At 36.5% G+C, this 72,089-nt stretch overlaps 4 protein-coding genes across 4 annotated transcripts in view; 3 read left to right on the top strand and 1 right to left on the bottom strand.

The window, feature by feature from the left end:
• The first annotated feature begins 20,814 nt into the window (after positions 1 to 20,814).
• LOC122047117 (UDP-arabinopyranose mutase 3-like) lies at positions 20,815 to 23,025 on the top strand. Its single transcript, XM_042608182.1, has 4 exons — positions 20,815 to 21,233; positions 21,940 to 22,190; positions 22,261 to 22,429; positions 22,563 to 23,025. Exons 1-4 carry the CDS (start codon positions 20,901 to 20,903, stop codon positions 22,905 to 22,907), a joined length of 1,098 nt encoding a protein of 365 aa, XP_042464116.1. The 5' UTR covers positions 20,815 to 20,900; the 3' UTR covers positions 22,908 to 23,025.
• LOC122047116 (GDSL esterase/lipase At3g48460-like) lies at positions 22,995 to 24,300 on the bottom strand. Its single transcript, XM_042608181.1, has 2 exons — positions 23,644 to 24,300; positions 22,995 to 23,572 (listed from the first exon to the last, which is right to left on the bottom strand). The coding sequence occupies exons 1-2, from the start codon at positions 24,259 to 24,261 to the stop codon at positions 23,066 to 23,068; spliced, it is 1,125 nt and encodes a 374-aa protein (XP_042464115.1). The 5' UTR covers positions 24,262 to 24,300; the 3' UTR covers positions 22,995 to 23,065.
• A 6,217-nt stretch (positions 24,301 to 30,517) lies between these two features.
• LOC122048684 (truncated transcription factor CAULIFLOWER A-like) lies at positions 30,518 to 67,971 on the top strand. The gene is made up of 8 exons (XM_042610219.1): positions 30,518 to 30,702; positions 32,353 to 32,431; positions 66,885 to 66,949; positions 67,033 to 67,132; positions 67,210 to 67,251; positions 67,501 to 67,542; positions 67,630 to 67,751; positions 67,869 to 67,971. Exons 1-8 carry the CDS (start codon positions 30,518 to 30,520, stop codon positions 67,969 to 67,971), a joined length of 738 nt encoding a protein of 245 aa, XP_042466153.1.
• A 2,479-nt stretch (positions 67,972 to 70,450) lies between these two features.
• Positions 70,451 to 72,089, top strand: part of LOC122047115 (uncharacterized protein YwbO-like) — a 4,239-nt gene continuing 2,600 nt past the window's right edge. The window contains exon 1 of the mRNA XM_042608180.1: positions 70,451 to 70,592. The gene's annotated coding sequence lies outside the window, so the exon portion shown is untranslated. The remainder of the gene's footprint in view (positions 70,593 to 72,089) is intronic.

Here is a 72,089-nt window from a genome sequence, read left to right as displayed (position 1 = left end):
GGAGGGGAGGTTAGAGGGTAATTTAAAGAGAGAGGAAAGTTATGATATATGTCAAGAGTTGTCAAGCGTTGGAGGAGAGGTAGTTTAAGAGAAATGAGAGGTTTTGATATGTGTCAAAAATAAAATAAAAATGGATGAAAAAAAATAATAAATAAAACTTATTTAAAAATAAAACTAATAAAAAAAAAAACTAAATAAAAGTTAAATAAAACAAAAAAATACATGAAAATATATATTAAAAAAAAATGAAGTGTCAATTAGGAAGATAATTTAAAAGAAGAATGATATTCTGATGTAGGTTAAAAATTATATAAAATAAAAAATTAAAAATATTTGATGAAAAAAATAACAAATAAAATTAATTTAAAAAACTAAATAATAAATAAATAAAATAAAAAAATATAAGTAAAGGAGTTGTTATTTTAAAGGTGAAAGAGGGGCATAAAGGTCATTTAGGAGGGGTGCTATCAGATGAGGCTAGGGATGACAATTTCACCTGAACCCGATGGAGGATTCGACATCCGACCCGAATGGAGGAGGGTACGGAGGGACTATCAATACTCGATACCCGACCCGAATACCCGATTAAATAATATATATACATATATTAAAGAAAATTTCCTTTTTCCAAAATCAACTTACTATTTTTGTTGATATTAGGAGGAGACTATATAGATGTTTAATCTATTTTTTTAATTATATATATATATATATATTTTAATAGGTTGTTAATTTTAATATATTTTTATTGAATGATAATAGTTGGATAGAAAGAAGAAAAATTATAACTATAGGGGTGCGTTTGGTTCGGGGTTATTCTTGATAACCTTGGTTATCTATCCAAAGTTATCAACAAAAACCTTGTTTCGTTTAAGTATTCGATGATTCCCGAGTAATGTTCCATGCCCGACACGTCAACAAAAGGGTCATGCAGTCCGGAATCGGAAAACCTCAGAAAACTAAGATTTTTCTTGATTCCGGGGTTAACGGATTTTTTTTACCAAAAATACCCTCCGATAAGAAAAAACATGAAAAAAAGAGAGAAAATATTAAAAAAAGTAAAAAAAATAAAAAAAAATGTTTAAAATTTTTAAAAATTTTAAAATTTTTAAAAATAAATAATTTTTTAAAAAAAAATTAAATTTAAAATTTAAAAAAAAAATTAAATATTTTTTTAAAAAATTAATTTTTTTTAAATTTTTAAAAACATAAAAAAATTTTAAAATAAAAAATTTATAAAAATTTAAAATTTTTAAAATAAATAAATAAATAAAATTTAAAATTTAAAAACAGTAAAAATATAAAAAAAATATAAATATAAATAATATAAAAACATTAAAAACACATAAAAACGCAAAAAAATATACAAGAAAAAGAAAAAGAAAAGTAAAAAAACATAAAAAATAAATAATAATAATAATAATAATAATAATAATAATATGTTTAGTTGATTTTGTAACGGAGGGTAATACGGTAAAATATTAACTAAGGTATTTATTAAAACCTTCAAACAAACAAGTTTTTGTTGCATTACCTAAGTTGAACCAAACAATATTTGGTTATATTTTATTCCCCATAACCTTGGTTATGTGATTACCTGATAATCACATAACTAAGATTATATATGATAACTTGAACCAAACGCACCCTAGAAGATATTCGATCATTTAATGGATATGAGTATGGGTATACCCATCGGAGATCCTATACCCGATGGATATGGAGACGGAGGATATAGAATCCGACCTGAACCTGACCCATTGCCATCCCTAGATGAGGGGGTGGGAAAAAAAAAGTAATAAAACTAAATAAAAATTAAATAAAACAAAAAAAATACATGAAAAAATATATTTTAAAAAATGAAATGTCAATTAGGAAGATAATTTAAAAGAAGAAAAAATTATATAAAATAAAAAAATAAAAATATTTGATAAAAAAATAATAAATAAAATTGTTTTAAAAACTAAATAATAAATAAATAAAATAAAAAATATAAGTAAAAGAGTTGTTATTTTAAAGTTAACAGAGGGGCATAAAGGTTATTTAGGAGGGGGGTATTGTCAGATGAGGGGTGGGAAAAACAATTAACCTTTTGCCTTGGGTTATAAAGCACACCTATAGAAGCGATTCTCATGACCGCCTCTATATGTTTTATTTAGGAGCGGTTATGACCGCTTCTAAAGGTCGAATATGCGATTTAAACAAAACAGTGAAGCAAATTTATGTATTGTCATGCAAATTCATGACCTAGCATTGTTTTGGCACTTCCGCTTCATAAATTGCTGAAGATTTTATTTGTGGAGGTAAATTCTTGATTTAGTTTTTCCGGTGCCAAAGATTTGTTTCCGGTGAAATTCTTGTGAAAGTTGGTATCTTACTCTACCTTTTTCTGCTCAGTTGAAATCCATCATTGGAATTTAGAAAAATGCATATTGATGTACCGACGAAGATTTTTGTTTATAGGTTAAATGTGAAATTTAGACATTATTGAACAAGGAATAATGGTGAAGGAATTGATGACTGCATCACAAGGAGGTCTTGAGTATTGCTAGGATTCTATATTTTTTAGATTATACATTTGATGATGTGACTCAAAAAGTCATGAGATCATGTTCTTATTGTAAATACATAAATTTATTGTGTCATGATCGAGAGACAGTATACGAACATCTAATGATAAATGGTATCTTATAAAATTATTACATATGGAATTTTCATGGAGAAAAATTGGTTATATAAGATCTTGATAACAACGAGCTTCAGACTTTGGTAGAATAAGTTACTGGAGTACCTAGTCATGAATCTATGGTACAAGAAATGTTGCATGACACATTTGGAATGTAGGAAGGATCTACAATAAATGAAAACTACAATGATGCATCGACGAATCATGCACCGATTGAGTCAAATGTGAAAGGTTTTTATCGACTAATAGAGGAAGGGAAACAATAGCTATATACCGGATGCACAGAGTTTTCTAAACTGACGTTCCTTGTCAAATTATTACAATTGAAAGTGAATGGAAAATGAAGCGACAAGTCATTTATGACATTATTGGACTTCCTTAGTCGAGTTCCATCTGAAGCTCTAGTGCCTAAGTCCTTTTATGCAACAAAGAAATTAATTTCTAATTTGGGACTTCATTATGAAAAAAATGCATGCTTATCCAAATGATTGCATGATTTATTAGGGGGAAAGTGAGAATAAACAAAAGTGTGTAACCTTCCAAGATGGAAAAATTTATAAAAAGAAATTCTAGGAGTTCATATAAAGGTGGTAAAAATGGCTTTTGATTAAAGTTCCAACCAAAGTTTTTTGGTATTTGCCATTGAAACTAAGATTGCAACGGTTATTCATATCATCCAAGACTTCCGAAAGTATGTAGTGGCATTTCCAAAAACATGTTTTAGATGGAATTCTAAGACATCTAGCTAATTCTTTAGCATGGAAGGAATTTAATGAACGACACTATGAATTTGCCTTTGATTCCAGAAATGTGCACTTGGGACTCGTTGTCGATGAGTTTAATCCATTTAAAAATCAAAGTGCTGCACATAGTACTTAGCCTATTGTCCTTATGTCTTATAATTTACCACCTTGGGAATGCATGAAGCCTCAATCTATTATTTTATCCGCCCTTATTCTAGGTCCACAAGCACCTAGAAATGATATCAATGTGTATTTATGCCTCCTGTTGATTGCATTGGAAGATTTGTGGGAAAATAAGATTGCCACATTCGATGCTTGTAACAAAGAAATGTTTCAAATGTGAGCTGCATTACTTTGGATAGTTAGTGACCGAAAAAGTTAACTGTTCTACTTATTATTTTGTGTGAATATTTTAGGATAATGTGTGCAAAGTTCCTCTAAGAAGAAGAATTACAAAAGACTGAAGAAGATGATGTTTTGGTTTTATGTCAATTAGAAGGAATATTTCTTCCATCTTTTATTCATTATAATGGTTCATTTGGTAGTACATTTAACATATGAAGCCGGAATTAGTGGCCTTGTGTATTATCGATGGATGTACCCAATAGAAAGATAACTGGGAAAACTTAGAAATTATGTTAGAAATAAAGCGCGACCAGAGGCCAACATTGCAGAGGCATATTTAGCAGATGAATGTGTTGTGTTTTGTTGTTGTTTTGTAGATGGTAACAACTCATTAATTAATCATGAAACACAACATAAAGAAGTAGAATCAAATGAGGAGGGGGTTAATCATGTGTATTTTAAAAAAGACTTTAACTTCTTAAATCAAAATGCAATAGAAAAGTAAACTAAGTAAGAAAGAATGAAAGAAAAAAAAACACAAGTATTTTTTTACATAGTTCGGAGCTTTCGTTGACTCCTACTCCAAGACTCATGATTCCTTGAATCATATCAATGGGAAATATTCTAAAAACCTCTTCTGGAATCGTCGGAAGAGTGTATTGAGTACAAGAATGGAGAAAAGTCTAGCAGTCCTGTTGGTGCGGGAAGCATAAGACGATCGAACCTATGTTTTGATAATGACAAAGGGTTCAAAGTTAAGGTTACTTGTTGTTTAACAAATCTGAATGAGTTTGCAAGAAAGTCCTAAGTGTTCTTAGGTAAAAGTCCTAGCTGTAGTTAGGTAGGTGAAAAATCCTAGGAGGTGGTAACCTAGATCCTAGGGGGTGGTAACCCTATGTGAAAAATCTTGACAGGTAGAGCACTTTGGGTGAAATCCTAGAGTCGAGGACTCTAGGTGAAAATCCTGGTGGTTGCGGACCAGGTGAAAGACTGGACGGGTCGGAGATCAGACATCCAACAGGAAAGTCCTGAAGTCTCGGGCGTTGAGCAAAAGTCCAGTCGGTTTGGATGACCGATCTGGCAAAAGGTAAACTCTCTTGAGAGGAGTAGGTGTGGACATGTTCTTCGAAGAGGGAACAGTAGGAATCGATTCAACCTAGAATTTTAGCGAAACTCAAAGTCAGAACCGGACAGTTTGGAGACTGTCAAAATAATTTATTATTCATATTTTATTGTGCTAACTTTGTTTTACTACGTATACTTTATTTGTAGACTAATATACCTTGCAGGAAGGGAGTTTTAGAAGGAAAAGCTCGGGTGAACAGTGTCTCAGGTGCCTCCGGGGCTGTTGGAGGTGCCTCGGGTGCCTTGGTCGAAGGCCTCGTGCATCAAGGCACGAAGGCACCTTCAAGGGATGCTGGATGGAAGGTGCCTTCTATGGAGCTTAAAGGCACCTTCGAACAAATGAAATTCGCAAAAAGCGGAGCTTATTGACACCGCAGAGTTAGGGATAGAATATAAGCTGGAGGTGCCTTCCATGGAGGTTGTGTTGGATCGATCGCACGTAGAGAGGGGGGGTGAATCATGTGATTTTTAAAATTTTTCTTTTTTCAAAAAAAAAACAAAGTAGAGTACGCAGTGAAAAATTAAAATGAAAATCACACCAGAAGACACAAGTGGTTTACTTGGTTCGGAGCTTTCGGCGACTCTTACTCCAAGACCCAAGTCCCGTGAACCTATCGATAGGTAATATACTAAAAGCCTCTTCTGGCACATCCGAAAGAGGAAATCGAGTATAAAGAAAGTTAGAATAAGTGCAACACACTGCACTTGTCCTTTTGTAGTAATCAAGTACACAAGTAAAAGGTTATCGACACTTTAGAAATAGAAGTAGGGCCACTCGTGTGTCGGTGTAAGTCTGTCGGCCTTGATCGGAAGTTCTCAGAATAGTTGTTGGGTGCAACAGCTTCAAAGTAGAGTTGTAGCATAAATCTGGAGTAGTCGGAAGTTCAATCGGATGCGCAGTAGCTCGTATAGGTGTTGTTCTTCAATGTCTTCTCGAGACAGCCTTATAAAAGGCATGGAAGGCGCCTCCAATGAGGCAAGTTTGATCCCAAACTTCCCGACACTTATCATGACTTCGGCCAAAATTTATCCTGCGGAAGGCGCATTCCATAGGCATAGAAGGTGCCTTCTATGAACAGTACGAAGGCGCCTTCCATCAAATTTGAAGGTGCCTTTGGACACTGTTCATTTGAAGGTATTTTTTCTTCTTTGTCTTGCAAAACCACGTTAGTCCAATAAAAAAAATAATAACCTGCAAGACAAATGTTACCACAATAATAATGAGCAGTATGAATTAGTTCCTATCCTCCCAAGACCGAGAACTAGTCGAAGTTTTAGCTTAGGGATCCCAAATAGACCTAAACTGGACTGACACCTACTGCCCCTCTAACCGGGATGCGCCCTCACATGGTAACTCTCCTCTAGTGACTTACCTTAACTTACCAGTTTGCCAGACATCCAGTTAGCCCGTTGACCTGTCTGGACTTCATGCCAACAATTCGGTCGACCCGTTTGCCTAGCTGGACCTTCTGCTAGATATCTAGTCAGCTTATCGACCTATCTGATCTTCGTATCAACTATCCAGTTGGCCCATCAACTTAGCTGAATTTCTTGCCAGATACCCGTGTTGGGATGTATATTATAAGCCTAACTTTTGTATGAATATCTGTTTTGAAATATTTTGAAATGAGAATCACCTTGGTCAAATGTTTGCATTTTATATTTCTATATATGTCAATGCAGTTGTCCATTTAATTTATATTGTAGATAACATGGTGTGTGGTGCCACACAGAAGATCATGTTATTGGTTCCTTATAAATTATAAATAGTAGCTCACAACCAAGATGAATTGGGACAAATCATTCGAACGGTTGTAGTGTAATTTGGTATTAGTCTGTCTTGACTATAAAATTATACTAGTACACTTTGTGTGTATTGAGCAGGACCGTTTGAGGTTGTTCGATTTATACTGACTATATAAAAGAATAGAACCTCTGTTATTATGGATGTGTGTTCTTTTAATCCCTATATAATAACAAGCACGTATACTTTGGGCAACGTGACTTTTTCTCTCGTTTTGAAAAATACAGAATAATACAACGGAATAAAGAGAGAAAACAAAAGCAATGTTAACAAGATTTCTTTTATTTGGTTCGGAGCCTATGATGACTCATACTCCAAGGCTCACGATCATTGATCGCTTACATTGGGCAATCCACTATCAATTTGTAAATTCTTTATAAAGAAAAGTACAGAAAATTAAGTATTAACAACAAGGTTTACCGACAATAAAGAATAGCAGTAGATCGTCGATTGTCGAAGTAGCATAGAAGAGAGCAGTAGTTTTTCTTTCTTGATCTTAGCATGTCTTGTCTCGAAGCTACTGGTCAACCCTCCTTTTATAGCCGAGGTAGACTGATCCAGATCCACTGATCTCGGGATCAGTCTTTAACTCGACTATGATCGGTCAACCGATCCAAGTGTTCGATCAACCGATCCCTCCATTCGGTCAACCGATCTCGTTATCCTCACTAGCTTATTTGGTTTGATCCGATCAATCCGACATGATCTCAGTCACCGCATATCCACTGTTCGATCGGCCGATCCCAATGTTTAGTCGACCGATATCTTGGCCGAACCTGATCAGCTAGTTGGAAATTTGATCTTTCTGCTAGGAGGTTCAGTCGACCGATTCGGATGTTCGGTCGACCGATCAAAGCCGAACCTAACCTTGCAAAAGTGTTAGTCTCCTGTAAAACAGAGTTAGAATAATAGCAAATAACATGTAAATAGATAACTTGACAGCCTTCGGACTGTCCGATTCTGACTTTCAGATTTCCTCTGAAAACCCTCAGTCGAATTGACGCCTATTATTCCCCCTTCAGGGAACGCGTCCTCACCTACTCCTTTCAGAAGAGTTTATTTTTTGCTAGATCAGTCCTCTAGACCAACTGGACTTTTGCTCAACTTTCAAGACTTCAGGTCTCTATGCTGAACGCCCACTCTACGACCCGTCCAGACTTTCACTGGTCCGCAACCACCAGGATTTTCACCTAGAGTCTCCGACTCTAGGATTTCGCCCAAAGTTCACGACCCGTCAAGACTTTTCACCTAGGGTGACCACCCCCTAAGACTTAGGGTTACCTCCCCCTAAGACTTAGGGTTACCTCCCTTAGGGATTTCCATAACCTAGGGTTACCACCTCCTTGGACCTAGGGTTACCTACCCCTAGGATTTTTTACCTGCCTAGTATCTTTTAGAATTTTTGCCTAAGAATACTTAAGACTTTCCTACAAGTTCAATCATTCTTATTAGATAACAAGATAACTTAATTTTAAACTCTTTGTCATAATTAAAATTTAGATTTAATTGTCTGGTACTTCTGTACCAATAATTTATTTAATATTACATTTTTATAATAAATATATCTGTTTGAGTTTGAGTTTAAGTTTGAGTTGAAAGGATTTATATTTGTTCCGACTCTAACAAGTATATATGTTCCATACAGATAGATCGAGTAAATAATCGAATCGATGATTTAGATATTGGAGTGCTATTTAGTTATCATGGGCTCAATATAAATAATTTTACATTTTACAAGATAGAATCTGAAAAATAAAAAAATATAAAATAATGGAGTTATGATTTAGTCGATACATAATAATAATGATGATCATATCTATTATGGACAGCTAACTTATGTTGCCTCCCACGCGAGGGACGTTGAGCAGCCACCGCGCGAGGTGGCACCGAGCGGCAACGGAGGCAGCCTCGTGCGAGCGGCACCGCTCACCCAGCTCGCACAGACAACTCCGCGCGAGCATCATCAAGCAGCCGCCTCACGCGGCTGGAGGGCAGCCCTGCGCGGCCTCCCGCCTCCCGTAGTCCCGTGTGAGAGGAGGCTTGGTTAATTTTCTTTTTTACTTTTCCTTCCTTTCCCTCTTTCCGCTTCTTTTTCTCTCTCTGCTCTTTTATTTTCTTTTCGTATCTTTTTCCTCCGCTCCCAAGATTTATTTTTAACAGAGATTCCTTCCCTCCCCGATCCGCGCCTAGAAGGAAGTGTAATATGTTGAATTGTAATTCAAACTATTCCCTTCCCTTGAATTTTTTAGTCCCACATTGCCAAGCTAAGAACTTTGGAAGGCCTTATATATGGAACCCTTCCATCCTTGCTTAGCAATGATAAGGGGGCCTACACGCATGCGCGGGCCAAGCCCAAATCGAATGGATTTGGGGGGTTCGAGCCGGAAATCCATAAACCGGGCGTCACGTACGCGATTATCGCGCGCAGGGGGGGTGCAAATCCCCAGCTCGTGGGCCTCTCGCTTACGGGCGGCCCGGTCTGTTTTTGCCAGTCCGGTTTGGTTCACTCCATTGGGTTTTGTTGCCTGATTCCGGTTCAGTTCTTTTCCGCTCCGCGTGAGGAATCAAAACAGCGCGACGCACTGTTTCTGTCCGCGTGAACGAAGAGACGCGCGATTCTGTGAAGGAGCAAAGCGACGTACACTTTGGTGCGTGCGCTGTTTCGAAGTGTATAAATACACTTCCTCCGTTCCTTCTGAAATCACACCGAAGCAAAGCATTTCTTCTGCCTTCTGCTTCTTCTTCTCTCCCCTTGTTCCGAAGTTCTGAGGCTTGGTTCGCGATCTGAGGTTGAGTCCGAGTGCGGCGCTCGTTTTTGAGTACACCTACGAGCGACGCGATCGGTTGTCGGATCTTGGGAGGATTTTGCCAGAGAGCCTCTGCACCATGGGCGGCAATCAATTCTCTAAAGACAGTCGGCACGTCCGACGCTTCGACCGGAGATACACAATTTCTTAACCCTTACTGTTATTAAAGTTTATTGCATGCTCGTCATTTATTGGTGCAATTATAGATTACTATATTAGCGTAATTAGTTCTATTCAATTACTACAATTTTAGAGAATTGATTGTAGCATCAATAAACATGATGAACGATAGGGTAGCGGGGTCCGATGAGGCTAGTGCCCGACCCGAAAAGTTTTACGGGCAAAACTTCAGACGTTGGCAACAACGAATGAAATTTTGGCTTACTACGCTAGGGCTATTCTCCGTGATAGAAACAGACCCTCCATCACCTAATGAAGAGGAACCTGCCCGTAGTGCTACCTTAGAGAGGTTTAAGCAAAGGGATTATCTCTGCCATGGGAGAATCCTATCTGCCCTCTCGGACGCACTATTCGATGTATACTGCTCAACCTCTTCAGCTAAAGAGCTGTGGAAATCTTTGGATAAAAAATACAACTCCGAAGATTCTGGTTTAGAAAAGTATACTGTGGCAAAATTCCTGAACTTCAAAATGGTTGAAGATAAATCTGTGGTTGAGCAGACACATGAATTCCAAGTTCAAATTCATGGTCTTGCTGAAGGAGATATGCCATTACCTGAAAAATTTCAGGTCTTGTCTATCATCGAAAAATTGCCTCCGAGTTGGGAAAATTTTGGCATGACTCTTAAACATCGGAGAGGTAAAATCTCTCTCGAAGATTTGATGATTGCCTTAAATATCGAAGAAGAACATCGGAAGCAACATAAAAATGATGAAACAAGAATGCCTATGGATTTTATTCCAAAGGCAAATGTAGTAGTCTCATCTGACAAGAGGAAATTCAAAAATCAGAAAATGAAAAACAAGATGAAACCCAACCCAAAGGTTCAAAAGAAAACTGGAACCAAACCTAAGTCTTGCTGGGCATGTGGACAGGTTGGACATTATGCCAAATTCTGCCCTAAGCGAAAGGACAAGGAGAAAAACCAAAGCAATACTAAGGCACAAGTAAATGTCGTAACTGCTAGTGACGACACCAGCGATAGGTTTGTTACCTTCAAACCCGAACTAAACTTGATCTATCAACCCAATGAATGGTTAGTTGATACAGGTGCTAATGTACACTGTTGTGCTGATCGCTCTGCCTTCCTTACTTATCAGGTAATTGAAGGCACTTCCGTGACCATGGGAACCATTCTGCAGCCAGGGTGTTTGGGATAGGACAAATTGACTGAGGTTCACCTCCGGAAAAGTCCTGTCACTACATGAGGTGCATCACGTTCCAGCGGTCCGTCGGAATTTGATTAGCGGATCAAAGTTAGTCCGTGCTGGTTATGAGTTGAACTTTAAATGTAATAAAGTTGTAATATTACATTTAGGAACCTTTATTGGAAAAGGTTACCTTAATGAAGGTTTATTTAAACTCAATGTAGAAAATGCTACTTTAAATAAAACTTCTGATGTTGGTTGTTCATATAACTTTGAGTCTTATGATACGTGGCATGACGATTAGGACATGTCAATTTTAATACCGTAAAAAGGATGATGAATCTTGACATGATCCCTAAGCATGCTATAAATGATAAGAAAAATGTGAAATTTGTGTGCAATATAAACAACCCGTAAACCCTTCAAATCAGTTGATAGAAATTCGATATTTTAGAATTGATTCATACTGACTGTTGTGAGTTTAACGTGTAATAACGAGAGACCATAAAAGGTATTTCATTACCTTTATTGATGACCACTCTCGTTATTGTTATGTTTATTTGCTAAAAACCAAGGATGAAGCTTTAGATAAATTTGTGATTTTTAAATCTGAAGCTGAGAATCAAACCGATAAATCTATTAAGAGGTTAAGGTCTGATAGAGGTAGAGAGTTTACCTCGAACCTGTTTCAAAAATTTTGTCAAGATACAGGTATAATTCACGAGTTAACTGCTCCATATAGTCCTCAATCCAACGGTATAGCAGAACGAAAAAATTGAACCCTTGAATATATGATTAATTCCATGTTAGGCAGTTTTGGGTTATCCAACTTCATGTGGGGGGAGACTCTATACACTACATGCCATGTGTTAAATAGAGTCCCCATGAAGTCAAGGGATAAAAACCCATATGAGTTTTGGAAAGGCCGGAGGACAAGTTTGAAATACCTTAAAATGTGGAGGTGCCTTGCAAAGGTACTAGTACCTGAACACAGAAGAAAAAAACTTGGTCCAAAGACCGTAGATGGTATTTTCTTGGGTTATGGTCAAAATAGTATTGCATATAAGTTCCTGATTATTAAATCTGAAATTTCTGGAATAGATGCAAACACTATTGTAGAACTTCGCGATGCTACATTTTTTGAGGATATATTTCCTATGAAGACGAGAACACCTCAGTCTATATCTGATATTCCTACTAGAGATAAGCCTGCTGCCGTAGAGGTCCCATTATCCGTGGTAGGTACACCTTCCTCAAGTCACTCTAGACTAGATAAATTTAGTGAGTATACAGAACTGAGAAGGAGCAAGAGGCAACGTGTGTCTACGGATTTAGGCCAGGATTTTATCACCTATAATATAGAAGGTGACCCTGTGACATATAGAGATGCTATGGCTTCTCCTGAAGCTAAGCACTGGAAAGAGGCCATTAAAAGTGAAATGGACTCTATTATCTCTAATGCCACTTGGGAGTTGGTAGATTTACCTCCTGGGTGTACCACTATAGGATGTAAATGGGTGTTTAAGAGAAAACTAAAACATGATGGGTCAGTAGACAAATTCAAAGCTCGCCTAGTTGCTAAGGGATTCAAACAGAAAGAAGGGATTGACTATTTTGATACTTATTCTCCTGTTACCAGAATTACTACAATCCGAGTGTTAATTGCATTAGCATCCATATATCATCTTGAGGTCCATCAAATGGATGTCAAAACGGCATTCCTAAATGGAGATCTAGAAGAAGAGATATATATGGATCAGCCTGAGGGATATGTACTCTCGGACATGAGAATAAAGTCTGTAGGTTAGTCAAATCTCTTTATGGTTTGAAGCAAGCCCCAAAGCAGTGGTACGAAAAATTTGATAGAGCTATGCTATCGTTTGGCTTTGAAGTAAATGACTCTGATAAATGTGTGTATGCTAAAATGAAAGGTGATAATTGTATTATCCTATGTTTATATGTAGATGATATTCTACTATTTGGAACTAATCTTTCAATTATTAATGAGACTAAGGCCCTCTTAAGTGGTAAGTTTGATATGAAGGATATGGGTTGTGCTGATATGATTTTAGGGCTGAAGTTGACTCGATTAACTGATGGAATAGCAATTTCTCAATCACTCTATGTTGAGAGAGTATTAGAGAAATATGGCTATAGCCAAGTTAAATCTGTTGTCACACCATATGACCCTTCAAATACTCTCCACAAGAATAATAGTGGTGTGGCAGTGTCTCAATTAAGATACTCACAAATAATAGGTAGTTTAATGTATTTAGCTAATTGTTCTAGACCTGATATTTCTTTTGCTATATTGAAATTGAGCAGGTTTACCAGCTGTCCGGACAGAACGCATTGGGATGCATTAGATAGAGTACTCAGATATCTGAAAGGCACTATATCCTTGGGCTTGTGGTATGGGAGATTCCCTGCAGTCCTGGAGGGATATAGTGATGCCAGTTGGATAGCTGACACTGCTGAGTGTAAAGGCGTTACTGGTTATGTCTTTACACTTGGAGGCGGTGCAGTTGCTTGGAGGTCTGTTAAACAGACGATTATAACCCGGTCTACATCTGAGGCAGAATTGTGTGCTTTGGATACCACAGTAACTGAAGCTGATTGGCTTAAGGGTCTTCTTTCTGAAATTCCCTTGATGATGAAGCCAATACCTTCTATTTCAGTACACTGTGACAATCAAACAACAATAGCTCAGATTAGAAGCTCCAAGTATAACCAGAAACAGAAGAGACATGTACGAATAAGATTAAAGTCTATTCGTGAGCTAGTGTCTCTTGGAGTGGTGTCATTGGACTTTGTAAGTTCAAAAGACAATATTGCTGATCCACTCACTAAAGGACTTGATTATGAGAAAATCAAGAGATCCAGTAAGGGAATGGGACTGAGGCCTGTCCTGGTTTCATCTATAGCGACAACCCAACCTATCTGATTGGAGATCCCAAAAGTAGGTTCAATGTGGTACAAACAAGCTATAAGGGTGAAACGTAAGCATCAAATTAATTGAGATATAATCTCATAGTCTCTTCCCTGGATAGATGCTTGATTGCTAGTAAGGATAAGCTTAAAAGCTCTTAATGAGTTCAAGGTCTTAATGACGGGATGCTTGCAGTACATCCTTGGAGAACTCACCTATGTAAGTGTAACTGTGAGGCCGCAGTGTGGGGGGTCTAGGCAACTCTCCTTAGCACTTATGAAACAAGATTCGGTGGCATGGCCGTAATGCACCAACCCGAAGGATTCAACCGTCGCCAGTGATGAGTTGTTACCAATTGATCTTCACATATAAAAGGTTTAAGATCAAGACTCTGTTCTCTTCAAACCTATGTGAATAAGATTGGTATACTTAGGTGAAAATTCAAACCGGAAGGTATTTTCACCGAAAGCTCATTGCAACCAAGCCTCGAACATATCTTTCTTTTTCTAAAATAATTTGAATTAGTGGGGGATTGTTGAATTGTAATTCAAACTATTCCCTTCCCTTGAGTTTTTTAGTCCCACATTGCCAAGCTAAGAACTTTGGAAGGCCTTATATATGGAACCCTTCCATCCTTGCTTAGCAATGATAAGGGGGCCTACACGCATGCGCGGGCCAAGCCCAAATCATCGCGCGCAGGGGGGGGTACAAATCCCCAGCTCGTGGGCCTCTCGCTTACGGGCGGCCCGGTTTGTTTTTGCCAGTCCGGTTTGGTTCACTCCATTGGGTTTTGTTGCCTGATTCCGGTTCGGTTCTTTTCCGCTCCGCGTGAGGAATCAAAACAGCGCGACGCACTGTTTCTGTCCGCGTGAACGAAGAGACGCGATTCTGTTCGCGTGAAGGAGCAAAGCGACGTACACTTTGGTGCGTGCGCTGTTTCGAAGTGTATAAATACACTTCCTCCGTTCCTTCTGAAATCACACCGAAGCAAAGCATTTCTTCTGCCTTCTGCTTCTTCTTCTCTCCCCTTGTTCCGAAGTTCTGAGGCTTGGGTTGCGATTTGAGGTTGAGTCCGAGTGCGGTGCTCGTTTTGGAGTGCACCTACGAGCGACGCGAGCGGTTGTCGGATCTTGGGAGGATTTTGCCGGAGAGCCTTTGCACCGTGGGCGGCAATCAATTCTCTAAAGACAGTCGGCACGTCCGACGCTTCGACCGGAGATACACAATTTCTTAACCCTTTGCTGTTATTAAAGTTTATTGCATGCTCGTCGTATATTAGTGCAATTAAATATTACTGTTTTAGCATAATTAGTTCTATTACAGTTATTACATAATAATCTTCAATCATGCCCTCCTTTTGATGCATAAACGTGAGTTTTTCTTCTCTTCTTCATCTCGATAGCTCTCTAGACCCTTGATCACACGTGACACGCATGCCATGATCATATTCCTATGATAACTTTTTTAGTATATAACTATCAATTCAACATGTAATTATGCAAAGTTAATTTTAAAAAGAAAAAAAACGAAGAAGAAAAGTGACCATTCACCAAACACGTTAGCACATGTGCCATATGAGCTACCTCTAGCTGTCCTGCTGTACTCGTTAGGTTTAGTATTTTTTAAAAAAATTAAATTGGTTCGATTCAATGGACTAAACGTTTATTACGTGGACATGTCGTGCACCTTTTTTTCATTTGGTAATTAATTAAATTTAATCAAAGGATCAACTCTATACTAATAATATAATTATCATAAGGCCAAGAACTCGATAGAAAATCAAAAGAATCTCCCTATTTATCTATATCATAAAATGATACCTTTTTAAAATTATTAAAATAATATTTTATCTCTAATTTTATATTTGATATTTGAATTTTTTTATGCTCTATCTTAAAATAATTTTGATGCAAACTGTTATAAAATAATATAATTTTGATAAAGTTACTACTTGGACAGCTTTAACTTTAGTTAAAATTATTTTATAATAGAACGTACTGTTAAATAACAAGATTACTAAATTGAAATTATATAAAATTAATTTGAATTTATCTATTGAGATAATCTAAGTTGATAATCTTATACTACAGTGAAATTGGTTTTGTCAGCTTCCGATAATTCGAGTTGCAGAGTTAATATGATGCGTAGCAGAATCGGGAGTCGATCGCCGAATCGAGAAGGTAATTCGTCGAGTAAGATACTGAGGCCTGTGCTCAACCTAGTTTACTTGAAGCAGATTTGCTCCCCCTCCGGCTGTGTTTCGAGGTTCTCTTGAATCATGCGCCCAACCTAGTTTACTTGAAATAGATTCACTGTTTAGAGGTTCTCTTGTGTCGTCTGTTTCTAAGATACAATGGCAAAACCACGCACACAACCAAGCACTGGTTGTTCGTGGCGACCTCAGAATGCATCTGAATCTTGAGTAGAGAACACTGAATGATCAAAAAGAATTTAGATATGTCCACAATGGTATGATATTATCTATTTTAGGCCTAAACCCTCATGGTTTTGCTCTTGAGCTTTACCCAAAAGACCTTATGTTAATGGAGATATCTTTTTCCTATAAACTCATGATATTTCTCATGTGTTTTCAATATGGGACTATGTTTGTAACCTTGTAACCCCAATAATTCCTCCTCAAACAAAGGACCACATGGTCCCCCTCAAGTATTGAGTTACTTTTGACCTACTTAAGGTCTTCCCTCGAGCATTGGATCACTCTTGACTTGCTCAGGGCCTTCCCTCAAGTATCAGGTCACTCTTGACCTGCTCAGGGCTTCCCCTACTTCGTTCAAGGTTTCACCCATATGGTTCAATCTTGGATCATGGCTCTGGTTCGTGCTTCTTCCGGCAGTTTGTCCGGTGAAGAGCGGCGTTGTTATGATACCACTTGTAGGATCGAAAAGAACGCTAGGGGGAGGGGGGGTGAATATCGATTGTTGAAAATCGAAAGCGAATTAAAACGAAGTACGCAGCGGAAGAGAAATAAACCAGCTTCAGGCGCTCGGAGTCTGGGCGCCAGGAGTCCTTTTCTTCAGCAGCCTTATCCCTGCAAGAAAAGATTAGTCCGGGCAATAAAAGTTATATCTATCCTACAAAATAGAGTTGGCACAACATAGCAGATAGGGTAGTATTTCGATCCTGTCTCTTCGAGACCAGAATCTAGTCAAGATCTCAATTTAGGCTTCTCAAATGGACCTAAGTTGGATCGACGCCTATAGTTCCCTCAACGAGGAACGTGTCTTCACTGGATCTTGTTGGGGCAATTTTCCTAGGTCAAGTTTGACCAGTTTGACTAAGCTTGAGTTGAGTCAAGCTTGAGTCGGGATTTAAGTTTTGATGTTTGACAATATATAGAAATTGCTAGGGCAATCGTCTGTTTGACAATATATGGAGATTATTAGGGCAATCGTCCAGTTGTGGAGATGGTCAAAGGGTTGACCAGGTTGAGAAGAAGACAAGTCAAGTAGGTCAGGGATGACAGGAGACTTGACTGGGTAAGTCCTAACTGGAGGTTAGGCGTCTGGAAGTCCTAGCTGAAGGTTAGGCAGTGGAGAAGTTCTAACTGGAGGTTAGGCAGTGGTGAAGTCCTAACTAGAGGTTAGACAATGGAGAAGTCCTAACTGGAGTTTAGGCAATGGGAAAGTCCTAGCTGGAGTTTAGGCATCTGGGAAAGTCCTAACTGGATGGTAGGTAGGAGAGAAGTCAAGTAGGTCAAGGTTGACAGGAGACTTGACTGAGAAAAGTCCTAATTGGAGATTAGGCAAAGATAAGTCCAACAGGAAGGTTGGTAAGAGTGAAAATCCAAGTAGGTCAGTGTTGACCAGACTTGGTGGTAAAAGTTCTGATAAATGAGATCAGACAATTGGAAAGTCCTAGTATAGCTAGGCAAAGGGAAAGTCCTGGTGAGGAGCCAGGCAATTGGAAAGTCCAAGTGTGATCTTGACAAAGCAAGTCCTAGGGTGATTTTGCTAGGAGAACCCGACAACTAGGATGAGGCAGATGAAAGCTCCAGAAGGCAAGGCGTGAAGGATGGGGAGATATCCGAGGGACGCAAGGCTGATGGAGGAGGCTAGAAGGCTAGTTTGAGGTTGGTCGGGAGTAGCCAAATGCTAGGCATGGATACCCAACAAGTCATGATTGACCGGGAGTTGGGTTTGGGACCTCGAACTTGAGTTTGAGGCAAGTTCAGGGTGTTCAATTGATCGGTCGATCAATTGAACCAGTGTCCAATCGATCGATCGATCGATTGAACCAGTGTCCAATCGATCGGTCGATCGATTGGAGTGTGCTGCGAGTGTGGGATGACTCCAATCAATCGGCCGATCGATTGGGAGCATTACTCACAAGCACAAAAACTTTCCCAATCGATCAGGCGATCGATTGGGATCTACCAATCGATCGGTCGATCGATTGGGGAGGAGAAGCTCTCGCGCGGGCGCGAGAGCACAGAATGGGTTTGAATCGATCGACCGATCAATTCAGATGGTCTCAATCGATCGGTCGATCGATTGGGAAGTGACCGTTGAGCAGGAAATGAGCAATGGACGGCTGGGATTGTGCAGATGTGATGTGGCAATCGATTGAGACTAATTTGGATCGATTAGGAGCACTGTATAAAGCCTGGGCGAAGCGTTTTCTTCGCCAGTTCTTTGCGAGCTTCATCTGCGATTTGTGTGTGATCTTCACAGCGCATTCTCCAACTTTCACTGCCAGTCTTGAAGGCACTTGGAGGGGCTTGTCCAAGGTTCAAGAGGCAACAACAAGCTACAAGCAAACAAGAATAAGTAGTGTTTTCATTTGTATCTTGTACTCTCTTCGTGTATTTTTGTGTGTGTTGTTGTGTGAGTTTGTACGAGGCTTCTCCGCCTCCAGTTGCGACCGAGAAGAAGTGTTTCATAGTGGAGATAGCGTGTCGTGTGTGGATCCTTGGATTAGTCACCTCTTCTTGAGGTGGATACCAAGTAAATCCTAGTTGTTAGCGTTGTGTGTGTCTTGTGTTTATTTCTGCTGCACATCATCAAGACAAAGCAACCGACAAGCGCGACGAAACGCTATTCACCCTCCTCTAGTGGACATCACGGTCCCAACACTTCTCCAGTTGCTTACCTCCACTTACCACTTGCAGTCACTTGACTTGCCTCTGACTTACCAAATCTTTCCGCTAGTTGTCAAGTCCGCTGACCCAACTGGATTTCAGTCGGTTGTCAGATCTCGCAGACCCAACCGGACTTCCCGCCAGATATAAGATCCCATGGACCTATCTGGACTTCCCACCAACTATTAGGCCTAGAGACCAAGCTGGATTTCAGCTTGGTGTCAGGTCCCTTAGACCAGTCAACTCTTGCACACTTGGTAGAAAAGATTAGACAAACATCACATCTGACTTTAACCTATCTGTTATACATCAAAATCAGATTATTAGTACGACCTGCACCAACAAATACGGGTGGGTAGAGGTTCACTTCGTGCTCTTCCTCTCGTCCTCTCTTTTGCTTATCTTCCGCTACTATCTGTCCCTTGCTCAAGATCCAGCTTCCTTATATAGGAGCTTTCACCTTGCCTGCAATGAATGATCAAATTATGATCATTTAATGCTGAATTTAATGTCATCATTAATCCGTTTAATGTCTTCATTAATGTTAAGTTTAATATCGCTATTAATACCGAGACTTTACGAAGTCACCATTAATAAATTTAATATCACCATTAATGTTTACGGAATCATCATTAATTTCATATTAATGCTTTTGTTACAGTCTTAGTAGGTAGCAAAAAGAGATTCAGGTGGTAAAATATTGGTTCATTCTTTTGGGCAAATTTTATCTCGACCGGTCCGACATTCGATACACACAGATCATACTCGTACACGAGTCAACTTGGTTTAGTAAAATTTGAGCCCTATATTTACACTCACCCTTACATATGAGAGAGATTTTTTTTTTCATACATATATTTATAATATCAATACATATATCATAATTTAAACTAATAATAAAACTAAGAAAATTCTAATATATAACTAAAAATTTATAGATCATACAATCTGTTTATCTCCATCTCTATTCACATTTCCAACCCACATTTCCAGGCCATACAGAAATATATTACGAATATTAAATTATAGATGGTGTTGTTTTCATAATTTTTCTTTTTATATATATATATATATATATATATATATATATATATATATATATATATACACACGAAGTTGTTATCCTGCGCGATGTCAGAGTGCGAGACTGTGCGCATCGCGTAGGATATCAATTGTTTTTTTTATTTATTTATATTTATTTTTTTAATTTATGAATTAAAAAATAATTAAAATATTTTTTTAAAATTTTATTTTTAGGGTTCAGGTTTTGGTTTTAAAATAAAATTAAAATAAAATTAATTTAAGTAGTTATTAAGTATTATAATATGTTGAGGGGATATATTAATGTATTAGAAATTTATATAAGGAAATATTAACTTTTTAAATTAATTTTTTAAATTTAAAATATTAAAAAAATAAAAAAAATCGAGCGATCTCCTGCACGTGCACAGTCACATACTGTGTGAGCGTATAGGAGATCACACCTATATATATATATATATATATATATATATATATATATATATAGTTTGGATATTTTTTATATATAAAATATCATTTATCAAAGTTGTTAAAGTTGGAGTAAAGTGGACCGTTATCCTAGTGTGATCGACGATCTCGCACTATCTTAAAAAAATTACGAGTGATATTTATTCTAGCACAATAATCTGTAATATTGAAAAATTAAGTACCTAATAAAATATTTTGTAAATTGATTCTAACAGCTATCGGGCAAAGTTGTTAAAAAGTTGATAAAGAGATTTTTGGTGCCATGAATGATTTCAAATGGGCAATTTTCAAAAAGAGGAGAGTGAATTAGAATTTTTTTTTATTGAAAATACGGATCTGGATCGTTCAAACGCTCGGACACGAATCTTGAGATAGCTGTCGTGCACGTGTTCGCACGTGCCTTGTAATTCCTTTATATGTCGGTGGCCGTCGATCCTCCCTTCGCCGGGGATCCAAGTTTGCCATTTTGGTCGTCCTTTTTTTTTTTTTTCTACTGCTTGCTTGATTCAGCTTCGGGAGGGGAGGAATGTCGAATTCTTCGTCGGAGGTGGTGCCGGCCACGCCATTGCTCAAGGATGACCTCGACATCGTGATCCCGACGATCAGGAACTTGGACTTCCTGGAGATGTGGCGGCCCTTCTTCCAGCCCTACCACCTCATCATCGTGCAGGACGGAGACCCGAACAAGACGATCAAGGTACCGGAGGGCTTCGACTATGAGCTGTACAACCGCAACGACATCAACCGCATTCTCGGCCCCAAGGCGAACTGCATCTCCTTCAAGGACTCTGCCTGTCGCTGTTTCGGCTATATGGTTTCCAAGAAGAAGTACATTTACACCATCGATGACGACTGCTTCGTGAGTCTCCTTCTTCTTTCCCTCTTGTAGATCTGAGGTTTTAGGTATGGATGGCGGTAAAACTCGGATCTGAAAGAAAGATCTGGTTTTGGCCCCTTTTTGACACGGTGTTTTGCTCATTTTTTTCCTAGGGTTGGAGGATTTTTGTTGCTCTTGCTACGTGATTCCTTCGTAGTTCAGTAGTTGATAGAGCTGAATTCTTTTGCTTTTATATGATCTAGCTTAGATTATCTTGCAATTTGGTATTTGTTTGCATGAATGCATAACTCGTCAATCCAGCAAACAAAATTGCAATTTGGTATATATATATATTTTTTGGCGTGAATCAGCTTATTATTGTTCTAGATCTATGGCTTTTCCGCTCGTTGCTATTTCTTTATATGCTCAAGTCAAAGATGCAACTACAATTTGCTAACTGAACTATTTGGTTGATGATCAAATTGCTAAGTAGATCTTTCAGCTGAATTGAAATAGTGTTAACTTTGCCTCCGTAGCCGTGCTTTATGGTCCAAGGTTGATGCTTCGATATTACAACTTTGTGTGCCTTTCAATAGCATTAATATACTGTAGTTGGTTGATTTTAGAAGATTAATGTTATGTATTGATCCATATGAATTATACGAAGATAAATGTCCTGATGATGTATGATCGCCCCTGAATTGAGTTCTATTGATCCTAAATCACCATTTTCAATTTTCTCAAACAGGTTGCTAAAGATCCATCTGGCAAGGAGATCAATGCACTCAAGCAGCATATTCAGAATCTCCTGAGCCCTTCAACTCCCTTCTTCTTCAACACCTTGTACGATCCCTATCGCGAAGGTGCTGACTTTGTTCGTGGATATCCTTTCAGCCTTCGCGAAGGTGCTCGAACTGCTGTTTCTCATGGCCTGTGGCTCAACATTCCTGACTATGATGCCCCCACTCAGCTTGTCAAGCCCCTCGAGAGGAACCAAAGGTATCTTCTCCCCACACCATGATGCCATGCTTCATAGAACTGTTGTTTTTATGCATGCTTTCCTTGTTAGGTATGTCGATGCAGTTCTTACAATACCAAAGGGCACTTTGTTTCCTATGTGTGGCATGAACCTGGGCTTTGATCGCGAACTCATCGGACCTGCAATGTACTTTGGGCTTATGGGCGATGGCCAGCCTATTGGACGGTACGATGATATGTGGGCTGGGTGGTGTGTCAAGGTCAGATATTGTTCTACATTTCACGATTTGTTCTTTGAATCATATTGTAGTCTTCCTACAGCATCTGTAGTCTGGCTACATCTAGAATCTGGAAAAACAATCCTAAATTCCTAAATGTTTATGCTTTGAACAGGTCATTTGTGATCACTTGGGATTGGGAGTTAAGACTGGCTTACCCTATATCTGGCATAGCAAGGCCAGCAACCCTTTTGTGAACCTGAAAAAGGAATACAATGGAATCTTCTGGCAAGAAGAGATCATCCCGTTCTTCCAGTCTGCTGTTCTTTCCAAGGACTCCACAACTGTGCAGAAATGCTACATTGAGCTCTCAAAGCAGGTGAATGAGAAGCTGGGGAAGATAGACCCCTACTTTAACAAGCTTGCAGATGCCATGGTGACATGGATCGAAGCTTGGGATGAGCTCAATCCGCCAAAAGTAGCCACCGGAGTGACCAATGGCCCAACCAAGGCAAAGTAGATTGCACAACTATAATTTCAGTTTCTTCCTTGTGTTGCAGTTTGATGTTCTTGATACTTAGTGTTCTTTTCTCACTCAATTTTATGCTTGTGTTGCAACGACTTTCTTTTATTAAAAAGGTTTCAAAGATCAATAAGGACATCATATAGGATGAGCATTTAACCCTGACTTTCAGCATTCAGCAGCACACTGAATGGTGGTCTACAATAACCATGGCTAAAGAACATGTCTGCCACCACCTTGTACATTGCCTCAGTAAGGTGAACTCCATCCCAATTTACGAACTTGCTTGGCTGCGAGCAAGCTTTAGTAACATTCGGCGAGCCACAGGTAGCAAACAGGTCGAAGTTGTATGAACCTCCCCCACTGCCACAGCACGCCTTCAATGGCTCTGTAAAACCATAAGCTGCCGGGTTCTTCATCACTGTGTGGTGTGCCCCAAGATAGTCGGCATACGAGATAATGGCATGGGGATATCTCTTCCTGAGTTCCTGCAAGTTGTTCTGAAGAATCACATTGTGGTTGTAGCTTTGACGGTTTACGGTCGCACAGCATTGGATATCGTCTCTGTCGTCCGATGGAGCCAGTGTCAAGGCGAGTGGAAGGCACCCTGTCAGAGGCAAACCTTGAACGATGATGTACTTGGCACCCCGGAGAACCAGTGCCTGTTCGATAATGGAAAATGATCGAGAGACCTTGAACAGAGATGAAGAATTGGGGGTGGATCAGAACAAACCTCGATGAAGTTGTTGACGTTCTTTAGTGCGAGTTTCTGGATGATATCAGGTGACAGGGTGGAGGTCAAGCTGTATGCGTAGTCGTTGGCCCCGATCTCGCCGACCCAGAAGAGCGTGTCTGCGATCGCCGCTTGGCATTCTGACGAACCGCGCCGTTTGCAGCCTTTCTCCTCTAGGTGGTTGTCAAACCAGGCGAGCTGCGTCATCAGGGACTGCGGTGTGATGTCCACTGTCACATTGTTCTTGACGTAGAAGTCGTGCTCGATCGCCGTCGATCCGGCGACCGCGAAGTTCACTCCGTGGGAGGAGTCGGCGGACCTGTCGAGGTAAGGAGGCAGGAATGGGAGTGAGAGCGCATCGGCGAGGAAGTCCACCACGAGTCGGCCGTCGGAGTATCTGTTGGTGGAGTGGTGAAAGAAGGTGGCGCCGTAGGGGGGTCCTGAGACATAGCCAAAGGAGTAAGGCCCGGTGGTCGAGTGGGTGTTGCCGGTGTCAGTGAAGGAGTCCCCGAAGGCGTAGATCTTGGAGAAACGGTGTCGTTGCTCAGACGACGCGGCACCGGCAATGGAACACAGCAGGAGCACGAAGAGGAAGGAGATGGCGCGCGAGCTGATCATTGTGCATTCGTGTTAGGGAAGACAGATAACTGCAGCTGTGGTTTAAATATATAGTTGCAGTGGGACGGGAGAGCAGACAGCTCTAATTCAAGTGCCTTTAAATTCTTAACCTACCATTTCATGAATGATGCTTCCTAGAAGAGATCCATGGACGGTCGATGCATGCGACTCGATTCATGTTTGGTTGGAGGCGGTAAAGGTGGGTGAGGGGAGGAGGGCATTGAAGGCGGGAATTTAATTGTCGGAGTCGGAGAGGAGGTGGAGCCGTGGAGGTGAGGGCCTGATCGATGGATGCCGCTGCGATTTAATGGTACCATCGGTATCCAGCTCGAGGTCTCGATCCAGATTAGTATGTCATCACGCTGTGTCACCTTGAGTTCGAGGTTTGGGTTTTGACGGTTCGAATTTAGGTCAGTTAAATTTAGTCATCTCTCATAATACCTGATTTATTAATAAAAAGATATTATTCTCCTCCTCTATTGTAAATAAAAGAATTATCTTATCAAATTTATCTCTGGTTGAAAACTCAATTACGAAAAAATTGCATCTCTAAATTCTATTGACTTTTATTTTATTACTGATCAATAAAAACATAACATGATCATGTCCGAGTGTGAGTAGACGGGCACTGGGAAGATGGTGCTTACGTTGACTGGATGTCGACTGAAGATGACACGAACTCACGATGAGTTAAGCCTGCAACCACAGAGTCATTAGTGTTGGGCCGAGGGGGGTTCCCCGGCGATGACCCTTCGACGCTCAAGTCGGCTACCGGCGACGAGTAAATGAAGTAGAGAAGAAAGGAGCAGTGTAACTGTAGCAACAGTAGTCAAAAACATACCTCCGATGAAATTTTGGGGCTTCTTCTATAGAGCTCCCAGGACGCGCGCGCACGCTTCTCAAGACGTGCGCATTTCCCAAAGCATATATATACTTGGAAAGGTCGTGTCAGAAAAGCGTGTCTGACGCCATACCTGAACAGACCGAGCACATCCCTGGCATGACAGTGGAAGCTTCCACCGTACGACCCTCTGTCTTGCCATGCCGCTGATCATGCCGGCTGTCGATGACACTAGTCCCTAGGAAGATATTGTCAACTGCTCCCTTTGTCTGCTATTGGGTCGAGTGGGAGAGCCGCTCGGCCAGTCCGCCGTTCAAGTGATGCGACGGCGGGGCCGAGCGTCCGCTCGGCCAATGAGCTGTTGTCCGACTCCACCCTGTCGAGCGAGGGAGCATTAACTACCGGGTCGAAGCCGTGCCCCTTGCTTAGCCGAGCGGGATGACCACTCGGCCTTCGTCTCTTCCCGCTTTGCCTTATGAGCGTCGGAAACTCGGCGTTAGGTCGAGCTGTCGAAGTGTCGGGCCGGCTACTCTTCCTGCTGATCGGGAAGGTAGCTCGTCCGATCGGACGCATACCCCGGATGTTGACCACTTTGACCTCCTGCTGGGCGGCTTACCACCGGATCATAACCCTTAGAAGTATTAGAATACATTACAAAGATACACTTCTTATCCTTAGGTCATAATTTTACATATTTATGAGTTTTATCATGAATATAAACAGTCAACTCCAAGGTTTCAGATTACTCAAATATGATTTTTCGTCTGTCCAACATTCATATAAAGTAGGTGGAATAGATTTACAGTGCACTCGGTTAAGTATATAAGTTGCAGCAAATAACATATTTCTCTAATAGGAAATTAACAAATTAGTTTGAATCATCATAGACCTAATCATATTTAGAAGAGTTCAATTTCTTCTTTCAACAACTCCATTTTATGAAGTTCCAGGAATAGTTAACTGTCTAATAATATGTTTCTCATTACATATTGTCTTAAACTGATCAGACAAATATTCATCTCCATGATCAGTGCGCAAGGTTTTAACTTTACGTTTTAATTGATTCTCAACTTTGTTCAAATAACGAGTGAAGTAATCTAATACTTCAGATTTATGAGAAATTAAATACACATGACCAAAACGTGTGAAGTCATCAATAAATGTAATAAAATAAAAACTTCCATGTCTAGTATTCATATTCATTGTACCACAAATATTCGAATCAATTAATTGCAATGGTGATTCAGCTCTAATAGTCTTACCAAATAGTTTCCTAGTTACTTTTCCAACTAAACAATACTCACATATAAATAAGTTAACTTTAGTATGAGTGTCGAGCATACTCTTTTTAACTAATCTATTCATTCATTTGTGTCTTATATGTCCTAATCTATCATGTCAAACTTCATCATTTGCATCACCATCGTTAGTAAGAGCAATATTTGAAAAAAAACCATTGTTGCCATAATTAATATCTAGTTATACATCAAGCACTATGAAACCATTTGATACATAATCATATTCTATTAACACCGAGTTAATACATAGTTCCACATAACGACTGCAAAAGTTTACATAATAATGCAAGTCAAGAAGACTAGTAACAGAAATCATATTTCATCGAATCTCAGGAGCATACAAGACATCATGTAGAAATAAGGTATGCCCACAACGTAAGTTGAGTTTGCAAGTGTCAATTCCTTTGACTTCAATCTTTACATTATTTCCCATATATATCTATTTGTTTCCAGCTGGTACCCAACGGTACTCCACGTATATAGCTTGATCACAAATTATATAATTCGTTGTTCCTGAATCTATAATCCACAAAAGAGTTCTACTCGTCGTTAAGGAAAAAAATTAATAAACTTTAAGTTATCATCAACCCTTGCATAATATCTCTGTGGATAAGATTCTCTAAAGATAATAAACACATAAAAATCTACTTGATTATGATTTTATGAAATTCATAAGTCCTAAATTCGCGTAACCTAAATTTAAAAACTTTAATCTTTTCTATATATTTTTTAATTTTTTGGTGGGCTTGTTGATTGATTCGTCTATCCCACAATCCGTCTTGAGTTATGTTGGAGATTTCTTAATCCGTTAAGTTAAGGAGTCAGCCCGTCCTATCCTGCCACACCAAATGGTTAACCTATCACGGGTCGGCTTGCCTTATTACGGGTTGCCCCGTCTGACAACTCTAATTGTAGGAATCACAAAAAAGCTCTCCAAGAGCTCCCACCGTTAGAAATACTCTTACGGTGCATTTGGTTCAAATTACCATACAAAATTTTATGTTATTATCAAATAATTACATCATCAAGGTTATAGGAAATAAACTAATGTTGTTTCGTTTAGAGCTGTAAATGAACCAAGCGTTCGTGAACAAGCTTGGTGTTCGGCTTGGTAAGAGCTTGTTTATGTTCGTTCAATATATACAAGATTAATTAAACAAACGAGCTTGAATAGCTCGTTAAGCTAAACAAACAAGCTTGAACACATATATGTTCAGCTCGTTTACATTCGTGAACAATGTTCGTGAACAACGTTCATGAACAATGTTCACGAACCATATTCATTAATAATTTTTTTTTCAATATACTAAATAAATAATAAAATAAAATAAAATAGATAGATAAATTTAAATTATCATGCTCAATAACCAATCAAACAACTAAAAGTTTTAAACAATCAAACAAGCTTGAATTGAGAGCTCGATAACATCTAAACAAACCAAGCTCGAACTAAGCTCAAGTCAAGCTTGAATTGAGAGCTCGATAACATCTAAACGAACCAACCTCAAGTCAAGGTTCAAACAAGCTCAAGCTCATCAAAGTTAAACCAAGCCAAGCTTGAATACTCATTTCAAAAGCTTGGTTCATTTTAAGCTCAACTCGGCTCGACTCGGTTACCTTATCAAACAAGCTTGAATACCCCAAAGCTCGGCTCGTTTACCACCCTAGTTTCGTTCAATCTTTGAAATACTCATTTTAGAAAAAAAAACAAATTTGGATTTTTTTTTATTAACCTTGGAATCACTTAAATCTCACACTTCCAAAGTAATCAATTTTGGATTATATCCCCCATTTACTGACGTAATGTGTATACTCCATTATTTGAAAATAACTCATTACTTGAACCAAATAGGGTTATTTGATTAAATAACGTAACCTTAATAAATAATTAAAGTTATTAATAATAACTTTCAACTAAATTTGCCATTAGTATTGTGAACTTTTAATTTTCAAAAGTAATTTAAATCATCGATATGAGACGACCAACGTTTTAAATGATGGTCGCTTAAGTAGGAGACGGGCACCAACCATACCACTTCAAGCGGTAACTCACCTTTTTTGCCTAGACATGTTGCCTAGGTCCAACGACGAGCCTGGAAGCATCACTCGAGCGAGCCAGCAATGCATCTGGACGCCTCGCACGATCCCAATGACGTTTCAGATTCATCGCTTAGTCAAAATAGGATACGCAGTTTAATTAAATTTTAGATTAGTAATTTTAAAGAACTCCTAGATAATTCAAGTAAAATTAATTGAAACTTAATAAAATTATCTTATTAATTATATATATATATATATATAATTTTTTTATTTCTAAATATTTAGATTAATTTTTAAAATTAATATATTTTATTAAAAGTAAATATAACAATATTGATTATTTATAATAATATGTATAAAAAATAGTAAAAAAAATAACTATCTAGGCGGTAGAGAGGTGATAGACTGTAAGCACTCTATCACCACATGTCATATTTAAAAAAGTTTTCAAAATTCACATAAAAAAAATAATCATGAAGAGGAAGACTTGCATTAAATAGATGATAAATCCTTGCTTCCTAGGACATGTTATATCAATTTCTTTTGGCCATTTGTACTAATAGCTAGTAGTCATCCGTGATTTACCTCCTCCGTGTTGCCCTAGAGACGGATTGGTGGGGGCGCTGGGGGCGAGCGAATCGCCTTTGCCATATGTTATATCAATTTCTCTATTTAAAATATATAATTTAAGATAAAAAAATTATTTTATTAAATTTAAATATTTATTTTTTAATATACTATATATCAGCAAGAAGAAAATAATAATATATTCTAGATACGATTTACTTTCCTAATATCAACTTCTTATTTATTTTTCTCTTTCCTATATAATATTTAAGGAGTTAAATTTATTTTTTAAATTTAGAGAAGTATTATCCATAAATATAATTTAAGAAATGAATAAGGTAGCTGATATAAAGATATTTTAACTATTATATCTAAAATTTAAGATAATTTTTTTAAGGATAATGTTAAATGGTTAGAATTTGACCAGCCAAAATACATGCATGTATATACATGATTATTTTAGTAATATCATATGTATATATTAATTATATGTATATATATTCATGCATTATAATTGGAATGTAGAAATTTTCAGCTGATCACTAACTAACAAGATTTACTGTATTTTTAAATTGGATATTTAGTTGGAATATTCTAAGGCCTATGTCTTGACCGGATCATGTGTTTGATAAGTATAATGACGAATAAGGATACATGCTGAAATGAGTAAGAAAATAAGTAAATGTAATTTTCGATTTCCTCCCACGTTACCTTCCTTCCTCTCTCCTATTCCGTAGTAAAACACTCAGACTAAGAGGATTACGATTTATCATATAGAAAAACCGAGAGGGAAGACTATTTATTTTTTGAATTATTCTTAGATTAAAAGATAAGAATGATCTAAGTTGAATTGTTATTTAACTTATGACTAGATTACTATTATTAGTATTTAATTTAGATATTTAATTTTTAAACCGATTAATTACTAATCATCCGTATAATTGCACCGTAACATGAGGCAACATGGACAATCAGATGCTATAGTTTCATCATTGTTATCCCCGGAGTTATAGTTTTACAATATCTCACGTAAGCATCTATAGTTGATCTCAATTATGATGTATTTATAGATTTTTTTTTTTTTTTTGAATGGAGTGTAATAAAAAAAATACTGGACTTTTGAATTGGTTGTTGTATATAATTTCTGATTTATTCTTATGATTGATGGTATATAATTTCTGATCTATTCTTATAATTGATGAAATTTTTTTATAGAATTAAATTAATTATTTAACTGAATTATCATTTCCTACTGGTGTTCGTTTGGAATATCAAAATTACTTTTTCGACCCGTACGATGTGTACGAGTGTTTCTCCTTCCCTCCCTCCCTCCGCCAATCGCCGCTTGACAGCGCAATCATCCCGTGCGTTGGCATTAATGCCCTGGTTTCTACCAAGCCGGCGACACTTCTTCCGCTCCAGCGACCCCAACGGCGTGGTGCCTTCGCTCCCGATCGAGGCCGCCTGGTAGTTGAGGGTTGAGGCGAGGGGCAAAGGGGGGAGGGCGAAGATGGGGAGGGGAAGGGTTGAGTTGAAGCGGATCGAGAACAGCACCAACCGGCAGGTGACCTTTTCCAAGCGGCGAACAGGGCTACTCAAGAAGGCGCACGAGATCTCCGTCCTCTGCGACGCCGAGGTCGGCCTCATCGTATTCTCCTCTAAGGGCAAGCTCTTCGAGTACTCCACAGAGTTCAGGTGCGATGCGGCCGCTCTTCCTTTGCTTTGATGCTCTCTGTTTGTATTTTCAGAGATTAGTCCTAAATCGCACTTAGTTTGCTCTATCTTCCCACGACCATCACAGCTGCTTGTTTGGTACTGTTTTATCGATGAAAGATTTGATTTTTTTTTTCCGCTTGTTTGGATGAAGTCTCTGAGGAGTACTCTCTTTTCTATATTTTATTTCCTCGGAACTCTTGCATCGTACAAAAATGGTTCTTTATTGAGATATTAGAGACTTGGTTTCTGTGTTTATCTTCTAGCTAAAAGAAGCTGCACACTTTAGGGTTCGTTTAAAAGAGGGAGGTATAAATCGCTGTCCACACGAAAAGGTTCTTAACCATTTCTATCTCAGACGTCCTTTCCCCATGCTCCGAGATCAGTTCTCTACCTTGTAACTAAATCTAGGGTTGCAATTTACAAGGCAAGTTAACTATAAAATTTGAAACTTAGCCTTCCCTTTCGCTTCATTCATCCATGATATCTGAAGCAAATCGATTCTTATTTTCAAGGGTGGTGTTCAATAGTTTATCATCTATTTATTTTCTCTTGACGCTTCCTAGTCTTTAGCATACACTAGTTTAGTGCACAAGTTCATGGCTCAATTACTGACATATGAGTTCAACTTCATCCATTGCGTTTCTCGCTGGAATGGCCAGAAAAGTCTCTATCATCATTTCAGTTCAATAAATACACTCATTTTTTCGTGGTTTTCAACTTCTTGTAAATGGCTGGGACTTCTCAGTACCACTCTGATATTGCTGTTTCTGTTCTTCACTCAGTGGTCTTGCCTTCTGAAAAGGAAAAAAAAAAAGAGTATTCACTTTTTGTAAGCTAAATCATGTCTCTTCTTACTAGTAGACATAAGCTCAAAAGATATGATATTGATATGAATATGAAGATGTTCGATCCTGACATAATTACTTCATGAATTGTGCCATTTGATCTTAACGATAGAAAAGGATCCTTAAGATCTTATATTGCACTTATATTAAATAACAGCTTATAAATAATAGAAGCATAGTTTGGTTAAAAAAAATGAAATCATGTTGTGATTGAAAAATATATGTAATGATAAGGTAAATAGAATCTGAAGAATGTTGAACAAAGTGCAAACAGTAGAACCTTAGGTTGATTATTTATCATTTATTTAATTTTCTATAAATTTAAGTTTACAACAAATTAGTTTTGTTTTCATATTACTTAGATGAATCAAATAATCATTTTGTACATTATTTGTAGACAACAATGTATTAATTGATGAGTGTATAATTAAATTATATTTGAAGAGTGAATTATGAATGGAAGTTTAATATAGAATTTCAAAGTTTGAGATAACTAGAAGTAAAATTGAATACATAAAATATAATATCAGTAATAAAAAAATATGATGGGTAAAATAGTTAATATGGATAAATATGAAACCTTTGTAGGAACATTTTAGCCTTACTTGTAAGCCAATTGTTTACAAATTTGATGGATTAATATATAGGTACTATGCTATTGATTTGTTACAACTATCTATTCCTACCATGTATTTATGTTCAAATGTGTTCTTGAAAATTTTAGATTCGATAGTATTTCCACTAGCCAAATGCACAAGTGTTGCTAAACATTTTATTTTTGCAGCATGGAAAAGATTCTCGAACGTCACAAACAATATTGTCATTCGGAAAAGATACTTGTATCAACAGAACCTGAAAGCGAGGTTAACAAATTAAATCTCCTCTACCTATTAATGCATTAGATAGATATTTGCAGTCCCCTCGGGGTGGTGCGATGGTTAAGACATGGGATGTTGTCACATGAGATCTTGGGGTCGAAACTCGGCGTGATCGAGCATAACCCCCCCATGTCTTGGTCATTTGCACTAATGGCTAGTAGCCACCCCTGATTTGCCTCCTCCGTGTTGACCTAGGGATGGGTTGGCGGGGACGCTGGGGGAGAGCGAATCGCCTTTTGCCATATTAGATAGATATTTACATACCTTTAATTTGCTTTCATTTATCATGCTTATTTATACATATAATGTACTTATACTTCAAACTTGCACTATGATTCTCTGTATACGAATATAGTTTTCTTGTTTCTAACATGCCTAGTTTAAGGACCTTCTATTCATGTTTTAGCCATAAAGGAAGACATTAATTAGGAGCATGAATAATGTCAAAGTCAAGGCTATCTAATGAAGTTGTGGATCTTGTTAGATGACATTTGCTTTTTAGGCGAAGAAGATTAAGATAGAAAACAAAGATAATGTAGTTGTGATAGTAAAAATCACCATGAGCATTCATCCCTTTTTCTTTATGAATTTGACTTTCATTTTTTTTAAGAGAAAAAGTAAGAATGTCGCAAATTTGACAACATAACTAATAAGTTTAGGGAATATGAAAGTAATAGAAGAAAACACACTCTAAAAGATAGGGTTTATTATCGTGGAGAAAACTAGAGTTTTCATATTTAGTTGGTATGACTACGCTGCCCCAGCGCTCCCGTCCAATACGGAAGAGGTAAATCACGAGTAACTATTATTTCTTGAAATAGTGATTAGTATATCAGGGAGAAATTTATCTCGACAAACCCCATACCTCAAGTTGGTAGTACCTTATGTTGGGATATGCCTGATGCGGGTGCGTGCTAGAACACGTTTCGTAAACATACACAACAGAAAATAAATAATAATAATTTTTAATTATTACATCACACACACCACACGCATACAAGGATACAACATACTAAATATGATCGCATAATTAAAAGTTTACAAGAATAAATTTACGCTAGATATACCTTACGGATGACTTGTAACGAGAAGGACATTAACCGTAGCGACGTTGTCGAACCTCGCCTCTATTCGTATCTACACCGAGCTCCTCAAGACAACTCCTTGAGTATAAGTCTCTCCTTCGGAAGTTACTAGTCACGAGTGAAAAAGAGGGATGGATCAAGAGGAAGAAGAAGGAAGCACACAAGGAAGAAATTCTTCCTTGTGGTGGTCTCAACAACAAGAGGGAGATCCCTCTTGTTGGTGGCAAAGAGAGGGGAGAGGGAGAGGAGGATTGAGTTTTCAAAAATCTAATTAATTAAATAATAAAACTTGTATCTAATTCTCTTAATTACATCTATATATAATCCTTTTTAATGAGTTGGATTAGAAAGTCCAAATCCAAACCATTATCTCTTAACCAAAAATTAGTCCATTAACCCTTTGGTTTGGTTCACAACTATACCAAGTTGGTTCATGACTAATTCATGATTAAACCAAACATAGTTCAACTCTACCTTAAGAGATGTAGCTCATCTGCACTTCCATTATGATAAATATTTCCATATTTGTCTTATGTATAGTCCAACCAAATATTTATCTCTTGATTTAAGAATGCTATTCTTTAACTTATTTTACGTCTTCTAGAGACTCGTAGTGCGTGTGATCCAATAGATTCCCAGTTTATCTTGGTCATTCATAATTAACTACTTAATTATAGAACGATCATGAGTGACACATAGTAGTACATCATGATCCCCAATTAACCTGAAAATCATAGTTGATTTTAAAACTAATTCTAAACCCTTCAGCATCTACAGTGAGTTGTGCTTTATTTCTTTCACTCGTCTTATACCCACTTGGTTCAAGACATGGTTTATGTATCTGTCCCCACTAGACTGACTATGTTATACCTAGCCCAAGTAATACTTTCTTGTTCTACGGATTCAAATTACTCGTTTGTGTACAAGAGTCTCGTACTCTTAACATGTAATACTTTGACCAAAGACTTTGAGAAATAATCCTAACGAGTGGTCATAGGGTATACGTCTCCTCGCAAGGAGCAGTGAATCCTCTATTGGCTATCCAAATATCTTCGGACATTTCAACTTATACCCAATCATCCTGGGTCCACACCTCAATGAGATGCTTGCTTAAGATGTCAAAGTATAAGTCTCCATGACCAAGATGACTTGTATAACTCAAGTCAAAGGAAACTCGCACTCGAGCTGCAGTAAGAGCTTCACAGAGATATATATATATATATAAATATATATATATATATATATATATATATATATATATATATATATATATATATATATATATATATATATATATAAAGTCTTACAACGAGTCACTCAAATGAACTAGTTACTATAACTAGCATCACATTTAACTCTTGATATCCCAATGTCTCCAGCTAGTGAGGAAATAGCTACTTGGTGAACCAAGGAGTATAACCCCCGCTAGTCTTATAGAATTGATGATGTCCGAATGCATCAATTCGATACTAGAGAAATTTTAATACGTTCATAATTGCATATGTAGAGATAATCACTAGTTGTGATCCAATCATAATTTCTCTCATGCTAGGAATTATATTGTGGGCATTCAGTAAATGAGTTACAGACAATCAAACATATAATATGTACTTAAATAGTGAATCTATATTTAGTAAAAATTGTAAGGTGATTGCCTTAGGACATCTCTCAAAATCTAATACTCCCACTTGGCCTAATGTCAATCGCCATGGTGTCCTAAACCTTAAGCATGAACGTGACTCTCAAACTTACTTTGTGATAGAGCCTTTATCAAAGGATCCGCTAGATTCCTTTCAGTGAAAATTTTCTCCGACTATATCTGTTTCCTACTAATGATCTCCCCGATCAGATGATAGCGGCGAAACACATGTTTTGATCGCTGATGAGACCTAAGTTTCTTTACTTGTGTAATGGTTCTAGTGTTGAAGCAATAAACAGGTAATGCTTCAACAATAGATGGAACAACTTTAAGTTCAATAACGAACTTCTTGATCCAAACTGCTTCCTTTGCTGTTTCCGAAACTGCAATGTATTCCGCCTCACAGGTAGAATACACATCAGTGTCTTACTTAGAATATTTTCAACTAATTGCGCCTCCATTTAATATGAATATGAATCCAGACTGGGACTTGGAGTCATCCTTGTCCATCTGAAAACTTGCATCTATATATCGGCATATGATCATATCACCATCTCCATATACCAAGAATATATTCTCAGTTCTTTTCAAGTACTTAAGGATTATCTTGACAGCTACCCAATGATCCATTCCTGGATCAAACTGGTATCTCCTCGTAACATTCAGAGCATATGATACATCGAGTTTTGTACATAACATAGCATACATGATAGATCCTATTGCGGACGCATAAAGTATCTTATCCATGTAAATCCTCTCGTCTTCTGTGCGTGGGCACATAGATTTTGAAAGTTGAATTCCATGCCTCATAGGTATGAAACTTTTCTTTGATTCAGACATGCTAAATCGTTTTAGCACTCTGTCTATATATGTCGATTGTGAAAGACCAAGCAACCTTTTCGATTTATCTCTATAGATTTTCATCCCGATGATGTAAGTTGCTTCTTTCATGTCTTTCAAGGAGAATATTTTGGGCAGCCAAATTTTAACTAACTGTAAAACTGACACATCATTTCCTATGAGCAATATGTCATCAACATATAATATTAGGAATATGACCACACTCTCACTAACCTTTTGATACATTCAAGGTTCGTTTGGATTTTATGAGAAATCAAATTCTTTGGTTGTCTCATCAAAACAGATATTCCAACTCTTGGATGCTTGCTTCAGTCCATAAATGGATCATTGAAGTTTGCATACTTTATTCTTGTTAACAGATATAAAATCTTCGGGTTGTGTCATATACACGTCCTCAAGCAAATTTTCGTTAAGGAAAGCTGTTTTCACATCCATTTGTCATATCTCATAATCATGATGAGCTAATATGACCAGGAGTATCCGAATAAATTTAAGCATGACTATAGGTGAGAAAGTTTCGTCATTGTCAATGTCTTACCTTTGATAATAATCTTTCGCTACTAACCTTGCCTTGTAGATAATTACATTACCATCTATGTTGTTTTTTTTTTTCTTAAAAATCCACTTGTACCCTATAGGAGTTATGCCCTCAGGTGGGTCCATCAAATTTCAGACTTGGTTTTCGTACATGGAATCTATTTATAACTTCATGACTGTAAGTTACTTGCCTTTTTCTAAACTATTTAAAGCTTTTTTGTAATCGACAGGTTCTTCATCCTCAATGAGAAACACGTCATTCAATTCTCTTACCAGAGATCCATATCTCTCAAGAATATGGTGTGTCCTACCTGATTTATGAGGAGGTTGTATCATAATTGGCTGTGGTTCTTCATTAGCCATCTCGTTAGTATTTATTAGAGTCTCTTGAACTTTATCAAGTTCAACCATATTCCCACTTGCTTCCTATAAGAAAAATTCTTTCTCTAGGAAGGTATCATGCCTTGAAACAAACACCTTTTGTTCCAAGGGATCATAGAGTTGGTAATCTTTAGTTTTCTTAGGGTATCCAATAAATAAACACTTATCAGACTTATCGTCTAACTTGTCTGATATAGTCCTCTTCACAAAAGCAGGACATTCCCATATCTTCAAATAAGATATGAGGGGTTTCTTATTAGTCCATACCCCATATAGAGCAGTTAAGATTACCTTCGTCGGGACTCTATTTAGCAAGTAAACAGTTGTCATGAGTGTATAACCCTAAAAGATTTTGGGAAGATTTGCAAGATCTATCATTGACTTAACCATGTCCAACTAGGTTCAGTTACGCCTTTCCGATATACCATTATGTTGTGGCGTATGTGGCGGAGTCTATTAGACAATATACTATTGTCCTTTAGATAATCTTGAAACTCTTGACTTAAATACTCACCACCTCGATTGGATCGAAGTATCTTGATATTTTTACCAAGTTATTTTTCTACTTCATTTCTGAAAACTTTTCAAAAGTTTCAGACTTATGTTTTATTAGATACACATATCTATAATGAGAGCGATCATCAATGAAAGTAATGAAGTAGCTATAACCTCCTAGTGCATGAGTTGATATTTGTCCACAAACATCGGTATGTACGAGCCCAAGCAACTCATCAACTCGTTCACCCTTTCCAAAAAATGTAACTTTGTCATCTTGCTTTTTAAACATGAATCACATGTATCAAATGTATCTAATTCAAATGATTCAAGAACTGTAATCTTTTGCAATTCGGACATGCGTTTCTTGCTTATATGATTAAGGCGACAATGCCACGAGTAAGAGGTTAATTGATTATCTAATTGGACACATTTATTGCTCGTATAGATATTGAATGTGTCACTAGATGTATCTAACGTATAGATGTCATTGCACAAAGTTCTAGTGTCATAAAGAACACCATTCAACGTTATATAACAATAATTGTCACTAAAAGTCAAATGAAAACCTTTTCTATTTAAGCAAGAACAATGTTGTTTATTAATGTGAGAACAAAATAGTAATTATCTAGTTCTAAGACAAGTCCACTAGGAAGCTGTAACAAGTATGTTCCGATGGCGACTGTAGCAACCTTTGCTCTATTCCCAACTCACAGACTTGTTTCTCCTTTGACGAGTCTTCTGCTATTCCTTAGCCCTTGTATATCATTACATATATGTGAGCCACACCTAGTAGCCAATATCCAAGTGTCTAAGGAAATAACATGACAATCAACAATGAAAATATCTGATGAGGATGGGGCATTATATGCCTTATTCTTCTTCACAGACTCAAGATATATCTTACAGTTCCTTTGCCAATGTCCCATCTTGCCATAATGATGGCATGAGCTCTTTTGTATCGATTCTATTGTCTTGGCCTTTTTGCTCTTCCCCTTAGCCTGATGTTTTGATTTTCTCTTAGAACTTTTCTTGGAGGAGTCTACTAACATCACATTTTTCTATTTACCTTTAACAGAAAGCTCTACAGTCTTGAGCATATTAATTATCTCGGGAATGGTCGAATCTAAATTGTTTATCCAATAGTTCATCACAAATTGTGAATGACTTTTTGATAAACTATGTAGAATTAATTCAATACTTAACTTATGATCCATTGTAAAACTGAGTGATGCTAAATGCTCTATGTAGTCGTTTATGTTTAGTACATATTGTACTACGGACGAACCCTCCTGTATCTATGTTTAGAGACCTCGAACCTTTCGGATCTATCTTGCTCATCAAATAGCTCACAAAGATGATGGACAATATCATAAGCATCCAAATGCGCATGTTGTTTATGTAGTTCAGGAGTCATAGCAGCTAGCATGATACAACTTGCAAGTACAAACTTATTTTTATATTTTTGAAGGGCCAACAATTTATCTGCAGTTGCATCGGCATCAAGACCTGTGAGAGAGGCTGATCAAGGGCATAAGCTAGTTTCTCAGCTTTTAGAACAATTCTCAAATTTCGAAACCAGCCCAACAAGTTTGGCCCAGTCAATTTATTTGAGTTCAAAATTGAACGCAGATTAACAGAAGTCATAATTAAATGATTAACCTAGAAATAAAAAAACGAGAATGTATGAGAGACATAGTATTATTTATGTAAACAATTTACATAAAAACTCACTTATTAATCAAATTTAAATACCCTTCTTTTTTTAATTCGAGAGATGGTATGTTTTCTCTAAGTGGCTTGATATCCTTGACTTTGGCCAATAAGTCATTCTTAACTATAGCGGTAGGTAACAAGTTTACCGATTGAATATCACTTATATGCAACTATCACATTATGCTAGCAACTGATTGATTTTCGTATAAACATCAAGTTGTTAACACATTAACAAGTATACATCAAATTCATATCACCCAACTTCACTTCTATCCATATTAATCATGACTTTAGCACAATAAATCAATACTTTAAGTTTAAAACCGACCCGTTAATCATGAAATTGTATCTCTATGGTTTGAACATATTTAATTTCAAGTTTGAGCTTGACTTTGATCAACAACTCAAACAAGAACTTAAACTCCAGTTCTTACCATATTAACGGAATGTGTAGGTTTTAATATTGTGTAAGGGATTTGGTCTCATCTACATCATGCAAATATTCTATTGACATGACATTATATGTATGACATAAATGATGACATGACACATCACACGCATGACATAAATGATGACATGACACATCACAAATATGTCATAACATGACACATCACACATATGGTAAGATCTAATCACATCACACGCATGACAAAATCTAATCATGTCATAATTAATGCATTTACATGACATACAATATGGTATAAACATGACATAAATTTACATATATTATAATTCTATTTTACAAATAAAAGTATGTTATAAATATGATTTTAATAAATAAAGATTTATTTAATCAAATTAGGAAACTAATTTCTAACTTTAATTAATATATTTTATATATAATTTTATCAAGAATATTTAATTATTTTAAAAATAAATTTCTAAATTAATATCCTGATAATTTAGGAAATAAATAATTAATATTTCTTAATTTATTATAGAATAATTCAAATCTGGTTTTTTTTTATGATTTTCAAAATATTTTCAAATTTAGTATTTCCTAACAATTTAGGAACTTTTAAAAAATAGAATATTTTAATATATCTAAAAATTCCAGAAAAGATTAATTCCATAATTTAATTTAGAATATCTCAAATCTAGATTTTTAATAATTTTTAAATTTTTCTAAATTTGGTATTTCCTAACAAATTAGGAAACTTTCTAAAAATAGAATATTTTAATAAATCTAAAAATTTCATAAAAGAGTAATTCTATAATTTAATTTAAAATATCTTAGATCTATATTTTTTTTTTATAATTTCAGAATCTTTTCATATTTAATATTATCTAACAAATTAGGAAAAATTTTAAAAATAAAATATTTCTTAAAATTTCAAAAAAAAAAAAAAATCTAAATTAACAGAATATTTATAAATTTAATTTTTCAAAATTATATTAGAAATTTTACAAAAATAGAATTTCCTAACAATTTAAGAAATTTTTAAAAATAGAAAAAGTCTTAATAATTCAAAAAAATTCTAAAATTAATTACAACACTAATTATGAATCATAAAATAATTTTACAATTATGTCGAAGTACGATCAAACTCTGATACCACTGTTGGGATATGTCAATGTGCATGCTAGAACATATTTTGTAAACATGCGCAGTGGAAAATAAAACAATAATAATTTCTAATTATTACATCACTCACCACACGTATACAAGGATACAATATGTCAAACATGATCACATAATTAAAATTTTACGGAAAGTAAATTTACGCTAGGTATACCTTACGGATGACCTATAACGAGAAGGGTATCAACCGTAGCGACGTTATCGAACCTCACCTCTATTTGTATTCACGCTGAGCTCCTCAAGACAACTTCTTGAGTACAAGCCTCTTCTTCGAAAGTTACTAGACACAAGCGAAGAAGAGGGATCAAGAGGAAGAGGAATAGAAGCACACAAGGGAGAATTTTCTCCCTTGTGGTGGTCATGACAACAAGGGGAAAGACTTCCCCTTGTTGGCGGCGACAAAGAGAGAGGAGAGAGGGAGAGGAGGATTGAGTTTCCAAAAATCTAATCAACCAAATAAGAAACTTGTATCTAATTCTCTCTCAATTATATGTATATATAATCCTCTTTAATGAGTTGGATTAGAAAGCCCAAATCCAACCTATTATCCCTTAACCAAAAATTAGTCCATTAACCCCTTGATTTGGTTCATAACTAAACTAAATTAGTTCATGATTAAACCAATAAATATGGTTCAACTCTACTATAAGAGATGTAGCCTATCCGATCTTCTATTATGATAAATATTTCCATATTTGTCTTATGTATGGTCCAATCAAACATTTATCTTTTTATCTAAGAATGCTATTTTTTAACTTATTTTACGTCTTTTAGAGACTCCTAATGTGTGTGACCCAATAGATTTTCGATTTATCTTGGTCGTCTATAATTAACTACTTAATTACAGAACGATCATAAGTGGTACCTAGTAGTACATCATGATCCTCAATTAGCTGAAAAATCATAATTGATTTTAAAATTAATTCTAAATCCTTCAGCAACTATAGTGAGTCATGCCTTGTTCTTTTCACTCGTCTTATACCCACTTGATTCAGGACATGGTCTATGCATCTGTCTCTACTAGACTGACTATGTTACACCTAGCCCAAGTAATCGTTCCTCGTTCTACGGATTCAAATTAGTTGTACATGTATACAAGAGTCTCGTACTCTTAACATGTGATGCTTTTGTAAGACCGTTGGATTCAATAGAGGGGGGGGTGAATATAGATTCGATAAAGATGAGTATAAACGCAGCGGAAAACTAAAATAGACACAGGTGTTTTTTACTTCGTTCGGAGCCTGTGACGACTCCTACTCGAAGGCCCGTACTCCGTGAGTACTTTCGTTGGGCAATCACTATCAATTCGAATGAAGATTACAAATAAGTACAAGAATTGACAGAAATAAAATACCGACAAGAGAAGAAGAGTTAGACTTTAAGAAAGCGCTTTGTCGGAATAGCCTCGTGGCGTCGCAGGAGCGTAGAGCAGCAGAGCAAGCAGTAAATTCTCAGTGTAGACTTGATATCTTTGAAGCTCCTACCTGGGGCTTCTTTTATATGCTGTCCCGGGCGCTTGGATCCCTTCCGGGCGCCTGGAACGTGACGTAGCTGCACGAACCATGATGCTCCACGTGGCGACGACTCGGCTGGATGAAATTTGCCTTCCGGGCGCCCGGATCCCCTCCGGGCGCCCGGACCTCCGGGCGCCCTGCAACAAGGTTAGTCCGAGGCAAATATGTATCCTGTAAAACAGATTGTTAGCACAGTTAAAGTTCAATAGATGGATAAGAAAGAGTATGACTTAGATTCCGTCTTTCCGAGACCGGAATCTAGTCACGATCTCGACTTAGACATCCGAAATGGATCTAAGCCGGATCGACGCCTAATGTCCCCTTCCCGGGAACGCATCCTCACAGTCACTCCCTTCCAGTGACTTACCTCACTTACCTGCCAGACGTCCGGTCAGCCCGTCGACCCGTCTGGACTTCTCGCCAAGCGTCCGGTCAGCCCGTCGACCCGCTTGGACTTCTCGCCAGCTATCCGGTCAGCCCGTCGACCTAGCTGGACTTCTCGCCAAGCGTCCGGTCAGCCCGTCGACCCGCTTGGACTTCTCGCCAGCTATCCGGTCAGCCCGTCGACCTAGCTGGACTTTTCCTGTACACTTGATAAAAGTGTCAGACAACAACAAACCTAACTTAACCTGATTTGTCATTCATCAAAACCTGAGTTAGACCGTTAGTGCTAACCGCACCAACAATCTCCCCCTTTTTGATGGAATGACAACCTGGTTAAGTTAGTGATAAAAAATATGCAAGAATCAAGCATGATTATTGAGGTTTTTAAGGTTTAAGTTAGTTTTTCAAGTTTGCATTAAGTTGCTCTAACTTAACCAACCTAACCCTCCCTCCCCCTTTGGCATACATCAAAAAACAAGGGTAAACAAACATAGTGAGAATTACTGAAAACAATAAGACCTTGAAAAAATAACTGAGTTTTTAAATCCAAGAAAAGATTAAATTGACTTGGGGGAGTATAAAGTTTGAAAACTTGTTTAAAGCATTAGCTCTTAGTTTTTAGAAAAAATGCTAAGTGTAGATAGGTTAATTTTCAAACATAAGTGTATTAGGACTAAATTTCAAAAAAATTTCAAAACAAGTTTCAACATAAGTTTGAAATGCTATATAAACATAAGTTTTCAACACCAAAATTCCAAAACTAAGTTTGAAAAATCTACTTTTTTTTTTTTAAAACTAATTGTACAAGATTCAACTTTCAAAATCAAGAAAAATAATTTTGAGAAGCTTAGTTTGTAAACTAAATTTTGTAAGATTTATCCTTCAAATCAAATTGTCAAAATTGAGTAAAATCAAATTTTTAAGAACTAGACTCAGGACAATTTTCAAAGTAAAATTAAGTTTAAATCTTTACTTTTAGTTTTCAAAGGAGTTTGGTAAAAGTAAGAACATATTTTTAGAATGTGTTTATAAAATTTGTTCTCCAAAATCAAATTTTCAAAAAGGTATTAGATTCAAAAGCGATTTAAAATACTTGAAAAAGTCAGTTTTTTTTTTTTTAAACAAGTTGTTTTTAAACTTTGATTTTCAAAATTAAGTTTAAAATTCAATTTGGAAAACTAAATAGTTATATTTCTCCCCCTGAATTTGATACCTATCTCTAACCAGCTGTCTAACCAATTAGGTACTAACTAACTATCAGAAGATAGTAGCGTTCACTAGGTTAGTCAGATTAAGTTAATTATAATCAGTCAGTGTTTGACTTGACTGATGAACTTTAATCTGATTAATATCTGATTTGTATTTAACGTCCAGACTTATGCTGATGCACTGAAATAAGCATCTTAAGTCTAGACAGTTGGCCTATGCATCTCACCCCTTTCTATGTTTGTCAAACACAAGCAAGGTAACCCTAGGGTGTTGGTGAGATGCTCAAAAACTAGTCCTATGGGTACATGCTTTCTAAGGATGTAAACTTAGTCTAAGGCCAAAACTGTTTTTGAAAGTCTAAGAATGGAAATTTTGAAAACAAACAAGTTTAGCCTATAAGTTGATAAAATCATTTTTGAAAGGATTTTTGAAATTTCCTAGGCTATTGAGATAGAACATATTTAATGTAAGTTTGAAATGTCACTAGATAAATCCAAAATATTTTACAAATAGTGTAGCTACAGAAGTAGGTCATCACTAAAGCTACTGAGATGATGAAGGGAGTGGTCCAGATCCCAAGGATCGAAGAAGTGCCATCAGCTCAGTGTGGCGGGTGTCCCCGGCAGCTCGTAACTCGGTAACCTCTCGCCGTAAATCGGAGTTCTCCTGCTGGAGACTCGCCATGGCTCTCTCTAGTCCGGTCATACGGTCGGCTAGAGTGCGGGGAGCGTGTCGTGGTGCTCGAGCTGGGGGTGGTGGTGGAGCCGGTGCGGCTTCCTCCGGAAATAGTGCGAGCATGAACTCGTCCATCTGTGCGTCTGGATCGGGCTGGTGCTGTGCCCCCCTCCGCCAAGTCATAGTCCCGTCATCTCTATCTACCTGGATGCCGGCTAGGGAAAAGTTCCGAGAGGATATAACATCGAACTCGGTCATATGGGCAACGTCTCCTCTAGTGACATCAATGTGCAGTGAGGACATATAGGCTGTCAGAATGTGACCAAATGGCATATGGACTCGACTGTCAGTCACGTATCCGGCTGCGTAAATGATGGTGGAGAAGATATGTAGGCTAATGTCAATCTCCAACCTATGAATCAGGGCATAAAGTAGGAATGAATGGAATGGGCGCATCACAGCGATGTCCCGAGTGGTCAGTGGTAAAATGCAAAGAACTACAACCCTATAAAGAGCGTAGTCTGGACTCTAAGTTCTACTGACCTAAACTGTGTCACAGTGGGATCTCTCTCTCCCCCCAAAAAATACGAATACATCGTATCGAGAGTAATATGTGAGTAGGGATCGTCGAACGGTAGATCCCTCGGAGGATAGCACAAAAAGGGGCAAGTAGAGGGACGCAACTCTAAAAACTCTCGGATAGTCGTAGGGGAAAATACGATATCAGTGCCTGCTGCCCTAGTGGTATAGGTGAAGTCATCTACTTTTACTAAGTTATTGCAAAATTTGGCACATAGACTTATGTTTATTGGACTGGTACATTCTACAAGGTTCCTTAAATTGTAGTGGCCTATAACCTCTAAGGCAGAGGGACATGACCTTAGGAAGAACGCTCTGTCTATGCAGGTAGTCCTAATGGCCTTATAGATGGTGGACTCAAATTTAATCCTAAGTTCGTCTGTGGGAAACCTAGGGTCTGTACTAGTATTGGAGGGTCCAGCACCAGTATTTGTTCGTTTCTTACTGTATATAAATAAAAAAAATTTAGAAGACAACAACAAAAAAAAGATTATTTTAGAGAGGGGAAGAGTATTTTACCGAGGAGCCATCGAAAAAATATAGATTTGACGACCTCGGTTGAATCGCAACAGCGTCTTCACCGCACGAAAATTTTAATTTAGAGTACTTTCGCACTGAGGTTCAAAGTGAACCTTGGCAAAAGTGAGAATGAGTGGGGCAGAGGTTGGGGGCGCCTGCTGCCCCTTATTTATAGGGCACTCCGGGCGCCCGGACCCTTTCCGGGCTCCCGGGGTTGCTGAGGCGGGGCGCCTGGAACCCCTTCCGGGCGCCCCCGACGAGAATACCAGGGGCGCCCGCCCCTGGTTTTTGACTTTTTTTTTTTTTTAATTGAGATTAAAGTTTTGAAAATAGTTTTTAAGTTTAAAATTAAAATTTTGAAAAAAAATAATTTAAGTTTAAAATTAAAATTTTGAAATTAAATTTTTAAGTTTAAAATTTTGAAAATAATTTTTAAGTTTTAAAATTAAAGTTTTGAAATTAATTTTTAAGTTTAAAATTAAATTTTGAAATTAATTTTTAAAATTAAATTTTGAAATTAATTTTTTAAGTTTAAAATTAAATTTTGAAAAGTTTAAAATTAAAATTTTTGAAACTGATTTTTAAGTTTAAAATTAAAATTTTTGAATTTAATTTTTAAGTTTGAAATTAATTTTTTAAGTTAAAAAAAATTAAGCCTTATTCATCTCACCCGATCTATATTATCAATCAGGGAATCCTATGATTTTGTGAGATGAAATTAGATTTTTAATTATAGAGTTTGATTTAACTTGTGTTAGATTCAGATTTAGTTTTGGTTTCCACAAATAGGCATTCTTCGGATAAATTTCTAAGCTTGGTGAGTCACATGGACATCATTAGAAGTAACCAACCTTTCGAAATTTTCCGAATAGTCCTATCCATGGAACTTAGTACTAAATCTTGGTCTAACTGGTTAGGATTCGTTTAAGGGTAGCTTCGGTCAGTTCCACTTGGCCAAATGCACCAGATCGAAGCCATATCTTTCTAGACATGCGATGCCCAAGCTTCCCAAACGTACTATCATCAAAAAACTTCACCGGTACCATGATTCAAGTTAAACTTGGTCTCTCTTCAACTAATCCTAATTTCCCTGCCGGGTTAGTTTGTTTTTGGATTACCCTGTCGGGTAGGTTAGTTTTGGAGGTGCCAGCTATTCTGGAGCCTCCCCCTGATTTATTGGCCATTAATTTAGATTTTGGGTTTGTGTCGATTCTTTTTATAATTATAATCAACTTGGTGATAGTCTAAGTTTTGTTGAGTTTTGAATTTTGATTTTAAGTTAAATTTATATTTTAGTTTTTGATCTGATTTATTCAAGTTTATATAATGTATTTTATCTTTAGGTATATAGAATTGATTAAGTCCTACTTGTGTGGTTAAGCACGCTTTCGGGACCCAAGCTTGTTTAGTTGCTTTGTGTTGGGTTAATAATGATTTAAAGGTTTTGTTTGAGTTTGACTTATATCCAAGTCCGGTTTTATTATAGCATGCCTTTTGGTTATTTAGAATTAAATCTAAATTTTTAGATCTTGTTGTGAATTTTTCCAACAATTCTTTTAACTTATTAATTTCATTTTTTAATGATAAATTCTCCTCCTCAAGTGTTCGATCTTGAGTTGGATTCGAATTTTTTAATTGTTCCTTGAGGTTTTGATTTTCCTCAAGAAGTGATTTATTTTCATTTTCCAATTTAACTAATTTTTTATTTAAACACGAGATAATTCTAAAGAATTTACGATTTAAGTTTAGGTATACCTCTTGGAACCGAAATGAGTGCGGACTCGTGGCTCGATTCGGGTTCGGACCCGCCTTCCGATTCCTCCGATTCGTCTTCGTTTCAGCCATCAGCGTGAGGTGACTTTAGTGCTTTTGCCTTTCTCCTCCGATTCGTCCGAGGAGAAATCGTCCCATGTTGCTTTGAGGGCTTTCTTTTGTTGATTTTGGTTTGTCAAGTTTCAATCTTGGGCATTCGTTCTTGTAGTGCCCTTTGTTACATCCGAAACATGTGACATTTCTTGAGTCGGCTGGCGAACTGATCTTCTGAAGATCCTGTTTGCTGAAGCTTCTCTTTTTCCTGGTGAACATTTTCCTTACCAGGTTCACCAGGTGTTCTTCGTCTTCAGAGTCTTGATCGGAATCTTCTTTAGATTCGGGTTTGTTCTTCTTTTCTTTAGAGGAACTTGCAAATAAAGCTACACCTTTCTCGACCCCGGCGTTAGTTTGCTCATGAAGTTCTAATTCACAGAAGAGTTCATCCAATTTTAATTTAGATAAATTTTTGAAATTTTGTAGGCATCTACAATTGATGCCCACAAATTATTTCGCGGAAAAGCATTTAACGCGTACCTTATTAAGTCTCGGTTCTCCATTTGGTGGCCTATCGCGTGGAGACCGTTGAGAAAATCTTTGACCCTCGCGTGGAGTGACTTGTCGTTTCTCCTTCCTGCATTTTTATATTAAAATTTTGTTTAACAAAGAAATCTCTTTTGTTACCTTCCGCTTGTTCCTTCGTGCACTCAATCAGTTTATCCCAAAGCTCCTTAGCGTTTTCATGCGGTCCCACCCGGTTCAGTTCTTCTCCGCAGTGCAGAGTATTGATGGCTTTGTTTTCAATTGATGCCTTTTCTTTAAATCATTTGTCCATTCTTGAGGGTCTACTATTTCCGGAGTTGTCCACTGGAATTTTGTAAGCCTTTGTGACGCTCATCCATTGGTCGAGTCTGTCTTCATGTAGACCTCCATTCTCCTCTTCCAAAGATGAAAATCATCCCCGTTAGGGGAGGACGATCTGTCTGAAGCCTTCTTGTTGAGACATCTTATCCTACACACACTAAATTAATCGAAAAAATCCCAAGACTTCGTCTTGGATTAGCGATACGGGAAAAAATAGAAACTCTAAGTTGGTGTTGTACCAATTTAGATTTTAAACGTAAAACTGAAAATCGAAAAAAAAATAATTTTTTCACCCCCTGTCTGATTGGTGGTTGCACCAAATCAGAGCGGTACCTGCTCTGATACCACTTGTAAGACCGTTGGATTCGATAGAGGGGGGGTGAATATCGATTCGATAAAGATGAGTATAAACGCAGCGGAAAACTAAAATAGACACAGGTGTTTTTTACTTCGTTCGGAGCCTGTGACGACTCCTACTCGAAGGCCCGTACTCCGTGAGTACTTTCGTTGGGCAATCACTATCAATTCGAATGAAGATTACAAATAAGTACAAGAATTGACAGAAATAAAATACCGACAAGAGAAGAAGAGTTAGACTTTAAGAAAGCGCTTTGTCGGAATAGCCTCGTGGCGTCGCAGGAGCGTAGAGCAAGCAGTAAGTTTTCAGTGCAGACTTGATTTTTTTGAAGCTCCTACCTGGGGCTTCTTTTATATGCTGTCCCGGGCGCCTGGATCCCTTCCGGGCGCCTGGAACGTGACGTAGCTGCACGAACCATGATGCTCCACGTGGCGACGACTCGGCTGGATGAAATTTGCCTTCCGGGCGCCCGGACCTCCGGGCGCCCGGACCACCTTGTTTCAGAAAGCTCCTTTTTCCTGCAAAACAGGGTTAGTCCGAGGCAAATATGTATCCTGTAAAACAGATTGTTAGCACAGTTAAAGTTCAATAGATGGATAAGAAAGAGTATGACTTAGATTCCGTCTTTCCGAGACCGGAATCTAGTCACGATCTCGACTTAGACATCCGAAATGGATCTAAGCCGGATCGACGCCTAATGTCCCCTTCCCGGGAACGCGTCCTCACAGTCACTCCCTTCCAGTGACTTACCTCACTTACCTGCCAGACGTCCGGTCAGCCCGTCGACCCGTCTGGACTTCTCGCCAAGCGTCCGGTCAGCCCGTCGACCCGCTTGGACTTCTCGCCAGCTATCCGGTATGCCCGTCGACCTAGCTGGACTTCGTGCCAGACATCCGGTAGATAACCATATAAAGTCTTACAGTCACTCAAATGAACTAGTTACTATAACTAGCATCACATTTAACTCTTGATATCCCAATGTCTCCAGCTAGTGAGGAAATAGCTACTTGGTGAACCAAGGAGTATAACCCCCGCTAGTCTTATAGAATTGATGATGTCCGAATGCATCAATTCGATACTAGAGAAATTTTAATACGTTCATAATTGCATATGTAGAGATAATCACTAGTTGTGATCCAATCATAATTTCTCTCATGCTAGGAATTATATTGTGGGCATTCAGTAAATGAGTTACAGACAATCAAACATATAATATGTACTTAAATAGTGAATCTATATTTAGTAAAAATTGTAAGGTGATTGCCTTAGGACATCTCTCAAAATCTAATACTCCCACTTGGCCTAATGTCAATCGCCATGGTGTCCTAAACCTTAAGCATGAACGTGACTCTCAAACTTACTTTGTGATAGAGCCTTTATCAAAGGATCCGCTAGATTCCTTTCAGTGAAAATTTTCTCCGACTATATCTGTTTCCTACTAATGATCTCCCCGATCAGATGATAGCGGCGAAACACATGTTTTGATCGCTGATGAGACCTAAGTTTCTTTACTTGTGTAATGGTTCTAGTGTTGAAGCAATAAACAGGTAATGCTTCAACAATAGATGGAACAACTTTAAGTTCAATAACGAACTTCTTGATCCAAACTGCTTCCTTTGCTGTTTCCGAAACTGCAATGTATTCCGCCTCACAGGTAGAATACACATCAGTGTCTTACTTAGAATATTTTCAACTAATTGCGCCTCCATTTAATATGAATATGAATCCAGACTGGGACTTGGAGTCATCCTTGTCCATCTGAAAACTTGCATCTATATATCGGCATATGATCATATCACCATCTCCATATACCAAGAATATATTCTCAGTTCTTTTCAAGTACTTAAGGATTATCTTGACAGCTACCCAATGATCCATTCCTGGATCAAACTGGTATCTCCTCGTAACATTCAGAGCATATGATACATCGAGTTTTGTACATAACATAGCATACATGATAGATCCTATTGCGGACGCATAAAGTATCTTATCCATGTAAATCCTCTCGTCTTCTGTGCGTGGGCACATAGATTTTGAAAGTTGAATTCCATGCCTCATAGGTATGAAACTTTTCTTTGATTCAGACATGCTAAATCGTTTTAGCACTCTGTCTATATATGTCGATTGTGAAAGACCAAGCAACCTTTTCGATTTATCTCTATAGATTTTCATCCCGATGATGTAAGTTGCTTCTTTCATGTCTTTCAAGGAGAATATTTTGGGCAGCCAAATTTTAACTAACTGTAAAACTGACACATCATTTCCTATGAGCAATATGTCATCAACATATAATATTAGGAATATGACCACACTCTCACTAACCTTTTGATACATTCAAGGTTCGTTTGGATTTTATGAGAAATCAAATTCTTTGGTTGTCTCATCAAAACAGATATTCCAACTCTTGGATGCTTGCTTCAGTCCATAAATGGATCATTGAAGTTTGCATACTTTATTCTTGTTAACAGATATAAAATCTTCGGGTTGTGTCATATACACGTCCTCAAGCAAATTTTCGTTAAGGAAAGCTGTTTTCACATCCATTTGTCATATCTCATAATCATGATGAGCTAATATGACCAGGAGTATCCGAATAAATTTAAGCATGACTATAGGTGAGAAAGTTTCGTCATTGTCAATGTCTTACCTTTGATAATAATCTTTCGCTACTAACCTTGCCTTGTAGATAATTACATTACCATCTATGTTGTTTTTTTTTTTCTTAAAAATCCACTTGTACCCTATAGGAGTTATGCCCTCAGGTGGGTCCATCAAATTTCAGACTTGGTTTTCGTACATGGAATCTATTTATAACTTCATGACTGTAAGTTACTTGCCTTTTTCTAAACTATTTAAAGCTTTTTTGTAATCGACAGGTTCTTCATCCTCAATGAGAAACACGTCATTCAATTCTCTTACCAGAGATCCATATCTCTCAAGAATATGGTGTGTCCTACCTGATTTATGAGGAGGTTGTATCATAATTGGCTGTGGTTCTTCATTAGCCATCTCGTTAGTATTTATTAGAGTCTCTTGAACTTTATCAAGTTCAACCATATTCCCACTTGCTTCCTATAAGAAAAATTCTTTCTCTAGGAAGGTATCATGCCTTGAAACAAACACCTTTTGTTCCAAGGGATCATAGAGTTGGTAATCTTTAGTTTTCTTAGGGTATCCAATAAATAAACACTTATCAGACTTATCGTCTAACTTGTCTGATATAGTCCTCTTCACAAAAGCAGGACATTCCCATATCTTCAAATAAGATATGAGGGGTTTCTTATTAGTCCATACCCCATATAGAGCAGTTAAGATTACCTTCGTCGGGACTCTATTTAGCAAGTAAACAGTTGTCATGAGTGTATAACCCTAAAAGATTTTGGGAAGATTTGCAAGATCTATCATTGACTTAACCATGTCCAACTAGGTTCAGTTACGCCTTTCCGATATACCATTATGTTGTGGCGTATGTGGCGGAGTCTATTAGACAATATACTATTGTCCTTTAGATAATCTTGAAACTCTTGACTTAAATACTCACCACCTCGATTGGATCGAAGTATCTTGATATTTTTACCAAGTTATTTTTCTACTTCATTTCTGAAAACTTTTCAAAAGTTTCAGACTTATGTTTTATTAGATACACATATCTATAATGAGAGCGATCATCAATGAAAGTAATGAAGTAGCTATAACCTCCTAGTGCATGAGTTGATATTTGTCCACAAACATCGGTATGTACGAGCCCAAGCAACTCATCAACTCGTTCACCCTTTCCAAAAAATGTAACTTTGTCATCTTGCTTTTTAAACATGAATCACATGTATCAAATGTATCTAATTCAAATGATTCAAGAACTGTAATCTTTTGCAATTCGGACATGCGTTTCTTGCTTATATGATTAAGGCGACAATGCCACGAGTAAGAGGTTAATTGATTATCTAATTGGACACATTTATTGCTCGTATAGATATTGAATGTGTCACTAGATGTATCTAACGTATAGATGTCATTGCACAAAGTTCTAGTGTCATAAAGAACACCATTCAACGTTATATAACAATAATTGTCACTAAAAGTCAAATGAAAACCTTTTCTATTTAAGCAAGAACAATGTTGTTTATTAATGTGAGAACAAAATAGTAATTATCTAGTTCTAAGACAAGTCCACTAGGAAGCTGTAACAAGTATGTTCCGATGGCGACTGTAGCAACCTTTGCTCTATTCCCAACTCACAGACTTGTTTCTCCTTTGACGAGTCTTCTGCTATTCCTTAGCCCTTGTATATCATTACATATATGTGAGCCACACCTAGTAGCCAATATCCAAGTGTCTAAGGAAATAACATGACAATCAACAATGAAAATATCTGATGAGGATGGGGCATTATATGCCTTATTCTTCTTCACAGACTCAAGATATATCTTACAGTTCCTTTGCCAATGTCCCATCTTGCCATAATGATGGCATGAGCTCTTTTGTATCGATTCTATTGTCTTGGCCTTTTTGCTCTTCCCCTTAGCCTGATGTTTTGATTTTCTCTTAGAACTTTTCTTGGAGGAGTCTACTAACATCACATTTTTCTATTTACCTTTAACAGAAAGCTCTACAGTCTTGAGCATATTAATTATCTCGGGAATGGTCGAATCTAAATTGTTTATCCAATAGTTCATCACAAATTGTGAATGACTTTTTGATAAACTATGTAGAATTAATTCAATACTTAACTTATGATCCATTGTAAAACTGAGTGATGCTAAATGCTCTATGTAGTCGTTTATGTTTAGTACATATTGTACTACGGACGAACCCTCCTGTATCTATGTTTAGAGACCTCGAACCTTTCGGATCTATCTTGCTCATCAAATAGCTCACAAAGATGATGGACAATATCATAAGCATCCAAATGCGCATGTTGTTTATGTAGTTCAGGAGTCATAGCAGCTAGCATGATACAACTTGCAAGTACAAACTTATTTTTATATTTTTGAAGGGCCAACAATTTATCTGCAGTTGCATCGGCATCAAGACCTGTGAGAGAGGCTGATCAAGGGCATAAGCTAGTTTCTCAGCTTTTAGAACAATTCTCAAATTTCGAAACCAGCCCAACAAGTTTGGCCCAGTCAATTTATTTGAGTTCAAAATTGAACGCAGATTAACAGAAGTCATAATTAAATGATTAACCTAGAAATAAAAAAACGAGAATGTATGAGAGACATAGTATTATTTATGTAAACAATTTACATAAAAACTCACTTATTAATCAAATTTAAATACCCTTCTTTTTTTAATTCGAGAGATGGTATGTTTTCTCTAAGTGGCTTGATATCCTTGACTTTGGCCAATAAGTCATTCTTAACTATAGCGGTAGGTAACAAGTTTACCGATTGAATATCACTTATATGCAACTATCACATTATGCTAGCAACTGATTGATTTTCGTATAAACATCAAGTTGTTAACACATTAACAAGTATACATCAAATTCATATCACCCAACTTCACTTCTATCCATATTAATCATGACTTTAGCACAATAAATCAATACTTTAAGTTTAAAACCGACCCGTTAATCATGAAATTGTATCTCTATGGTTTGAACATATTTAATTTCAAGTTTGAGCTTGACTTTGATCAACAACTCAAACAAGAACTTAAACTCCAGTTCTTACCATATTAACGGAATGTGTAGGTTTTAATATTGTGTAAGGGATTTGGTCTCATCTACATCATGCAAATATTCTATTGACATGACATTATATGTATGACATAAATGATGACATGACACATCACACGCATGACATAAATGATGACATGACACATCACAAATATGTCATAACATGACACATCACACATATGGTAAGATCTAATCACATCACACGCATGACAAAATCTAATCATGTCATAATTAATGCATTTACATGACATACAATATGGTATAAACATGACATAAATTTACATATATTATAATTCTATTTTACAAATAAAAGTATGTTATAAATATGATTTTAATAAATAAAGATTTATTTAATCAAATTAGGAAACTAATTTCTAACTTTAATTAATATATTTTATATATAATTTTATCAAGAATATTTAATTATTTTAAAAATAAATTTCTAAATTAATATCCTGATAATTTAGGAAATAAATAATTAATATTTCTTAATTTATTATAGAATAATTCAAATCTGGTTTTTTTTATGATTTTCAAAATATTTTCAAATTTAGTATTTCCTAACAATTTAGGAACTTTTAAAAAATAGAATATTTTAATATATCTAAAAATTCCAGAAAAGATTAATTCCATAATTTAATTTAGAATATCTCAAATCTAGATTTTTAATAATTTTTAAATTTTTCTAAATTTGGTATTTCCTAACAAATTAGGAAACTTTCTAAAAATAGAATATTTTAATAAATCTAAAAATTTCATAAAAGAGTAATTCTATAATTTAATTTAAAATATCTTAGATCTATATTTTTTTTTTATAATTTCAGAATCTTTTCATATTTAATATTATCTAACAAATTAGGAAAAATTTTAAAAATAAAATATTTCTTAAAATTTCAAAAAAAAAAAAAAATCTAAATTAACAGAATATTTATAAATTTAATTTTTCAAAATTATATTAGAAATTTTACAAAAATAGAATTTCCTAACAATTTAAGAAATTTTTAAAAATAGAAAAAGTCTTAATAATTCAAAAAAATTCTAAAATTAATTACAACACTAATTATGAATCATAAAATAATTTTACAATTATGTCGAAGTACGATCAAACTCTGATACCACTGTTGGGATATGTCAATGTGCATGCTAGAACATATTTTGTAAACATGCGCAGTGGAAAATAAAACAATAATAATTTCTAATTATTACATCACTCACCACACGTATACAAGGATACAATATGTCAAACATGATCACATAATTAAAATTTTACGGAAAGTAAATTTACGCTAGGTATACCTTACGGATGACCTATAACGAGAAGGGTATCAACCGTAGCGACGTTATCGAACCTCACCTCTATTTGTATTCACGCTGAGCTCCTCAAGACAACTTCTTGAGTACAAGCCTCTTCTTCGAAAGTTACTAGACACAAGCGAAGAAGAGGGATCAAGAGGAAGAGGAATAGAAGCACACAAGGGAGAATTTTCTCCCTTGTGGTGGTCATGACAACAAGGGGAAAGACTTCCCCTTGTTGGCGGCGACAAAGAGAGAGGAGAGAGGGAGAGGAGGATTGAGTTTCCAAAAATCTAATCAACCAAATAAGAAACTTGTATCTAATTCTCTCTCAATTATATGTATATATAATCCTCTTTAATGAGTTGGATTAGAAAGCCCAAATCCAACCTATTATCCCTTAACCAAAAATTAGTCCATTAACCCCTTGATTTGGTTCATAACTAAACTAAATTAGTTCATGATTAAACCAATAAATATGGTTCAACTCTACTATAAGAGATGTAGCCTATCCGATCTTCTATTATGATAAATATTTCCATATTTGTCTTATGTATGGTCCAATCAAACATTTATCTTTTTATCTAAGAATGCTATTTTTTAACTTATTTTACGTCTTTTAGAGACTCCTAATGTGTGTGACCCAATAGATTTTCGATTTATCTTGGTCGTCTATAATTAACTACTTAATTACAGAACGATCATAAGTGGTACCTAGTAGTACATCATGATCCTCAATTAGCTGAAAAATCATAATTGATTTTAAAATTAATTCTAAATCCTTCAGCAACTATAGTGAGTCATGCCTTGTTCTTTTCACTCGTCTTATACCCACTTGATTCAGGACATGGTCTATGCATCTGTCTCTACTAGACTGACTATGTTACACCTAGCCCAAGTAATCGTTCCTCGTTCTACGGATTCAAATTAGTTGTACATGTATACAAGAGTCTCGTACTCTTAACATGTGATGCTTTTGTAAGACCGTTGGATTCAATAGAGGGGGGGGTGAATATAGATTCGATAAAGATGAGTATAAACGCAGCGGAAAACTAAAATAGACACAGGTGTTTTTTACTTCGTTCGGAGCCTGTGACGACTCCTACTCGAAGGCCCGTACTCCGTGAGTACTTTCGTTGGGCAATCACTATCAATTCGAATGAAGATTACAAATAAGTACAAGAATTGACAGAAATAAAATACCGACAAGAGAAGAAAAGTTAGACTTTAAGAAAGCGCTTTGTCGGAATAGCCTCGTGGCGTCGCAGGAGCGTAGAGCAGCAGAGCAAGCAGTAAGTTCTCAGTGTAGACTTGATCTCTTTGAAGCTCCTACCTGGGGCTTCTTTTATATACTGTCCCGGACGCCTGGATCCCTTCCGGGCGCCTGGAACGTGACGTAGCTGCACGAACCATGATGCTCCACGTGGCGACGACTCGGCTGGATGAAATTTGCCTTCCGGGCGCCCGGATCCCCTCCGGGCGCCCGGACCACCTTGTTTCAGAAAGCTCCTTTTTCCTGCAAAACAGGGTTAGTCCGAGGCAAATATGTATCCTGTAAAACAGATTGTTAGCACAGTTAAAGTTCAATAGATGGATAAGAAAGAGTATGACTTAGATTCCGTCTTTCCGAGACCGGAATCTAGTCACGATCTCGACTTAGACATCCGAAATGGATCTAAGCCGGATCGACGCCTAATGTCCCCTTCCCGGGAACGCGTCCTCACAGTCACTCCCTTCCAGTGACTTACCTCACTTACCTGCCAGACGTCCGGTCAGCCCGTCGACCCGTCTGGACTTCTCGCCAAGCGTCCGGTCAGCCCGTCGACCCGTCTGGACTTCTCGCCAGCTATCCGGTCAGCCCGTCGACCTAACTGGACTTCTTGCCAAGCGTCCGGTCAGCCCGTCGACCCGCTTGGACTTCTCGCCAGCTATCCGGTCAGCCCGTCGACCTAGCTGGACTTTTCCTGTACACTTGATAAAAGTGTCAGACAACAACAAACCTAACTTAACCTGATTTGTCATTCATCAAAACCTGAGTTAGACCGTTAGTGCTAACCGCACCAACAATCTCCCCCTTTTTGATGGAATGACAACCTGGTTAAGTTAGTGATAAAAAATATGCAAGAATCAAGCATGATTATTGAGGTTTTTAAGGTTTAAGTTAGTTTTTCAAGTTTGCATTAAGTTGCTCTAACTTAACCAACCTAACCCTCCCTCCCCCTTTGGCATACATCAAAAAACAAGGGTAAACAAACATAGTGAGAATTACTGAAAACAATAAGACCTTGAAAAAATAACTGAGTTTTTAAATCCAAGAAAAGATTAAATTGACTTGGGGGAGTATAAAGTTTGAAAACTTGTTTAAAGCATTAGCTCTTAGTTTTTAGAAAAAATGCTAAGTGTAGATAGGTTAATTTTCAAACATAAGTGTATTAGGACTAAATTTCAAAAAAATTTCAAAACAAGTTTCAACATAAGTTTGAAATGCTATATAAACATAAGTTTTCAACACCAAAATTCCAAAACTAAGTTTGAAAAATCTACTTTTTTTTTTTTTTTTAAAACTAATTGTACAAGATTCAACTTTCAAAATCAAGAAAAATAATTTTGAGAAGCTTAGTTTGTAAACTAAATTTTGTAAGATTTATCCTTCAAATCAAATTGTCAAAATTGAGTAAAATCAAATTTTTAAGAACTAGACTCAGGACAATTTTCAAAGTAAAATTAAGTTTAAATCTTTACTTTTAGTTTTCAAAGGAGTTTGGTAACAGTAAGAACATATTTTTAGAATGTGTTTATAAAATTTGTTCTCCAAAATCAAATTTTCAAAAAGGTATTAGATTCAAAAGCGGTTTAAAATACTTGAAAAAGTCAATTTTTTTTTTTTTTTAAAACAAGTTGTTTTTAAACTTTGATTTTCAAAATTAAGTTTAAAATTCAATTTGGAAAACTAAATAGTTATATTTCTCCCCCTGAATTTGATACCTATCTCTAACCAGCTGTCTAACCAATTAGGTACTAACTAACTATCAGAGGATAGTAGCGTTCACTAGGTTAGTCAGATTAAGTTAATTATAATCAGTCAGTGTTTGACTTGACTGATGAACTTTAATCTGATTAATATCTGATTTGTATTTAACGTCCAGACTTATGCTGATGCACTGAAATAAGCATCTTAAGTCTAGACAGTTGGCCTATGCATCTCACCCCTTTCTATGTTTGTCAAACACAAGCAAGGTAACCCTAGGGTGTTGGTGAGATGCTCAAAAACTAGTCCTATGGGTACATGCTTTCTAAGGATGTAAACTTAGTCTAAGGCCAAAACTGTTTTTGAAAGTCTAAGAATGGAAATTTTGAAAACAAACAAGTTTAGCCTATAAGTTGATAAAATCATTTTTGAAAGGATTTTTGAAATTTCCTAGGCTATTGAGATAGAACATATTCAATGTAAGTTTGAAATGTCACTAGATAAATCCAAAATATTTTACAAATAGTGTAGCTACAGAAGTAGGTCATCACTAAAGCTACTGAGATGATGAAGGGGGTGGTCCAGATCCCAAGGATCGAAGAAGTGCCATCAGCTCAGGCGGGTGTCCCCGGCAGCTCGTAACTCGGTAACCTCTCGCCGTATGTCCCGATGAAAATCGGAGTTCTCCTGCTGGAGACTCGCCATGGCTCTCTCTAGTCCGGTCATACGGTCGGCTAGAGTGCGGGGAGCGTGTCGTGGTGCTCGAGCTGGGGGTGGTGGTGGAGCCGGTGCGGCTTCCTCCGGAAATAGTGCAAGCATGAACTCGTCCATCTGTGCGTCTGGATCGGGCTGGTGCTGTGCCCCCCTCCGCCAAGTCATAGTCCCGTCATCTCTATCTACACGGATGCCGGCTAGGAAGTTCCGAGAGGATATAACATCGAACTCGGTCATATGGGCAACGCCTCTAGTGACATCAATGTGCGGTGAGGACATATGTGCGAGATGTGACAAATGGCATATGGACTCGATTATCGATCACGTATCCGATTGCGTAAATGATGGTGGAGAAGATATGTAGGCTAATGTCAATCTCCAACCTATGAATCAGGGCATAAAGTAGGAATGAATGGAATGGGCGCATCACAGCGATGTCCCGAGTGGTCAGTGGTAAAATGCAAAGAACTACAACCCTATAAAGAGCGTAGTCCTGGACTCTAAGTTCTACTGACCTAAACTGTGTCACAGTGGGATCTCTCTCTCCCCCCAAAAAATACGAATACATCGTATCGAGAGTAATATGTGAGTAGGGATCGTCGAGCGGTAGATCCCTCGGAGGATAGCACAAAAAGGGGCAAGTAGAAGGACGCAACTCTAAAAACTCTCGGATAGTCGTAGGGGAAAATACGATATCAGTGCCTGCTGCCCTAGTGGTATAGGTGAAGTCATCTACTTTTACTAAGTTATTGCAAAATTTGGCACATAGACTTATGTTTATTGGACTGGTACATTCTACAAGGTTCCTTAAATTGTAGTGGCCTATAACCTCTAAGGCAGAGGGACATGACCTTAGGAAGAACGCTCTGTCTATGCAGGTAGTCCTAATGGCCTTATAGATGGTGGACTCAAATTTAATCCTAAGTTCGTCTGTGGGAAACCTAGGGTCTGTACTAGTATTGGAGGGTCCAGCACCAGTATTTGTTCGTTTCTTACTGTATATAAATAAAAAAAATTTAGAAGACAACAACAAAAAAAAGATTATTTTAGAGAGGGGAAGAGTATTTTACCGAGGAGCCATCGAAAAAATATAGATTTGACGACCTCGGTTGAATCGCAACAGCACCGCACGAAAATTTTAATTTAGAGTACTTTCGCACTGAGGTTCAAAGTGAACCTTGGCAAAAGTGAGAATGAGTGGGGCAGAGGTTGGGGGCGCCTGCTGCCCCTTATTTATAGGGCACTCCGGGCGCCCGGACCCTTTCCGGGCTCCCGGGGTTGCTGAGGCGGGGCGCCTGGAACCCCTTCCGGGCGCCCCCGACGAGAATACCAGGGGCGCCCGCCCCTGGTTTTTGACTTTTTTTTTTTTTTAATTGAGATTAAAGTTTTGAAAATAGTTTTTAAGTTTAAAATTAAAATTTTGAAAAAAAATAATTTAAGTTTAAAATTAAAATTTTGAAATTAAATTTTTAAGTTTAAAATTTTGAAAATAATTTTTAAGTTTTAAAATTAAAGTTTTGAAATTAATTTTTAAGTTTAAAATTAAATTTTGAAATTAATTTTAAAATTTAAAATTTTGAAATTAATTTTTAAGTTTAAAATTAAATTTTGAAAAGTTTAAAATTAAAATTTTTGAAACTGATTTTTAAGTTTAAAATTAAAATTTTTGAATTTAATTTTAAGTTTGAAATTAATTTTTAAGTTAAAAAAATTAAGCCTTATTCATCTCACCCGATCTATATTATCAATCAGGGAATCCTATGATTTTGTGAGATGAAATTAGATTTTTAATTATAGAGTTTGATTTAACTTGTGTTAGATTCAGATTTAGTTTTGGTTTCCACAAATAGGCATTCTTCGGATAAATTTCTAAGCTTGGTGAGTCACATGGACATCATTAGAAGTAACCAACCTTTTGAAATTTTCCGAATAGTCCTATCCATGGAACTTAGTACTAAATCTTGGTCTAACTGGTTAGGATTCGTTTAAGGGTAGCTTCGGTCAGTTCCACTTGGCCAAATGCACCAGATCGAAGCCATATCTTTCTAGACATGCGATGCCCAAGCTTCCCAAACGTACTATCATCAAAAAACTTCACCAGTACCATGATTCAAGTTAAACTTGGTCTCTCTTCAACTAATCCTAATTTCCCTGCCGGGTTAGTTTGTTTTTGGATTACCCTGTCGGGTAGGTTAGTTTTGGAGGTGCCAGCTATTCTGGAGCCTCCCCCTGATTTATTGGCCATTAATTTAGATTTTGGGTTTGTGTCGATTCTTTTTATAATTATAATCAACTTGGTGATAGTCTAGGTTTTGTTGAGTTTTGAATTTTGATTTTAAGTTAAATTTATATTTTAGTTTTTGATCTGATTTATTCAAGTTTATATAATGTATTTTATCTTTAGGTATATAGAATTGATTAAGTCCTACTTGTGTGGTTAAGCACGCTTTCGGGACCCAAGCTTGTTTAGTTGCTTTGTGTTGGGTTAATAATGATTTAAAGGTTTTGTTTGAGTTTGACTTATATCCAAGTCCGGTTTTATTATAGCATGCCTTTTGGTTATTTAGAATTAAATTTAAATTTTTAGATCTTGTTGTGAATTTTTCCAACAATTCTTTTAACTTATTAATTTCATTTTTTAATGATAAATTCTCCTCCTCAAGTGTTCGATCTTGAGTTGGATTCGAATTTTTTAATTGTTCCTTGAGGTTTTGATTTTCCTCAAGAAGTGATTTATTTTCATTTTCCAATTTAACTAATTTTTTATTTAAACACGAGATAATTCTAAAGAATTTACGATTTAAGTTTAGGTATACCTCTTCGGAACCTTCGGAAACGAGTGCGGACTCGTGGCTCGATTCGGGTTCGGACCCGTCTTCCGATTCCTCTGATTCGTCTTCCGTTTCAGCTTCGCGATCGCGAGGTGACTTTGGTGCTTTTGCCTTTCTCCCTCCGATTCGTCTGAGGAGAAATCGTCCCATGTTGCTTTGAGGGCTTTCTTTTTTGTTGATTTTGGTTTGTCAAGTTTCAATCTTGGGCATTCGTTCTTGTAGTGCCCCTTTTTGTTACATCCGAAACATGTGACATTTCTTGAGTCGGCTGGCGAACTGATCTTCTGACATTTTGCTGAAGCTTCTCTTTTTCCTGGTGAACATTTTCCTTACCAGGTTCACCAGGTGTTCTTCGTCTTCAGAGTCTTGATCGGAATCTTCTTCAGATTCGGGTTTGTTCTTCTTTTCTTTAGAGGAACCTGCGAATAAAGCTACACCTTTCTCGACCCCGGCGTTAGTTTGCTCATGAAGTTCTAATTCACAGAAGAGTTCATCCAATTTTAATTTAGATAAATTTTTTAAAATTTTGTAGGCATCTACAATTGATGCCCACAAATTATTTCGCGGAAAAGCATTTAACGCGTACCTTATTAAGTCTCGGTTCTCCATTTGGTGGCCTATCGCGTGGAGACCGTTGAGAAAATCTTTGACCCTCGCGTGGAGCTGACTTGTCGTTTCTCCTTCCTGCATTTTATATTAAAAATTTTGTTTAACACAAATCTCTTTTGTTACCTTGGCATCGCTTGTTCCTTCGTGCAGCTCAATCAGGTTTATCCCAAAGCTCCTTAGCGTTTTCATGCGGTCCGACCCGGTTCTTCTCTGTTAGTCCGCAGTGTAGAGTATTGATGGCTTTGTTTTCAATTGATGCCTTTTTCTTTAAATCATTTGTCCATTCTTCAGGGTCTACTATTTTCCCGGAGTTGTCTACTGGAATTTTGTAAGCCTTTGTGACGCTCATCCATTGGTCGTAGTCTGTCTTCATGTAGACCTCCATTCTCCTCTTCCAGTATGAAAAATCATCCCCGTTGAATAGGGGAGGACGTACTGTGCTGAAGCCTTCTTGTTGAGACATCTTATCCTACACACACTAAATTAACTGGAAAAAGAAAATCCCAAGACTTCGTCTTGGATTAGCAGTGCGGGAAAAAATAGAAACTCTAAGTTGGTGTTGTACCAATTTAGATTTTAAGTGCAACGGGAAAAAAAATCTTCCAAAAAGATAATAATATCAGTTTGGAATTAAAATTTTTTTTTTTCACCCCCTGTCTGATTGGTGGTTGCACCAAATCAGAGCGGTACCTGCTCTGATACCACTTGTAAGACCGTTGGATTCGATAGAGGGGGGGTGAATATCGATTCGATAAAGATGAGTATAAACGCAGCGGAAAACTAAAATAGACACAGGTGTTTTTTACTTCGTTCGGAGCCTGTGACGACTCCTACTCGAAGGCCCGTACTCCGTGAGTACTTTCGTTGGGCAATCACTATCAATTCGAATGAAGATTACAAATAAGTACAAGAATTGACAGAAATAAAATACCGACAAGAGAAGAAGAGTTAGACTTTAAGAAAGCGCTTTGTCGGAATAGCCTCGTGGCGTCGCAGGAGCGTAGAGCAGCAGAGCAAGCAGTAAGTTCTCAGTGTAGACTTGATCTCTTTGAAGCTCCTACCTGGGGCTTCTTTTATATGCTGTCCCGGACGCCTGGATCCCTTCCGGGCGCCTGGAACGTGACGTAGCTGCACGAACCATGATGCTCCACGTGGCGACGACTCGGCTGGATGAAATTTGCCTTCCGGGCGCCCGGATCCCCTCCGGGCGCCCGGACCACCTTGTTTCAGAAAGCTCCTTTTTCCTGCAAAACAGGGTTAGTCCGAGGCAAATATGTATCCTGTAAAACAGATTGTTAGCACAGTTAAAGTTCAATAGATGGATAAGAAAGAGTATGACTTAGATTCCGTCTTTCCGAGACCGGAATCTAGTCACGATCTCGACTTAGACATCCGAAATGGATCTAAGCCGGATCGACGCCTAATGTTCCCTTCCCGGGAACGCGTCCTCACAGTCACTCCCTTCCAGTGACTTACCTTACTTACCTGCCAGACGTCCGGTCAGCCCGTCGACCCGTTTGGACTTCTTGCCAAGCGTCCAGTCAGCCCGTCGACCCGCTTGGACTTCTTGCCAGCTATCCGGTCAGCCCGTCGACCTAGCTGGACTTCTTGCCAAGCGTCTGGTCAGCCCGTCGACCCGCTTGAACTTCTCGCCAGCTATCCGGTCAGCCCGTCGACCTAGCTGGACTTTTCCTGCACACTTGATAAAAGTGTCAGACAACAACAAACCTAACTTAACCTGATTTGTCATTCATCAAAACCTGAGTTAGACCGTTAGTGCTAACCGCACCAACAGCTTTGGCCAAAGACTTTGAGTAATAATCCTAACAAGTGGTCATAGGGTATACGTCTTCTCGTAAGGAGCGATGAATCCTCTGTGGGTTATCCAAATATCTTCATACATTTTGACTTATACCCAATCATCTCAGATCCACACCTCAATGAGGTGTTTGCTTAAGATATCAAAGTATAAGTCTCCATAACCAAGATGACTTGTATACCTCAAGTCGAAGGAAACTTGCACTCCAGCTGTAGTAAGAGCTTCACAGACATATCCATATATATAGATAATCATATGAAGTTTTACAACGTATCACTCTAATGAACTAGTTACCATAACTAACATCCACGTTTAACTCTCAACATCCAATGTCTCCAACTAGTGAGAAAACAGTTGCTTGGCGAACCAAGGAGTATAACCCGTGCTAGTCTTACAGAATTGATGATGTCCGAATGCATCAATTCGACGACTAGGGAAATTCTAATACGTTCATAATTGCACGTGTAGAGATAATCACTAGTTATGATCCAATTACAATTTCTCTCATGTTATGAATTGTATTGCGACATTTAGTAAATGAGTTTAAGATAATCAAACATATAATATGCACTCAAATAGTGAATCTATATTTAGTAAAAATCGTAAGACAATTGCCTTAGGGCATCCCTCAAAATCTAACACCCCATACGTCAACTACTAGACCGTCTTAAGGGGACTAGAGTTTTCATATTTAGAGTGTATTTTATGATGAAGATAGGGATGATAAGTAGCTAACACCTGTTATATCAAAATTAAATAGGTAGGGTTTCATGTATTGTATATTATAGAGAATTTTATTCTTTTCTTCATGTCATAATAATTATTTCAAACTTTTAATTTCTATAACTATAAAAATCATTGGAAAACAATTTTCAAACCAAAGACAATTTTAAATCATAAAAAATATTTTTTTGTCACAATAATATGTTTGCCTTTTCTTTCTATATTGGACTATATATATATATATATATATATATATATACCAAGAAAATAATTTTGAAACATAACAAACTTATATATAACGGTCTAAATTTAATATCAAATTAATATTTAATTTTAATGACAATATAATAATATCATTATTTCATATAATGAATTTTTTTATTGCTTATAGTGTACTATGAGTATATACTACACTATTAAATAGTATCAGTAGTTGCATATATGTATTATGAAAACATAATTTCTACATCTAATCATTATTATTAGTAGTAAAAAATTATTGTCTATCCAATATTCAATATAAAATATCAAAAAGTTATAGTTGCTGGTCAAAGTATAAGTGTCAATACAATTTTATATCTAAACTTTGTAAAAGTAAGAATGAGTGCAATGTTATTTTATGTTCCATAAAAGTTTTAATGAGGAAGCTTCAATGCTACTAATCTATGATAACATAGACAGGATACCGATTATTCTACGAGTTAATAAGAAGGAGAAATTGAGGAGAATGTAAGAAAAGCCCCAAGAAAACAAAGAGAAATCTGCTATTTATAAAAAAAACTTTGTTAATAATAGAAAATGAATCCTCAAACAGTTAAACAAGTATTTGTATACACTCTAGATCCTTGGATTCATAAAAAGGAAAGAAATTCTAAATATAAAGCTCAATTTCTATCTTGTAAAGAAAGAAATACAATTTTACTATAAAAAATAATTTTTTTTAACAGAAATCTTAACAAAAAGAAATTAACATAACATGATGCTGATATAAACAAACATTAAATATTAGAGATATCAAAAATATCTTAAATATTATAAAAATAAAAATTATTAAAAATAATAAAAGATCTTTGGAGATTCTGAAAAGAGCTTAAATGATGTTTTTTTTGTCTGAAATTTAGCGATTACACGTTCCCTAATAATAAACATAGATTTTTAAATTCTACACGTATGAACGATGACAAAATTTAATTTTGAATCTTGAGTTAAAAGTTACGACCCTCTAAAATTAAGGCGATATTGAACTGATCCCGTATCACATGATGATCACTACCCAACACTTTTTGTCCTTGGAGTAGACCCACAGCCTTAGAATTTGTTGTTCATATTGCAGAAGAAAATGAGAATAAGAATGATAAGGGAAATGCTGTTGTTCATGTTATAGAAGAAAATGAGAATGAGAATATAATGATAATGGAACGGAGAGCTTGTGATCAGAATGAAAAATGAAAATGTGCGTATATAGATGAGGAATAAAAAATGTGAGGTAGGAGAGTTTTTATTAGAATGTTTACTACCCAAGGATCAGATAATTGCTATTTATTAAGATCTTTTTGCTTTAGTCGAGCCTCTGATGTTCGTAATGTTGTGTTTACAGGGCAACCGGTATCAAGAATATGAAAAACTTAAGGCTAAGGTGGAAGCTTTAAGGGAAAGTGAAAGGTAATTAAACACAACTCACAAGATAGTTACAGCTATAGTTTTCATCACAACCAATGATTTCTTGAGGATAATAATTGCCTCAGGCATCTAATGGGAGAACAACTTGATTCCTTAAACCTTAAAGATCTCCAGCAGCTAGAAAATCAACTGGACAATTCTCTGAAGCATATTCGGCTAAGGAAGGTAAACCTCATTACAAAGGTTTACTAAGCAAGCATCTTAAAGTTGATGCTGCTCATTATTTTTTTTTAATGGTGCAGAATCAAATCATGCTTGACAGTATTGCAGAGCATGAGAGAAAGGTAAAAGAATTCTTCATCATGTTTCAGTGAGTTGTCATTGTTATGCCTTAGCTATTACATAGAATATCTGCATTTGTAATTTTTCTGGAAACTATATAAAGCTATAACCTGTAGCCAAACATTCATGGCTTGTATTCAAACAGCAGCAAGCAGTCCGAATTATAAGAAATCTTCTTTAAAAAAATTATACACGTAGAGAACTTTCATGATTCAACTCTGTGCATGACATTTTTTTCATTTTGTGATTAGGAAAAGGCACTGCAGGAGAAAAACAAGAACCTAGAGAAGCAGGTTAGTAATCCTCCAGGCTAGCTCCTTCACCCAAATGACTGCAATTCTGCTACTCTTTGATAAACTATTAAATTTGACTTGACCAAGATCATGGAGACGCAGAAGCCAAAGGCTCTCATCCAACAAGATCATTGGGAACAAGCTCAGACAAGCACCCCCTCCCCACCAGCCTCCTTAATGCCCGATGCTAACCCTAGCTTAAATATTGGGTAAGTGACTGATATAACATTGAGAACAACTCTACACAGCTTGGTCACTGAAAAGCTTTCAAGTAAAACCCTAACCGTATAAGGACCTGGCAATGTTTTTGAATGAAATATATGTAGATATTATGAAGCGAGGGCAACCATGGAAGAAGGTGGGGAGACTCAGGTTAGGATCAATAACAGCATGTTGCCACCATGGATGCTTAGCCATTTGAATGTGTAGCATGCACGTCGACCTGTAAGCATTTACACAGCCCTTGATAAATTAATGCTTATTCTCTTTGACTGCAGTGATCATCATGATTCCCATTATCCTTCCTCTTCAGTTAAAGTTGTGCTGCAAGTAAATATTGCTGTGGGTATCCTTTTTTGAATCTAGTGAATAAATGTTATCTAATTAATCAATGTTAATGACGATTAATTAAGCAGTTGACACACAAATTCTACTCGAGATCAAATATTACATGAAACATTTTTCTTCTTTTCTTTTTTATTTCATGTAATATGTCGAATCTTAAAATGGGTAAGGGTTTACCCAATTTAGTCTGATTATTTTGTTTTACCAAATCATCCCTTTCATTTTTCTCTACTTTATTTACCATTCAATTTAAAAATACTCCTCTAAAACTCACTCTTTGTAGACTTTTGAAAGTAAATTCTTTGCCTAGGCGGTGCAGCAATAAAATATTTTTTCAATTTCTCAAATATTTAAAGATCAAATCTTAATTTTTTGAATTAACGGATGAATTTATCTTAATAGATGATTGACTTAAGAATATTGGATGATGAATTTTCTACTATGAGCGTTTCAAAATTTATTTTGATGAACGATGAAAAATTTTTATGAGATTAAACGGTTCATGCTAAAATACTAGGTACCTAGTACCTAGTAGAAAAAGGGATCAATTCTTAAAATCATCTATAATATTTGCACTTTAATCCTCTGCACCTTACTTTTAAATGGTAAATATTTAATTTAAAAACTATATAAAAGGGCGCCCTCTAATTATTTATATCGTCAAAAAGTATCCCTCTTTTAAATTTTATTCAGAAAGCATTCCAATTATAATTTAATATTTAAAATGCTCTTTTGTATTCCGTCTTATAATAAAATGATCTAATTTTAATCAAAATCAGTACAAATTTAGTTAAAGTGTTTAAATAAATATAGTTATTATTTTAATAATCTTGAAAGAGAAATACTATTTTAATTATATAGATAAATAATTAGGAGATGTTTTGCTTAAGTAAGTTTTAGATAGACATATAGTTTAGTTTTCAAATGGCATAAAATGCAACATGAATTAATTTTTAAATAATCTTATATACAATTTTCATATTCCAATTTCACTTGGTTGAATTTCTTGCATTAAAATGAACATCTTAAGGATAGAAGGTAAATAAACAAAAGAATGTATCCATTTGAGGTGGAATGAGTTTGACTATAATTCTTGGCGCAGTTTTTTTATATTTAAATTGATTTTAAAATTAGTCTGTCTATATTTATGATTGTAATTGAGATAAAAAAAAGAAAAGAATTTTACTGAGAAAAAGCAGGATACGATTAAAAAAAAGGGAAAAGTATTTTTAACTCTCTCTATTTTCTATCAAGGAGCATTTTATCCCTCGTGTATTTAAAAAATAATATTTAACCCCTTTAACTAAAGTTAAACGTGAATTTTTTTTATAAAAGATAATTGTGTCTTTACCCTTTTGATATATATATTTTTTATAATCTTAAGAAAAAAAATTCATATTGAATTTATTGATAATTTACATTCACTTTCTTTGTTAATATCTGAACTAATTTTAAATAATACAAGACCCTAATTGATATTTTCAACATGTGTATGACTAATGATTCACTAATTAAAATCAATAAATTATATATATAACTTCTAATAATATATAAAGATTAATACTTAATTATACGAATAAAATAAAATTAAGTAGTTTAAAATGTATATTTTCGTCACCCCACCTATGTAGCTTTTAAATATAATGTATAATAATTATTTTCTTCATTCCCTCCTAAATTTAAAATTTTAAATTCGCCTTTGTCCAGAATTATATAAGGTTCCATAAAAATAGGTGAATGTATAATTTTCCTTGTTTATGCGAAAACAAATTTTTTTCATCTTCTTCGAGTTCTTTTACTTTTCTCATGTATACACGTGAGCTTCATATCTCAGTTTATCATTAACTTGACTATCAAAGAAGGTAACATTGACAATGTCAATTTTCAAACAAACTTTGCTTTGTAAGACACATGAGAGTGGACCACCGACATAAACCACAAATCCAAGCGAGTGACGAAGGGCACCATCACTAATTGCTTCTATATTTTTTTTATCCTTTTATATATATTTTTCTCCTTGTGTAAATCATCAATCCAACAAATCAATAATTAAAGAGTAAACTCAGAAGACATATGTAATTATTCTCCATATTAATTCAATATGTTTTTTTCTCTTAATATTATAAAAAATATCAAAATTATAATTATTTTTTATATTTTTTTTATATTTAATTTTGGTTAAGTGTTATTTTTTAAATATAATGTGATATAATATTATTTGATAGAAAAATAGAGGGGATTAAAATAGAGAAAAAACGGTGATTTGGTAAATATAAAAACTATTGAATAAAAACTGGCATGAATCTCTCAAAATGCCAAAATCTATACTTGCCTACAAGGCAGTTGGAGAAAGCATGATGATGGACGATCGAGATCTCGATCGAGCCTACAAGGAGGCAGTTGTTAAAGTAGTCAGCCGTGGAGCCACCAATCGCCTTCTGTCTCTCGCTCGTAGCGGTGGCGTGGAGGCGTCTACCCTATCTCAGGTATCGCCATTCTCGCTCCGATTCTCTTTCCTTGGAGTAATTTACTTTATCTACGGAGAATCAAATGTTGATTGATTGAACCTATTTTTGAGTTGTTCTTTAGTTCTGCTGCGAGCCCAAAGGAGAAAGGGGGATTTTTTTTGGTCCCTCTCTACTTTAGGGTTTCGGTACGAAGTTTTTTTGTCGGACCTAGGAATTTATGGAACAGAAAGTTGAACAAATCGAGGATTTATGATGGGAAAATATCGATTTAAGGGACGTATAGTGTAAAGAATATTTTTTTCATCGAATTTTCAGTATCTTTTTGAAGAGAAATCGAAAGATGAAGCAATGAATCTATCTTGGTCTGAATCGTTAGCTCAAAATCAAGTGTAAAGGTTCTTTCTTCATAAGCAGGTGCTCGAAAGTAAAACGGTGGTTGTTAGGATCATAAAATGAAGTTTTCTGCAATATCTTTCCATGTTTCCATTATTTTGGAGATCAAGTGCCTTGTGCTAGGAAAAATATAAAGTAATTGCGTGCTTGGCAAAAGTAGATGATCTAGCAGAGAGACCCCATCACACATGAAAAAAATAGGAAGTTGTGAAGATTACTTTTATGAAAATTTCTGTTTCATGCATATCTCAACCTTTGGAACTGAGAGATTAATTCAACCTGTATTGTTTATTATCAAGTTGAAGTTGTTGGTATGCTTTGGGATTTTCCTGGTCACTTATAAAGCCTGAAATTTGCGTATTTTTGATATGTTGCAGTGTAATGCAAAGTAATAATAATTAATTAAAAAATTGCAGAAACTAACTATGCAGAACAGGTTTACACAGTGTGAAAGCATTATGCCAAAGCTGCAAAGATAAAACTCAAGAAGATAATGATAAAAATGTTAAACGAATCAAAATACTAGGCTTTGTAGAGGTTCAACATGTTTGACGTACGTTCTCCCTTTTGGAGAGAACCAAAACTCAGGCATTTTCACCCTCCAAAGAACTTGTAGAACACATTGTAAAGGTTGTATACATGTTGATTTGAAACTTCCATGCTCAAGATAAGGCTCTTTCCTCTCCAGGTATAGGAGATAGATAAACATCCATAATATGTTTGTCTTATAGTTCTTTATCAAAAGAAAGAGCTATCTTCTGTAGACTCTGCAACCTTCTGTTACTGACTTCTGTGGAATTAAATGATGTGTACACATGTAGGATTTGCTCAAATTCTTGTTACCTTGCTATTCTTGTCTTGGAGAATTCAATTATATGAGACCTGAAAATTTCTCCAATTGATCATTTTATAAGCTTTGGTTCTTGATATAATCAGAGTAGCTGGAGATGGATTTTAGCTTGGTGTGTTTACAGGATTGAAGGATATCTCTTTATGTTCGTTCATGTGCTGTGCTTCAGTATCTATATGAATACCTTCCATTTAAAGTCTGACATGATATTTCCTTAATCCTGCACAATCTCTAATAACTTGCTTTGGCTTACTTCTCAAGAATGAGAGCAA

The sequence above is a fragment of the Zingiber officinale genome, chromosome 2B (genome assembly GCF_018446385.1).
Source record: "Zingiber officinale cultivar Zhangliang chromosome 2B, Zo_v1.1, whole genome shotgun sequence".
Classification (NCBI taxonomy): domain Eukaryota; kingdom Viridiplantae; phylum Streptophyta; class Magnoliopsida; order Zingiberales; family Zingiberaceae; genus Zingiber; species Zingiber officinale.
The sequence above is the reverse complement of the archived record's forward strand: the minus strand, read 5'-3'. Positions and strand labels throughout refer to the sequence as shown.

Excerpts from the sequence above, each read along its gene's own strand:
- LOC122047117 (XM_042608182.1), top strand. The coding sequence starts at position 20,901 with ATGTCGAATTCTTCGTCGGAGGTGGTGCCGGCCACGCCATTGCTCAAG. Across the intron at positions 22,191-22,260 it reads CCCCTCGAGAGGAACCAAAG|GTATGTCGATGCAGTTCTTA; the intron begins GTATCTTCTCCC and ends TTTCCTTGTTAG. Across the intron at positions 22,430-22,562 it reads GGGCTGGGTGGTGTGTCAAG|GTCATTTGTGATCACTTGGG; the intron begins GTCAGATATTGT and ends TGCTTTGAACAG.
- LOC122047116 (XM_042608181.1), bottom strand. The coding sequence starts at position 24,261 with ATGATCAGCTCGCGCGCCATCTCCTTCCTCTTCGTGCTCCTGCTGTGT. Across the intron at positions 23,573-23,643 it reads ACGTCAACAACTTCATCGAG|GCACTGGTTCTCCGGGGTGC; the intron begins GTTTGTTCTGAT and ends ATTATCGAACAG.
- LOC122048684 (XM_042610219.1), top strand. The coding sequence starts at position 30,518 with ATGGGGAGGGGAAGGGTTGAGTTGAAGCGGATCGAGAACAGCACCAAC. Across the intron at positions 32,432-66,884 it reads CAACAGAACCTGAAAGCGAG|GGCAACCGGTATCAAGAATA; the intron begins GTTAACAAATTA and ends TTGTGTTTACAG. Across the intron at positions 67,252-67,500 it reads TTGCAGAGCATGAGAGAAAG|GAAAAGGCACTGCAGGAGAA; the intron begins GTAAAAGAATTC and ends TTTTGTGATTAG.